The following is a 72,089-nucleotide window of genomic DNA, read 5'->3' as shown; positions in this document are numbered from 1 at the left end:
TTTACACATCTTTTGTTAACTTTGCCTATATTCCAAAGCATTCACATCAAGTTTGGGCAATTCATTAACATCATCTTCAATATCCAAGTGCTTATACTCATATCATCTTACGAAAAATTGGTTTGATCTTGAGGTTTTGCAAAGTTTTATGTTAGCTTTTTGAGTCCAATCCCTGTTTTGATGCTGACAAGCCACCAGTATCTTATGTGTGCATTTAGTGTGTGAACAGGTTTTCATTTCAGCACGAACATAGGATACCAAAAAATGGATGCCAGCTAGAACATAAAGTTCACACTCTTGGTGTTTTCCATGAAGGTTAAAGAGCAAAGAAGATCAAGAAGAAGACATTTTGATTTTATTTGTATAATGCATTTAAGTTTTTATATGTTGGTCTGTAATAATTGCATACATCGTACATGATATATCTTTATGCTCCGACAGAACCATAGACAGACCTTAGGGCTAACTTTGGTCGACTAATGCCAGGTTTTTTAAGGTAAATTAAAATGCTTAGACCTTAGAGAGACCCTAGTTCCTTGCACTTGTACTTAGGAAAGTCCCCATTTTCACATATGCTATCAAGGGAAATTTATTTTCAAAAATAGGACTTAATTACACAACTTTAGTGTGTTCAGTCGACCGAACCTGAACACTCATAGACCTTCGGTCGACCGAACCTCCCTAGGGTCAAAGGTTTGACCATCTAGTCGACCAATCTTAAAATGAACATCAACGCCCTGGTCGACCAAACTGGCAAGTGGGGATTTCCCAACGCCCTGGTCGACCAAACTGGCAAGTTATAAAAGGACCAAATCGATCGAACGTGCGAACTTGGTCAACCAAACTTAATCTAGTTAACCAAACCTCGAAGGTCCAAAATCGCCTCAAGTCTGGTAAACCTACACCTCAGTTCAAAAACACCATGGTCGACCGAATTGAGCAATCTGGTTGATCGAACCTTAAAAATGGTCGACCGAACCTCTTGGGTTGCTTAAATGTTACTGAGGTTAAACTAGGTTATTTTTTAATTAAATTCAATTAATCTTTTTCCAAAATACCCAGCATGTCCCCAACGAATATAATTTTTCCCAACTCTATAAATACCCCTTCATGTACTTTGATTAGCAACTTTGATTAGCTTAACTTTTCTCTCAAATCTTTTTCCTAATCAAAGTTCTCCCACATACTCTTTTACTTGAAAAATCATTTTGGGGTTCTTTTACTTGAAAAATCATTTTGGGGTCAAATTTTTCATACTCTCCAAACCCTTTTTCATTTATTTTTGCAAATAAATTTTAAGAGAGTATTTTGTTTGGGCATTTGTTTTTATATTCATAATACAAATATCTTTGAGCTTAATTCCTAGATTCTCCAAATATTTTTCATTTGCATAAATCTTTGTTAGAGAACATAATAATCCTTTTCCCATATATTTTATTTGTGCAAAAATTATTTGAAAATCAAACCCTAGGTTCTCCTGCTTAGTACTAGAAATATTTTTTTGGAGAAGTATTTCATTAAGGTTCAAATCTTTGATGCATTTTTTTTTTTTTCATATATGTCTTTCATCAAAGATTGGAATATTTGTTTTACATACTTTCTCTACTAAGCATTATTGCCTATCTTATGAGAGTGCATTTAAGTTTAAGTGTGTACATTTTTGCTTGTATTTTTCAAAAGCATTTTCATGTACAAAAATGGTTTTATTGTAACAATTGGGTTCAGCCCATAATTGAACTAGGGAGTCTCAGCCTCATAAGTGAGACCGATTCGGTTCAACCCGAAAATTGAACTAGGGAGTCTCGGCCCCATAAGTGAGACTGGTTCGGTTCAACCCAAAAATTGAACTGGGGTTTTCCTCGCTCCGTAAGGAGAGGGTGTAAATGACTTCTGCTCCACCCGTTTAAGTGAGCAGGTTTAGCGTAATCCTTGGGGGGTATGCCCAAGGTGGAGACGTAGGCTGGTTTAACCGAACCTCAATAATAAATAGCTTGTGTCACTCTCTCCCTATCTCGTTTAAATTACCGCACTTTAAATTCAGTATGTGTATGCCTATTTATTTACTGTTATATTATTTGCATGCACACCTTTATTTTAAACGAGATATGCTGCACACGTGTATGCCTGCATTCACAGTTCAATTATTTTACATATATGTTTGCATTGTGAATGAGATATGATTTGTAGTGAATCGGCATAAATGTTTAATTTAGTCAAAATATTTTTAAAACCCAATTCACCCCCCTCTACACAAATTCCAACATTTTATACTTGTTTGAAAAATCTTTTGGGAAAAGTATTCTAAAACTTAAAATCTTTGTAATATTCAAGTATATATTTTTATTCAAGGATTTTATAGTTTATTATTCTTGCATAAAATATTTGAAAGCAAGAACTTAGATCTGTGTGATATTCAAGGATATTATTAAAGGAATTTCATATTGTATTCTTGCAAAAGGTTATTTGAAATCAAACTCTCAAATCTCCAAAGCTTATATTTTAAAGAAATTATTTTTGGGAGAAATTAAATAAAGTGTTGATCTTTGAAGCATCTCATATACATATATTTTTCATACAAAGATCATATCTTTATATACATCATTGAGAAAAATAAATTCTCTCTTGAGCTTCATATTATACCTTATGAGAGTTCTTAGGGCTGATTGTACTCATTAGCTTATTGAGAAGTGCCTAAGTGTTCGGGAATATTTATTATTCATTATTTGTATTAACGGTTTGATTTGTGAATCGTGAGAAGGAAGTTACGCCTCTTGTAAGCAGCGAATTAGGAGAAAGCTACGTCTCTTGTAAGTAGCAGATTGTAATGGAAAGCTCCGTCCCAAGTTAAAGAGCAATATAGTGGAATCCTTGGGTAGTTTATCCAAGGCGAGGACGCAAGCCTGGTTGGATGAATCTCATTAAAATCGTGTTTGCATCTCTCTTCCCCTAACTCTTTTAATTTCTGCTTGCATTTAATTATTTGTTTGCTGTGTATGTTTAGTAATTGAGCAATATTGTTTGCCTGATTAAGTCACACATTAAATTGATAAGTTGAGAAATACTGAACTGATTGTCAAGTAGCTTGTAGGTGTGTGATTGTAAATTTTCAAAATTAGGACTTGAGAGACTTAGATTTTAAAATACTCAATTCACCCCCCTTTTGGGATTACACATAAATTCACAAATTGGTGTATTCCTAAGAGAGGAATGAATTGGGTATTTAAAAATTTATTCCTAGGTTCAAAGCAAATCCACAATCAGTATAACTCAACGTAGGGTCTATTTGAGCAAATACCAATTACCCAACAATATAAAACTAAACAAATAAATAAAACAGATACAACAGGGGCAAGGTATTTCTCAATCATTCACAACAATAAAAACATAAACATTCAAGTGTAGAAATTAAATTACAAAAATTAAAATCACACAAGAAATGTTATCGAGGTTCAGTCAAACTTGTCTACGTCCCCGCCTCAAACTCACAAGCAAGAGGATTTCAATAATTGCTCGCTTATGGGTGGAGTGTCATCGATTACACCCTCCTTTCCTTACTGGGTGAGGAATACTCCAGGTCACATTCACAGGGCTGACCTCAACCTTTACAACACCTTACAGGATGGTGCACCTAGTTCTCTTACAGGGTCTGAACCAGTCTGAGACTTTCTTAACCGGGTCTAAGTATATCTAGTGCAAATTACAGGCTAGTGCAATCCTCTTCCGACCACACATCGGGAATAAAATAAATAATAAAATTAAATATTTTTCGTACAACCAAGATGCTTCTCAAAAGCAGATGTGTACCATAATGAGGCACAAATGCACTCACAGATGATTTGAATTAAAACTCAATGTGAGTATGTGATTTTATCAAAATAATTTTCTCAATCTTTGAGTGAGATCTGTATGATAAGTACCTCAAATATTTAGAACGATTTAAGCTCAAAGGAATTTATATGATCTTTGATTTCAACAATGAAATTTGCAATAAGTGTTTTTCAATGATCCTGAAATCCCAAAAGCTCTCTTCTGAAAAATGATATTCAAAAACACTGTAAAAGAAAGCTAGGGTAAAATGCTCAAAAATATTTTGCAATAAAGAATATAACCTTTTGGAATCTTGCAATAAGTATGCTAAGATCCTTAAGCTATAATCAGCTCACCCCAAATATATTTATCAAGTCAAATATATGGGGGAACCTCAAGTTATACTCTCAAAAAGGATTTTCAATAGATAAAGGCAAGTGAAAGTATATATGCGTTTTTGATATAAAAATTTAATACTCTCTTCAAAATGAATTGCAAAAGAATTGTATGAAAGAGAGTAAAACCTTGCAAGCTTCTGAAAATAATACCCAAAATTATTTCAGAGGATTTTCAATCTAATCTCATACTGAGTAATGAAGAGGTATATATAGACTTTGGGAAAATTATGACCGTTGGGGACACACTCGTTATTTTGGAAAAAGATTAAGTCAAAAATTAATGACGATTAACACTTAAAAATAAGTCAACCCAAGAGGTTCGGTCAACCATGGAAATCACCAGTCGCCCGACACTCACAAAAATTTGAATTTAATTTTGGGGTTCGGTTGGTCTTGGGAGGTGACTGATTGGCTGAGCCAAGGCGAAAACCAAACCTTCGTAGGTTTGGTTGTCCAGTCTTAAGGCCGTTTTGCCAGTTCATTAAGGTCGGTCAGCTGAGGCAAATTTCAATTAAATGGTTGGTTGGCTGAGGCATAATAAACAGGCCAGAATACAAGGTTGGTTGGCCAAGGTTTTTTAGGAGAAAATAAGGTTGATCGGCCAAGGTCGGTTGACCGAGGAAGTTAAGGTATTTAAGGGTCGGTCAACTAAGGCTTTTTAATTAAGCCTAAAAATGCAACGTCGATCGACCGAAGTCTTTGTAAAATTAACTTTGGCCCTATTTTTAAGCCTAAATAATTCTCCTAAAAATTCGTTGGTCCCCTACGGTCAATCTTTGGTTTGTCTGAGCTTTCATTCATGTCATACATGCAATGCATTATTATAGACCAGATATAAAACAAAAATGTATTACAATAAAAACAAATGTTTTCATGTTTTTTCTTTGCTCTTCTGCCTTTATGGAATACGCTGGATGATGTAGTCTTCATGTATCTCTCGGCTTCCCTGTCCCTCTAATCTTATGTGTGTGCCAAGATGTAAACATGTTCAAGCACTTAAAACACACATAAGATCCTTGTGTTTTATTAACATCAAAACGGGGATCGGACTCAAAAAGTCAACAAGTTTGGCTTGTATTAAACTCAAACACAATTTAAACAGGTGGGTAACGGGTCAACCATTGGGTTCTGACCCGTTTTGCCAACCCTATCTAAAGTAGAATGATTGTTTTGTTGCTAATGCTTGCCTCCCAAAAAACAATCCCACCAGGCCATATCGATTACACATGGAAAGGGTATATGCTTCCATTCCTATAAATATTAACTCACAATCGTTTATTACCCCAAATGCAACTACTGTTGGGCTTACATTGTAGGCCCATATGAAGCTAACAGTCCTTGCAAAATTCAAAATGCAGCTAAAAATCCTAAAAACTAAAGCAAATCGAATTGAATTGAGAAACTAGCGATTTGGTTTTTTCATTAACTGGTGATTTTGGTTCGATTTAAGTTTATGAAATTTAAAAATAAAAAATTTAGGTTTGGTTGTTGTTTTGTCAATAATGGAATCAAATAAAATTGATTACACCCTACAAATTAGTCGAAAGCGACTTCATTTAAAAGGGTTTATTTATTATTATTATTTTTCATGCAAACATTAATCTTGGGCCAATTTTTTAAATTATTTTTTTGAAGAAAAAAAATAATAAAGTGAACCTTTTTTTCACATAAATTACCTATTATGTCTATATTCTAAACTCATTAGAATAAGATAGACTAAGATCTAAAATATTTGGATTCATCTCTGTTATCAATTAAGAGAAACCACTGTTTTCATCCCTCCATTTATTTTAAATTGAAACAAATTTAATGATATTTTAAAATTATTTAAAAAAATATATTTAATAGAAAATATTTTTTTTCCATACAAATTCACCAATCACAACAACATTATATCCATATCCGAACTCAATGTGATAAGATAAAATCTAAAATATCTAACTCATCTCTATTATTATTTTAAATTGAAACCACTATGAAAACCATAAGAGGTTAATAGTTGTCACCCCTTCGTTTTTCAACCGCAAATAAATTATTTGCTATCCTTATTGCCCTATAAAAGGGTATCCTTTGCCTTTTATATTGACACACACATATTGCATGCATGAAGACACATTGCATGCATAAAGAAAGTAGGCATATAGAAAGAAGAAGAGAGATAAAGAGAAAAGAGACATTTTGTACAAGGTCGATTCCAAATCATCTTATAATTCCTTCCGATATAATGAAATTTTTTATCCCATCCGCCCATGAAGTAGGCATAGTTGAACCACGTAAATTTCTGTCTCGTCTCTATTTATTTTTTTACATATTTTATAACACGTTATCAGCACAAAACTCTAACTATCTAAGATATTTATTTAAATCATATTTAATTTATTTCTTATAAGTTTTACTCCATAAGAGTATAATATTCTCTAGAAGATAATATATTTTTTAAAGTTTAAAGAGTACCAATCTCCAGAAGAGATGGTAAGATAGTCCTTCTGAAGAGGCTATATATTTAAATCTATCTTCTATACATTTAATCTCTCGAAGAGTTAGACCTTCTGAAGAGACTATATATTTAATCTCTAGAAGAGATGGTAAATATTTACCTCCTGAAGAGGGTATATTTTTAACCTCCCGAAGAGATATTAAATTCAACCTCTTGAAGAGGTAAGATGTTTGTCCTCCAAATGAGATAGTATATTTAACCTCCGGAAGAGGTGATAAATTATTACCCAATTTAATATTGTAAATTGGAATCATACTCCTGAAGAGTACAAATTGAGAAAAATAATATAATGTTTCTAAAGAAATATATTTTATTATCTCAATTTTATTTCAGTTTTTACATTTTGTTTTCTAAATTTCCTTATTATTGTTAATTTATTCAGATGTCGAACCTAAGTAAAGTTGAATTTGTTCCCCTTGACATCAAAGGCAACAATTATTTATCATGGATTCTTGATGTTGATATCCATCTAAATGCAATGAACTTAGGGAACACTATTTTAGATGAAAATACTGTATCCCTGCAGGATTGTGCAAAAGTTATGATCTTCCTTTGTCATTATTTAGATGAAGAATTAAAGACTGAATACCTCACTCTTAAAGACCTACTTATCCTATGGAAAAATTTAAAGGATAGATTTGACCACCAAAAGACTGTGATTTTACCAAAAGCTCGATATGAATGGTCGCACTTGAGGTTGCAAGACTTTAAAACTAAAACAATCAATGAAATAACTCAACTCTACATAAGATTAGCTCGAAGCTAAAATTATGTGGTGAAAATATTTCTGATGAAAACATGCTTGAAAAAACTTTTATTGCTTTCCATTTCACTAATGTGCTCCTGCAGCAGCAATATAGGGAGAGGAAATTTACTAAATTTTCTAAACTTATATCATATCTTCTTGTTGCTGAGCAAAATAATGAGATTTTTATGAAAAATTATCAAACTCATCCAATTGGTTCGACCTCATTCCTTGAAGTGAGTATGAATACATCTCGTAGTCGAGGATGAGGTCGTGGGCATGGTCGTGACCGTGGTCGAAATAATCACTAGCATCGATGTGAGGATGTGATCCCCTAGAACAAGGATGACCCCAGAAGTGGGATCATGGTCAAAATCAGCGCCCCAAGCATTATGAAAATGAATGCTACATATACGGTGGAAATGGTTATTGGTCGCGTACCTATCGTATGCCTAGACACTTGGTAGATCTATACCAAGCCTTAATAAGAAAAAAGAAAAATAGTAAAGAAATAGAAATAAATTTTGTTGATAATATTGTTCCAATAGACCTAGATGTAGGACTATCCAACTCTATTTATCTTGATATTGCTGATTTCCTTGTAAATCAAGGAGAAAATAATAATATAATATTTTAAGATATAAAGTAAGTAATATTGTAGTTGGATTTCAAAAAATAAATTATCGTATTATTAATTATAATAATGGGTTTTTAAAATATGTGTTATAGTGTGGATTGTCTTAAAGCTTTGATCGATTCTAAGATATCTTTGGAAGAAGTTTGTTTAGCTGACAGTACTACAACATGCACAATTCTTCGAGATAAGAAATATTTCCATTACTTGAATATATCTTCAACAAATGTTAATACAATATCTAGTTCTACAAATTTGATTGAAGGCTCTAAAATAGCTAATATAAAGTTACCCAATGGTACTTTATTACAAATTGATGAAACATTATATTCTAGCAGATTTAGAAAAAATATGTTAAGCTTTAAATATTTAAGTCTCAATGGATATCACATTGAAATTACAAATGAAGGCAGTAAAGAATTCCTTATATTACTTTTATTGTTTATGGGAAGAGACAAATTTTAGAAAAACTGTCAACTTTATCTTCTGAATTGTATTATACAGAAATTAAAGCAGTTGAATCATATAATGTATTGCACTAGAAGTGCAATGATCCAAAGTTATTTACACTTTAGCTTGATCGTCTTAGACATCCTGGAGATGTAATGATTCGAAGAATAATTAAGAATTCACATGGTCATCCACTAAAGAACCAAAAGATTCTTTTATCAAGTGATTTCATGTGTATTGCTTGATCTCAATGAAAATTAATTGTCAAACCATTTGTTTCAAAAGTTAGTCTTGAGTCTCCAAGTTACTTACAGATAATTCATGGTGATATATATGGACCAATACATCCACTATCTGGACCATTTAGATACTTCATGGTCTTAATCGATGCATCTACTAGATGGTCACATGTTTCTCTGTTTTCTACTTGTAATATTACATTTGCGAGACTCCTTTCTTAACTGATTAGGTTACGAGCTCATTTTATCAATAATCCAATTAAATCAATTCGTTTGGATAATGATGGTGGATTTACATCTCAAACTTTTGATAACTATGGCATATCACTTGGAATAGATGTTGAACATCCCATTGCTTATACCTATACTCAAAATGGTTTAGCTGAATCTTTTATTAAAAGACTTCAACTCATTGCTAAACCTATGATTATGATAACCAAATTGCGTTTATCTGTTTGGGGACATGCTATTCTTCATGCTGTATGTTTAGTTCGTATAAGGCTAACTGCTTAGAATAATCTTTCACCCATGCAATTAGTTTCTAGGTAACAACCTGATATTTCTTATTTAAGAACTTTTGGTTGTGATGTATATGTTCCTATTTCCCCTCCTCAAAGAACTAAAATGGGTCCTCAACGTAAGCTTGGTATCTATGTTGGTTTTGATTCCCCTTTTATTATTAAATATGTTGAACCTTTAACAGGTGATTTGTTTAAAGCACGATTTAAAGATTGTCATTTTGATGAAGTAGTATTCCCTATATTAAGGGGAGCAAAATCAGTGCCTAAAACACAACATAAAATCACATGAAATGCCATGAGTTTATCTCATTTAGATTCTCACACAAATCAAAGTGAACTTGAAGTTCAAAAGATTATACATTTGTAAGGGATTGCAAATCAGTTACCAGATTCTTTTGCTGATACCAATGTCATATTAAAATCTCATATACTTACTGCAAATATTCTAGCACGTATTGATGTCCTTGAAGGACAACAACTGGCTAATGAACCTAATTCGCAAGTTAAGCATGGAAAGTTTGTTGGTGCAAAAGATAAAACTCCCTAAAGGAGAAAATTGAAATCTGTAAACACTCTAAAAAAGGTTATAGAGGTGGATAATCCATTAGACATTCACAAATCCGTTTATCCTGAAAATGAAATCCTTATTATGGAACCTCTTAAAGAGGAACCTCCTGGAGATAAAACTCTTGAAGAGATAACTCCTGAAGAGATATCCCTTGAAAATGGACAGATACCCGGAAATAATAATGAGATCTCAATTCATTACATATAAGAAATAAAGGATAGAAATAAAGTTGTTGTCAATAACACATTTGAATATGCAGTAGCTACTGACATTACCAGAAGTAATGAGGATCTTGAACTTAAAAATTGTTAATGAATGTCGATATAAAAGTGATTGGCCAAAATAGAAAGAGACTATCACATCATAATTAAACTCTATATTAAAAATAAAAGTTTTTGGACCTGTAATCTAGACACCAAAAGATGTTCAACTAGTTGGGTACAAATGCGTATTTGTGTGCAAGTAAAATGAAAATAATGAAATCACTCGATATAAAGCAAGGCTTGCGGCACTAGGTTTCTTGCAGAAATCCAAAATTGATTATAAGAAGACATATTCCCCCGTAATGGATGGAATCACTTTCAGATTCTTAATTAAGATAGTAGTCGTTGAAGGACTGAGCATGTGTCTTATGGACGTAGTAACAACATACCTATATGGATCATTGGATAGTGAAATTTATATGAAAGTCCCTGAAGGATTTAAATTACCTAAAGCAAACCTATTATACTCAGTTAAACTCTAATGTCCTTTACATGGATTAAAACAATCTGGAGACATATGGTACAATCGATTAAGCAAGTACCTTGTGAAAGAAGGATTCTAAATGATCCGATTTGTCCATGCATTTTTATTAAAAATCAGAATCTAGATTTGCTATAATTGTTATTTATGTTGATGATTTAAATTTAGTTGGAACTCCTAAAGAGCTCACTAAAGCTGCTAATTATTTAATGACGGAATTTGAGATGAAAGATTTAGGAAAGACAAAATATTGTCTTGACCTCCAGATTGAACATGTAAATGACGGAATTCCTGTTCATCAATCTAAATATACCAAAAATTTATTATGATGAGTCCCTAAAATACATGATTTTAGACCCTCACTTACCTTCGTTTATCCTCATTTTATTATGCATTTACCCAGAGTTATCATTGTTAAAAAATATGCAAGGTTTGTTTGTCTTTTTAGGAAAAACATGTTAAAACCATGGAGTTAGGTATTACAAGAAGACAAGGAGGATTTGGAGGATTCAAAACTCAAATTTAGACATTCAGCCAAGCTCCAGAGGCTTTAGAACACAAACGGATAAGAAGATGATGCTCGACCATGTGGCGCGACCAACGAACCACAGGGGCAACTTAGTCTTCCACTGCAAACTCCAAGGTTCAGGCTGAGATTAGAATGCTGCAAGGTTCGACCAAGTGCTCGACCAAGTGACCTGCTGAAGCGACTACAACGAGATACCGAGACAGAACTGAAATTCAGAAGTACCAAGAGTCTTGATGAAGTTTTCAACCAAGAGACCTTTTGGGGCGACTATGTCGAGATACTAAGATTTCATAAAGATCGAGATACTGCAAGTCTCGACCGTCAGCTCAACCATCAAGACCCTGAGGCATGATGAAGTTGAAGACATTGAAGATTCGAATCCCTGACTTCTCGAGGGTCTCAACCAAGGCGCGCACAAGAATGCTAGAGGAGCGACCTAGTTGATAGTGACGACCAGCTGCGCGAGATTTATTGCAAACTTTCCTAACTTATAAAACAACCTTTGTAAACCCTAGAGGCTATAAGTATTCGCTACAAACACAAGCTATGGGTTCCTCTTTGGCCTCTTTTATGTGAGTGACAAACCTAGGAAGTCATTGAGAGCCAAGATAGAATAGGAGTAGAGTAGTTTTGATTCGTGTATAGAGTGTCTAATGACTTGTGACAACTGGCGGCGTTCATGCAACAGCCGTGTATATTAGGATTTCTTCTTGTACTTCTAGCATTAGTGACAAACGTTTTGAAGGATAAAGGGATGATCCTTTTACTCATGCTTTCATTTACTGCTTTCAATTTATTGCTTTCCATTTACTTGCTGTGTGTTTGATGAAAGGTTGCAGATAAGGATAAGCACTGCTACGTATCAGTCAGAGGGAAATAGTTGGCTACGGAACCGCATAGGTGTTTGTCATCGTTGAGACATGGTATACTCCGGTTCCCAACTGTACTCCATACTATTGGTGCACCCTTGCTACCCTGTGCCCTCGATCGCCCCTTTCCCGCTTTGGCTCGCTCGGGTTGGTACTTCTATGGAAGTCTGGATGAGCGTAGTTAGAGGCATGGTGTCCAGCGTCTGATTCGGATCAGAATATCGCTTTGTAGGAGTAGGGTAACTTAGAAATTTACTTGCTTTCCGATAGTTTAGATTTACTTGCTTTTGTTTACACGCTTTCTAGTAGTTATCAACACAATCACCATCGCAAAACACCATCTTTCACTTCTTTTTCATAACAAGGCTTTTGTAAACTAAATTGGAAGTAGTTTAATAACTGTGCTTCAAGTCTTCGTGGATCGATACCCGACTTATCCACTTTCTACTAAACTTGGGATAGTTAGGTTTTATAAATATTATTTTTGGTAATTAAGGACCTAAGTCTTGGCGAGCCTACCAAATTTTGGCGCCGTTGCCAGGGACTTGGCAACGATTCAACTTCCGTTTTAGAGTATTATTGCCTTATTCTTTTGATTTGCTCTCCTTATTCTATAAAATATATAGAATATTACTTTCCTAAACCCCCAAATCTGTGTGATGAACAAATCATGCTATATTCAAGATATTTATACCTCAGAATATATATAGCATTAAGAATCTTTTAACAATTAAAACATTTTGTCCATTCGAAGAGGATAGCCAGTATCTTCACACGTTCACCAATCAAAATGATATGTACATATTAAGTTAAGATTTCCTGAGGGTTCTCAGTATGGTAATAGTGTTTACTAAGATTTAGAATATTAAGCACAAACACTATTTAAGCATTCAAAGCATAACAACCCCTATTTACAACAATTTCTAAAAATCTTATGAGTACTAATAAAATTTTCTTTTTAAGTGCTCCTCATAAGTTTGTATGCAATCACAAATAGATTTACATGATACAAATAATATTTTACACAATATAAGTATCATGAATCATGACATGAAATATACAATAAAGTAGAAGGAGGATAAATATATATCTTTCCAATTTACTCCTTCTTAAACGTTTGAGCTTGGAGTGGTGACTTTTTCTCTCTCAATTTTTCAAAATCCTTATGATTCGCAAAATTCTTAGCACATAGAAAGATATAAACTTGCAAAAGTATTAGTGACTAAGGCACAGAAAAAGTATGCATTGCACACAGATGACATGTATTAAAACACATGTCATGCAAATTTAATTCATTTTCAAAATTTGGGAAATTATGCATTTTTAAAATCATTTTTCAATGGGATATGATAAACTTTGAAAATTCTTTCTAAATCCTCCAATTATTTGATTTTATAAAAATAATTTTCAATATTCAAACCGTAAAATCTACGCAATGAAAACAGTGAAGGAGTTGCAAAGAGTTGACCCTCAAAACTGGGATACACCAAAAAATGAGTTGTTGCAATCTTTATGCAAATAGCGGTTAAACTTGTTGCAACTAGGCTCTGATACCAATTGTTGGAATTAACATGATCCCAAGAGGGGGGTGAATTGGACATTTAAAACTTTTTTGCTAATTTAAACAATTACGTCGATTCACCACATCTTATATCCCATTCGAAATAAAATATGTATGTAAAGTAAGTGAGCAATGTGTGCATACATACATGTGTATCTCATTTAAAATAAATGTGTGCATGCAAATTGATATAACCATAAATGAACAAGCATACATATGCTGAATTTAAAGTGCATAAATTAAATGAGATAAGAAGAGAGTGACACGTGATATTTGTTATTGAGGTTCGGTCAAACCAGCCTACGTCTCTGCCTTGGGCATGCCTCCCAAGAATTACACTATCCTTGCTCACTTAAACGGGCGAAGTAGAAACCGTTTAGATCCTCTCCTTATGGGGTGAGGAAAACCCTAATTCAATTTTCGGGTTAAACCGAACCGATCTCATTTATGGGGCTGAGACTCCCCAGTTTAGTTTCGGACTGGACCCAACTGATACAATAAAAACATTTTTATACATGAAAATGCTTCTGAAAAATACAAGTAGAAATGTACATATTTAAGCTCAAATGCAAACACTTTAGTATGATATGAAATGTGTGCTCAGTAGAGTAAGGGAGTTTTTCAAATAAAGTTTGCAATTTTTGAAAATGATCTCTATGTGAAGCACATCAAAGATTTATATGGTCTTTGATTTCAAAAATAAAATATGCTATAAGTGTTTTTCAAAGATCTTTAAACCCTGAAGATATTTTCCCAAGTAAAGATGTTAAAAATAAGTTCATGGAAAACTAGGGTTTCTAGCTCAAAAGATTTTTGCAATGAAAACACACTTAAAACAAATGCCCAACTAAATACTCTCTTAAAAAAATATTTCAAAGAATAATAAAGAGAGTTGGATAGTATAAGATTTACCCCATAAAAGATTTTTGCACTAAAAACAAGTTTTGGGGGAACTTTGATTATAAGAAAATTATAAGGAAAATTTGTTTAATCAAAGCTGCTAATCTTTGCTTACGAAGGGGTATATATAGAGTTTGAAATTTTTTTCCCATTGGGGACATGCTAGGTATTATTAGAAACGTTTAATTAAATTTTAAACCCGTTTTAGCATTTAAAAATACCCCAACTTGAGATTTTCGGTTGATTAAGCCCAAGGTTCGGTCACCCAAACAGACACATGAGAAAAAGCAAATTTTCAATGTTCGGGTGCCCGAAAATACATTTGGTTGGTTGAACTAGGTGATTTTCCAAATGCTCGAGGTTCGGTCACTTGTTCATATGTTCGGTAGCTCGAACTTGCCAATTCAGTCGCCCGAGGGTATTTTGAACATAAGAGTTCGGGCGCCCGAGTTGTTGAACCAAGTATTAGTATATGTTCAGTCGACCGAAGGCACTATGACCAATTCGATTCAGTTGCTCAAACTCAAGTCAACTTATTGACCTAGTCCAACATTCGGTTGATCGAAGCAAAATGTACTGCCAAGTTCGGTCGTCCAAATCCATAGGATTTTGCACATTTAAGTTCAATTTAAAACATAAGATTCCCCATATAATATATGTGATAATGGGAACTTTTCTAAGGGCTAGTGTAAGGACCTAGGGTTTTTTCTAAGGCCTTTTCAGGCACGTCTTAAAACCTGGCGTCGGTCAACCAAAGTTAGCCTTATAGTCATTTGATTAACCTACGGTCTGTCTATGACATTACCGAGCATTAAGTCATATCATGCAAGATGAATGCAGTTATTACATACCAAAATATAAAAATTAAATGCATATACAAATTAAAATGAACGTCTTTGTCTTTTGCTCTTCAGTCTTCATGGAATACGGTGGATAATATGATCTTTATGTTCCTCTAAGCTTCTATGTCCTTTACCTGATGTGTGTGCTGAATCATGAACCTGTTCAAAAACACTAAATGCACACATGAGATACTTGTGCTTTGTTAGCATCAAAATAAGGATTGGACTCAAAAAGTCAACAAACTACTTTGTACCTAATGCATACACATCGCCGTCTTGCATCCGATTCCCAGATGTCCAGGCAGAACAATTTGAGATTAGGACTTCAATCATTTCGATGTTGCCCAACTTTCATGGGAACTCTATTGAAAATCCTTATCAGCATCTAGATGAGTTATTGAAAATTTGTTCAACTATCCACGTTCCTAATTTCAGTGATGATGCTCTCCATCTTAGGCTTTTCTCATTCTCTCTGAAGGATAAGACCAAATATTGGCTAACGTCTTTAGAACTGAACTCGGTGACCAAATAGGCCACCATGCAGCATTAATTTCTTAAAAAGTACTTTCCAATTGGGAAGACTAATTAGTTTTGGAGATCCATCACAAGTTTCTCAAAGATGGATGGGGAACTCTTTTTCGAGACCTAAGAGTGCTTTACGGACCTGCTCCGTAAATGCCCACATTACCAGGTCCCCAAGTGGCAATTAGTGCAAACTTTATACAAAGGGTTGGCTGAGAGAGATAGGTCTATGGTTGATGTGTCATGTGGAGGTACTTTCCTCACTAAGCACGAGTACAAGGCTTGGATTCTCTTTGAAAATCTGGCGGAAAACTCTCAACAGCATATAGCTGCCACCCGTAGACTACCTAATCCATCGACTTCTAAACCAAAGGGAGTTTACGAGCTAGCCACAAGCCATGACCTAAGCCCTACTCTGCACACTATATCCCAGAAATTTAATCAGTTTTTGTCTCTACGACAACAATCGCAAATAATGGCGCGTGCAGAGTTATATGCAATATGCTTCGGCCCTTCCCATACATGCTATAATTGCCCACACGTGCCTTCCCCACTTGAAATTACGCACAAGGAAGTAAGGGCCGCCCACCATTGGTTGACCAATAGATGAATAACTATGACCCGAATGCCTATGGTTCCGGGTGGAAGCAGCACCCCAATTTCCCCTAGAGGCCACAAGCTCCAGACTTTCAAGGCCAAAGACCTCAACAAAACCCTAGTGCTTCACTTCTTAGACCATATCCATATTTCCAAGATCCCTCTATTGTGATGCAGAATCAATCAGTGCTCAACAACCACCTCTTCAACAAACTAACCATGATTCCTTTCAAGAAACGGTGTTGAAAACCTTACAAAGCATTGAAGTAGATCACCATGAGAAGCGGCAATTACTCCATTCTCACTCGCAATACATAACTAAGTTGGAGGCCACTATGGGGCACCTTAGAGTCAATGCAAGATAGAATGTGAGACCGCAATAGACCCTTCAAAGTATAAAGGACATGTGTAAGCAATAACCACACTTAGGAGTGGTAGGGAGATCAATAATAGGGTCGGGGAGATGATAAGTCCAAAGAAGGGCAAAGAAAAGAAGAGGGCTAAACCTATAAAAGTAAGCACCCATCTATCTTATGAGTTAGAGGCAAACACTGGGGTATCTACCTTACCACAACATAAAACACTCCCCCACCATGTTATTGTAGCCTCTTACCCTGCAGCTCTCCATGCACCCTTTAAATCTAAGAAGGAGACCACGATCAAATCCATCATGGACACATTTAGGCAAGTTAAGGTCAACATCCCTCTCTTAGACGCCATCAAGAAAATACCTACATACGCCAAATTCCTCAAGGACCTATGAACGTAAAAGCGAAAATCAAGGGTACATATGAACAAGCAAGTCAAGCTGACCGAGCATGCAAGCTCAATCCTTTTAGGTCACCTCCCTCCTAAGCTAAAAAACCCTGGTGCCCCAACCATTTCATGTGTAATCGGTAATTACACAATTGATAGAGCTCTCTTGGACTTTGGAGCCAGTGTGAACCTCCTACCATACTCGATTTTCAAGCAATTTAATTTAGGAGAGCTGAAGCCCACCCAGGTAACATTAAGTTTTGCTAATCAGTCTGTGAAAAAAACCCCGGGGTGTAATAAAGGACGTCTTAGTTAAGGTTGACGAATTCTACTATCCGGTTGACTTCATAGTCTTGGATATGGAACCCTCTGACCCAATAAAAGATTAGATCCCTGTCCTATTAGGATGCCCCTTTTTGGCCACGAAAAATGCCTGTATTCAATGTAAGACAAAGATCATGGATGTGTCCTTTGGTAACATGCAGCTTCGGTTGAACATATTCCACGCATCTCAGAAATACCTGAAGACACCCATGACCCCTAGGAACATATTCTCTCAATTCAGGATACAGTTTCTCAATTGGAAGGAAATATCTGCGTAAATGGTACATGGTCCAAAGAAGAAGTGGAAGATGACATGTTTGTCATCGAACCAGGATAATGGCGGTAGGTATTCTCAATGTGTCTGGCTGAATTTGGAAAACTTAGCACTACCAGGAGGCAACTTGCAGGTGAATTATTTTCATAATAACCCCTTACAGTGCATATAGTAGTAAAATTTTTTTAAAAAAAACAAAAAAACAAAAGTTGTCAAAAGGACCGAGAAGGTAGACTAGGGCACCGACCAGTGCGGACTCTAGGGGGACTTGATCGAGGGCAGCGATAGTTAAAAGTCCTTTCTTTCCCTCACGATTCTGCACTCCTAAACTTCTCGCTCTCACTACAATTTCGTGTTGCACCCACTCGACCCATGGTGCTCAGGCTTGGACCTTGAAGGAATTATGGTGGCTACTCGAGAGATTCTCAACCTGGTTGCAGTATCCTTGTTTGCAGCCTCCCACTCTACGTCGCTTCTAAAGTTTTCTGGTGAGCCATACTTTCTACCCTTCGTTCTTTGGTATTCAACCAAAAATGCCTCATCACCCAGTATCTAAGGATGTCTCTAAGAAAACTCAATCGTCCCATGCCACACAACGACGTGCTCCCCTTCAGCTAAGAGATGATCCTTCATCATCAGGATCCGACCACACGCCACCCGCTTCAGCAACAACGAGTGGCCACGTGGCTCAATTGGCACCAGAGAAGAGACAACGAGGAACCCATAAGATGACCTTCAACGACTACGATCTAAAACCCATGTACGTATTCCAACTAGGGGAAACGTGTGCAACACTGAAAATGTTGTGTTGAAATCCTATGGATAAGAAAGTTCGATCATTATATGATCCCACCTACCATGACTTGTTATCCCTGATTGGTAAGGGAATTCTATACCAATATGGTACATAACCCTACTATGGGGGTATGGCTCACCATCGTGTAGGGCAATTCATTTGAGTTGACACCAACCCTAATTGATCAAGTGTGGGGCAATGATGAAGAGGACACTACCCCATGGGCACCCCTTGACTCCTCCGATGTGCACCACATTATCCACCATATGTTTCACGACCTCTATTATGACAGTTTCCTTAGTCAACGAGGGACGTGTACAGCAAGGAAACATCTGCCTAACTATTTTCTACTCAACCTCATTTAGCAGCACAACATCTATGCTTTTGGTCATCATTTTGAGAGACGCGACGTACATTTACAGTTCCTATATATTGTGCATTGGGGTATGAAGATCAATATCCCCACATTAATCTTTGAGGAAATTATTCTCTTCTACGAGAGGCATGTCAAGAACCCTCATTTAAAGAAGCCGGCAACACCATATGCGGGTAGCCAGTCAGTGAAAAAATGAAAGCAACCTCTCATTCCTTATGTGTAGCTAATCATGGCTATTTTAATGAGGAAAAAGATCCATTTAGGAAATCCATATGAACATATTCACCTCGGCGAAGTGACTATATAAAAGACATGGGGCCAGGGTTTGAGCTTGGTAGCCACGACATGCTTAAAGGTGCATACGTGGGCCCCCTTATAAGGCACTCCAGGGTCGAAACTACTGGTTCCTAAATTCATTTATGACATCGAAGATGAGCCCCCTTGGTTACCAATGCCCCCTCCTCGCTGAGCACCTGAGAAGAAAAGGAGGGTCACAGATCTACCCTCTACATCCACAGTTACACCCCCTCCTATAGAACCATCCCATGATGTGCCCATAATCAGGAAGGAATTGGAAGGTTTGCATCATGATCTGGAGCTTGTTCGATTTGAGGCGGTAGATACTCGGAGGGAGATGCACCAGGGTTTCCATGCTTTGTTCGAGATATTGCGTCTCATATCCCCGCAAGTGGTTGAATTTGTAATCCTTCCTGCATTTGTTACTGCGGCACACCAGATTGCCATGCCAGCCCACCCTCCTACTCCTTCTTATCGTCTAGTTCGTCCACCATCTCCAGCAGCGTCCCTGATTAGACACTCGCCCGCTCTTCAATCTCTTGCTCACAATGCCAAAAGCTCGACTAACTCAGAAATCATGATCGAAATTGAATCCTCTGGCGAAAGGGACGAGGTGACTTCTATACTAGCTACCATCGCGAGTAAGGCTCAGTCCCTCATTTAGCTTCCTATAACTATTAGCAGAACAACAACTGCCTCTCTACCTATACTTCTGTCGACACTCACCCCACTGGCCTCGGCTATAACTTCCGTTCTCATCATACTGATTGACGTACCGCGGCTACTAGTTCCACTGCAAATCCAACCTCCCCCCATCATATGGTGCTATAGCCAATCGAGGACTATCTCCCCACCATTGATCTCCTCTACTCCCCCAGTTGCACTTGAACTTGCTTCTCAGGCACCCATTCAAGTGCCATCCCCAGCTGCAGTTTCCCCAGCTTATGTTTCAGCGGAGGAAGAGGCCACTTCGAGTGTACAGGCATCCGAGGACCACCAATCGGTGGTTGGTACTCCATCTGATGCATTTGGTGATTTAGGAGGAGACCACTCTGAATATTACTCCAACAGCTCTTCCGGAGAGGACTAATATAGGGCAAGGGTTGGCTACCCAAGCTTTAGTTCATACTGCTTGTTTGTACTTCTACGACACACCTTGCCTTGTTTTTCCTAGCTTTCCTTTTCTTTTCCCTTCTCACACCATGTTTGGCAATCCAACTGCTTGTAATGTTGTCACCTGATTGTACTACCTTTTGCATTAATGAAATATACATGGTGCTTTTGGCTACTACATGTCTGTTGCGCTATAGTGTATTTTTGCATGCATGCTATTCTAGTTATTATATTTTGCAGGTACACTGTTTGTTTTTCCTATCACCACACACGGTTTTACCCCTTGCCCGGGTTCTATTTCTTTTTTCACACTTCAGTGAGGATACTGAAGTTCTAAGTTGGGGGGTAGGGGGTAGTACACTGCATGGCATATTCATGCACACAAAGGACACATTCAAAAAAATATTTTCTCAGTAAACAGTATGTGTTTCATAACATGATAACAACTAGTTTACCCTTTACATACACCTATATAACTTAGATGTTACATGCCTAGGCCCATTTATTATATGATTCTATTATGCTCACTAACAATGTAGTGAGCCATTTGTGCATAGTTTCACATTAAACAGTCTAATGAACTGTCATGCCACTCCAGAAGGGTCAATTAGTGATTCATTTGTGCTAATACTACTGTGTAAGATCTTGTATTCAATGGTACTTCATGAGGCTTAAAAACACACTTACATGTGATTTGTAATACTTAGGGGTTCTTTGAGAGCATTGAGAGAACAATCGTGGCAACTATGACACCTTGTGAGGTACGTTGGGCCAGTCGTTCATTGTTCGAGTTTTTGACGTCAAACTATGAGTTTATAAAACTTAACTTTCTTTTTTCTGGATGCCTCTTGTTAACTAGTCTTTATTCTTGCATTTTCTGGCTTAGAGGTGACATCAAGTGGGGAGAAATAAACTTAGGTCTTGTAGTTTACTCAAAACATGAAAATTGAGCCACCTTAGAGACAGATGTACTTCATGGACTCCCTTTTGAGCTGAATTTCCCATTGGTGGTATGAAGATGACCAAGGGTGTAACGATTGTCTTAGTTTACCAAGAAATGAAAGCCAAAGAAAAGAATGAGCATAAGATTAAGAAAAGAAAAAAAACTGCTCCAGATACAGGCAAAATGGAAAATTAAGGACACGACATCATGTTTTTACAAATATCAGGAATCTTCAAGCTTGCCAATGCACCTGCAGTATTTATGTCGAGACTGTGAAGGGATTGATCTATGGTGGTCTTGATTGGATATGTCGAGTAAGTGAGAAGATGTTAAGGTGAAGGACCCGACACCTCACAAATAGGCTGGATCCCTTTTTATGAGGCTGGTCCATTCCATGCTTAACGCTAGTTCTTCAAAATATATGGGATGTTTGATCATGACATTCTTTCTCACATATGAGAGTGAACCTTTTTCGAAATGTTTTCCGTTTTGAGGGCATACCAATGAAGTTAAGTCAAGACAATTGTTCTATAAGTGTCCAAAGGAACCCTGAGTGTGATAGATCATACACTTTACACATGCCTTGTGATGAAATCTAGCAATGCTTGAAATTACATGGTAATATTAACACTGAATTGAAATCACTGGTTGATCCTCTGAGTGTTATATCTTCTGTATAATGGTTGTGTAGTGTTAAGACTTGCATGAATGAATTGTTGCGGAGTGCGTGTATAATGAAATCATGAATGAACAGGCCTGTGTGTAAATGGGTCATATTTTTGTATGTGAAATGGTAAGGTTCTTGTTACATGCAAATCTTTTCTAATGTTCACTAAGTAGGTGTTTGTGGGTATCGCCTTGGAAACCCTCACGAGACTAAAACTCTTCCACTAGGATCAACCTAGGCGTTTAAAGCCTTGTTGCATATGGTAAATGCAATGTATTTCCCACAAAAGAGGATGTAGGTAGGATTTGGTAGTTTTCCTAGATTTTGCTTTGCTCAAGGACTAGCAAAGTGTAAGTTGTTGACTTTTTGAGTCTGATCCATAATTTTGATAATGACAAACCGCAAGTTTCTTATGCGTGTATCCAATGTTTGAACAGGTAACATTTCAGAACACACACATAAGGAGACTGAAAATGGAAGTCAGAAGAAACTCGAAGAACATGTACATCAGCTGGCCTATTCCAAGGAAGTCACAAAAGCAAAGAAGATTGAAGGCATTTAAATTTCATTTGTATTGCATTTAGTTTTTTCTATTTGGTTTGTAATATTTGCATCTGCATGCATGATATGAATAAATCTCAAACAAGATCGTATATTGACCATAGGGATCCGAATGACCTTGGGGCCGATCGACCGATGCCGAATTTTTTCGGTAGACCTCAAAAGACCTAGACTGACCTTAGGACCCTTATATCTGCATTAAAATATGTCCTATTGAATTAAACTTAATCATCATATGAATAGGGATAATTTTATAAAGGGACTAGGACTGAAATGCTCTAAAAAGGCATGTTCATCCGACCGAATTGTAATACACAGAAGCATTTGGTTGACCGAACCTTCACTGGGTCAACATTTTGACCCTTTAGTTGATCGAATTGAAAATGAGCTGTAACGCTCTGGTTGACCGAACCGACACGTGGGGTGTTCCCAATTTCCTGGTCGACCAAACACCCATGTTCGGTCAACCGAACTCACTTCGATCAACCGAACCACGGAGGTTCAGGAATTACCTTTTGAATGGCCGACCAAACACATAGTTCAAATTTTCTTTGGTCGACCGAACTAAGCACTCCGGTCGATCGACCCTCTCGGGTTGCCATAATTTTACTGCGATAATTAGGGTTAATTTTTCATTAAACATTTTCTAAAATCCCTAATATGTCCCTATAGGTCAGATTTTCTAAAGAGTCTACATATACCCCTCCATTACACAATTTTAAGCAAGAGATTAGAGAGAAAATCCTCCCAAAATATTTTTATCCTTAATCATTTTTTATATACTCTCCCATACATTTTCATTTGAAAAATCTCTTTTGGAGAACATATATCTTTTGGGCATATTTTTTAAGCAATCATTCTCATACACACTTCATCTTTTGGAAATCTTCTTGAGAGTATCTCCTTAAAGCTTTTCCCATATTATTTTCCTTGATAAATAATTGTTTGGGAAAACTCTTTTTAGCTCGTGAGTCTTTGCAGTATCATTGCAAGATTCAAAGGCTTACATTAAATTTATTGCATAAATATTTTTGTAAGCACATTCCCAAATATCTCATACACTTCTCTTTGCAAAATTTTTTAGGAGATATTATTTGGGTTTTAGATCTTTGAAAAACACCTATTGAATATCTTGGGTTTAGATCGAAGATCATCATTATTATTTTTTTTCACATTTTTACATAAAAATATTTTTAAGAGAAAATCACACACACTCACTTGAGCTTATATTTCATATCATGTGTGAGTGTATTTGAGCTTCATAGTTGTACATATATGCTTTTGTAAGAAGCATTTGTTTATACGTAAATTTTCATATATATATATATATATATATATATTGTATTCCCTACGTATGATCGGAAGAGGGAGACTAGCCCTGTGAATAGTCCCCGACTGGTTCAGACCCAATTAAGAGAATTAGGTGCACCATCTTGTTAAGGTGTTGTATTAGGTGCCACTCCACCCGTTAAGTGAGCCCTTAGTGGAATCCTCTTACTTGTGAGCTTGAGGTGGGGACGTAGGTAGTCTTGGCCGAACCCCGATAACATATCGTGTGTGCATTTTAAATTTTCGTAATTTATATTTTTGCACATGTATGTTATTTTGTGAATGCTACACATGATTTAATTTTCGCATATTATTTTTATCTGTGTAATTGGTATATGCTAGAAAGACCTTAGGTTGTTTATTACTACTAGTAGTTTAGTTGAACCTAGGAGAGAAATTTTTAATACCCAATTCACCCCCCCTCTTGGGAATACACCAATTCCAACATAAGTTGAGGGTTGTGATGAGTCCCTAAAATACATGATTTTATACCCTCATTTACCTTTATTTATCCTCATTTTATTATGTATTTACCCAGAGTTATCATTGTTTAGAGTTATGCAAGGTTTGTTTGTCTTTTCATGAAAAACAGGTTAAAACCATGGAGTTAGGCATTACAAGAAGACAAAGAGGATTTGGAGGATTCAAAGCTTGAATTCAGACATTCAGCCAAACTCCAGAGGCTTCAGATCACAAACGGACAAGAAAATGATGCTCGACCATGTGGCGCGACCAACAAACCACAGGGGTGACTTAGTCTTCTACTGCAAGCTCCAAGGTTCAGACTGAGATCAGAATGCTGTAAGGTTCGACCAAGTGCTCAACCAAGTGACCTTCTGGGGCCCCTACGTCGAGATATTGAGATGGAACTAAAATTCAGAAGTACCGAAAGTCTTGACGAAGTGTTCGACCAAGAGACCTTCCAAGTGACTGTGTCGAGATACTAAGATTTCATAAAGATCGAGGTACTGCAAGTCTTGACCATTAGCTCGACTATCGTGACCTTGAGGCATGACGAAGTTGAAGACATTAAAGATTTGAATCCCTGACTTCCCACATGTCTCGACTAGGGCGCGTACAAGAATGCCAGAGGAGTGGCTTGGTTGACATCGACGATCTGCTAGATTTATTGCAAACTTTCCTAACTTGTAAAACAACCATTGTAAACCCTAGAGCCTATAAGTATTCGCTACGAACACAATCTATGGGTTCCTCTTTGGCCTATTTTAAGTGAGTGACAGACCTAGGAAGTCATTGAGAGCCAAGGTAGAATAGGAGTAGAGTAGTTTCAGTTCATGTATGGAGTGTCTGATGGCCTGTGACAACTGGTGGCATTCATGCAACAACCATGTATATTAGGATCACTTCTTGTACTCCTGGCATTAGTGATAGACGTTTGGAATGATAAAGGGATGATCTTTTTACTCATGCTTTCATTTACTGCTTTCAATTTACTACTTTCCATTTACTTGCTGTGTGTTTGATGAAAGGTTGCAGATAAGGATAAACACTGCTACGTATCAGTCTGAGGGAAATAGTTGGCTACAAAATTGTAGAGGTGTTCGTTATCGTTGAGACAGGGTATACTCCGGTTCCTGATCGTACTCTGGACGGTTGGTGCACCCTTGCTACCCTGTGCCCTCGATCGCCCCTCTCCTGCTTTGGCCCACTCATGTTGGTACTTCTATGGAAGTCTAGATGAGCGTAGTTAGAGGCATGACGTCGAGCGTTTGATTCGAATCACAGTATTGCTTTGTAGGAGTATGATAACTTTGAAGTTTACTTGCTTTTTGGTAGTTTAGAATTACTTGTTTTCATTTAAATGCTTTCCAATAGTTGTTAAGACAATCACCATTGCAAAATACCATCTTTCACTTCTTTTTCATAACAAGACTTTAGTAAACTAAATTGGAAGTAGTTTAAAAACTGCGCTTCAAGTCTCCGTGGATCGATACCCGACTTATCCATTTTCTATTGAACTTGGGATAGTTAGGTTTTATAAATATTATTTTTGGTAGTTAAGGACCCAAGTCTTTGCGAGCCAACCATATTAAGCCAATTCTATATAAACAAAGTTCATCCTTTGGGATCTCCAATGATGGTACAATCACTAGATGTTAAGAAGAATCCATTTCGACCTCATGATGAGGGGGAGGAATTACTTGGTCATGAAGTACCATATTTAAGTGATATCAGCTCTCGAATGTATCTGGCCAATTGTACAGGACCTGAAATTGCATTTGTTGTAAATTTAATAGCAAGATATAACTCAGCTCCTACTCGATGATACTATAATGGAATTAAGTACATTCTACGCTATTTGAGAGGTACATATGATTTGGGTCTATCATACTCATTTGATTCCAAATCTCAACTAGTAGGATATGTAGATGCTAGATATCTATCTGATCCTCACAATGCTAAATCTAAAACTGGATATGTGTTTCTTTACAGAAAAACTACTATATCTTGGAAATATATAAAGCAAACGATTGCAGTAACATCCTCCAATCATTCTAAAATACTATCTATCCATGAAGCTAGTAGAGAATGCATGTGGTTTAGATCAATGATTTCTCATATCAAAGCATATTGTGGTCTTCAATCAATCAAAGATATTCTAATAATTTTATATAAAGACAATGTTGCATGTATAGCTCAACTAAAAGGAGGATACATAAAGAGTGACAGAATGAAATATATCTCTCCAAAATTCTTCTATACACATAAACCTCAGAAGAATGGTGATATATATGTTCAGCAGATCTGATCAAGTGATAATCTAGTATTTTTGTTCACCAAAGTTTTGTCTACTACAACATTCAAGAAATTGGTTCATTACATCGGAATAAGACATCTCAAAGATCTTAGTAGAAGGAGTTAATATACGAGTGACATCCAAGGGGGAGTGTTATGAAAACCATAAGAGGTTAATGACCGTCACTTCTTCATTTTTTTACCACAATAAATTATTTGCTATCCTTATTGCCCTTTAAAAGGGCACTCTCTCACTCTCTCTCTCTCTCATCTTGACACACATACACATTACATGCTTGAAGTAAGTAGACATATAGAAAGGAGAGAAATAAATAAAAAAGAAAATATTTTGTATAAGGCTAGAAATATTTTGTATAAGGTCGGCTCTAAATTATCTTATAATTTTTCTTAAAATAGTGAATTTTTTGATCCCATTCGCCCGTGAAATAGATATAACTGAATCACGTAAATTTCTATCTTAATTCTATTCATTTCGTGAGCTTTAAATTATTTTTTTTTAGAAAATAAATTTTAAAAAGTTAAGGAGTAGCAGGAAGGTACTAAAGTTGTCATCGATGTGTTTCAATTCCACGAGGACGGTGTTCCATGCGTTTCTCCATCTTCAAGGGGATTGGCATTTAGCATACTTGTAGGCGCCAGTAGGTACAGCTACAGTGGAACGTTTGAATTTCCCACTTCGAACCTCTAAGAAGCCCTGGACGCCATTTGATACAGTCTTCTACTAGAAAACCCTAGCTATCGTCCGGCATGGAAGGAGGTGTAGTCAAAGACACAGCTTCTCCCCCATTGAAGCCACCCTCGAAGTTCTCCGTGTATCAGAATCCAGCCCTCTCCGCCGCTCTTACTGCCAACAGCCTCCGCCCTTCCAAGTCCACTTTCATCTGGTTATTCTCTGCCTCCTCTGCCTCCGCCGTCGCCCTTCTTCGCATCATTTCCAGGTACCTTGACAATGTCTTCGCTGTTTGAATGTGTGTGATTGACACGAGGTGTTCTGTATGTATGTGTCTTTGTGTATGTAGAAATGGTTCGGCGTGAGATGTTATATTAGCTTCTGTTGCTCTATAAAGAAACTGGTCGAATGAAGTTTTTACTGTTTGAAATTTATTTCAGTGTAGAACGTTTTAGGCGTTCAGTAAATGTTTTTTGTGAGGATTTTGGTAAAGGCTGTGTACTATCTCTTCATATATATATAGTCCTTCTACTCGGTTGCTAACTAAAATAACAAGGTTAAATTTAGGGTTCTGCTGTTTTGCAACTTCCGTTCAGTGCATGATACAGTGAAAAAGTACGATTTTACTCAACTCGGCCAAGGACTTGTGTTCTAGTTGTGCTTGGGTATTGAAAAAAGAAAAACAAAGATTATATGGTTAAACGCTGTTGTTAGGGTTGTTAAGAGCTGTGGAAATTGTTTTTGCTTTATTAGATGTTGGTTGAGACTTTTTATTAACTGCGGAGGTAACTAGAGTAACTTATGCTTAAATAAGGCAGTTATTTCCCTCTCAATTTTATTCTTTGGTATTGAAGTGTGTGATATTTGCATGCTAAGGGTTCAGCCATGGCAAAGGGTTTTATAAATAACAAAAATTTCGTTAAAGACTACAAAAGCTCCAAAAGAGCACGCCAAAGGAAGAAAAATAACTCCATCCCAGAGCAAAAGTGGAAAAGTCTTATGATGTTTGAAAATTCTTGTATTCCTCTGTCATACAGTTCATAAGATCGCATACACTCCATAAATCCATAATGCCCACCGTCATCTACTCTTCCAAAAATCCTGAATCTCACCAACAAAAAATCATACATGTTTTATGGGGTCACCTACGTCTCTCAAGAATAAGAAAACAGAGCATTACAAAGATGTCTCAATCTCACCACCCAACAATGATGATAAATGTGTGCACATTGGTCTTGTTGGACTCACGGAACAACATACAAACATATGGGCTAAGGGCTTTATAAGGTCTCCTTTTCTGTTCATTCATATTGATCCACTTGAAAGCTGGAGTCTAGATGAAAGTTCGAATCTCAGAAGGAACGTTGCCCTTCCAAACAACTTTATTTAAGGGGGAAGGCCTAGGATTTGAAGGATCTAGAACATGAGTAAGAAAGATTTGAAAGAGAAAGACCCTAAATAATTCCCCATCCAAAAACCTAGCATCTCCCTTGGCAATAGATACAATTTAAGGAAGTAAGCTCATAAACATCTCTTTCATTGAAACTTCTGAAGAAATGGAATTCTTATGAAAGAGAGCCTCTCTATGAAAAAGAAAAAAAAAGGCTTAAATTGGTGCATTATGAAAAATAGATAATCTAAAACAGCGGGGCATCAATAGCTCTAATGGAGTCTCTCCCACCTAAATATCCTCCTAGAAATGAATTCTATTACCATTATCCGCGTTAAGATGAGTAAGAGGAAATAACTAACAAGCAACCTAGGAAACAAGCTTCTACGAACTTGTGTTGGAAACTGTGCGACTTCCTTTAGTCTCTCACCCATTCCAGTGAATTCTATATGTACTTTTATTCTCTAAGGGGTACTTCCATAACCATTTTATAATTGAAGAGATGTTGCTACATGTTACCGAGACCCAATCCCACATAAGATTTAGGTCTCCTAACCACATCCTAGCTAACAAAGTGATCCTTTTTATTCTCTCATGAGCCTTACCACAGGAAATCTCTCATAATTCTCTCCAAATTCTCCACCACACTTGTAGGGATTTTAAAAAGGTATAAAAAAATACATATATGGGAATATTAGAAAAGGAAGCATAAGCCCTCTTCCAACCTTCTATTTCCTCGGCACTCTCTTAACCATTGGATCCCAAAATGTACACTCAAATAAAGACAAACAAGTCTTTAAACTTTAAAGCATGTTTAGAATTGGGTTGCACAATTGGGAAAATCAGTTTGACACACAACTTATTGGAAGTATTGAAAAAATTGATAATAGTCATTGTACTCAAGAGTATTAAAAATATATAAAGTGAAAGAGAAGGGAAAGTAGTTCAACTCCTCTCAACAACTAGGTCAATCATGACCGCCATGATAATATACTGGAAATAAATAACTTGTAGTTATTAGCACCAAATCATCTTTCAATTTTAGGGCCCTTCAGTAGCTGAGGTCATAGTTTGATGATGCATAAACCTCCCAAAGTAGAATTCCATATTTTGATGGAGTTAATATGAAAGGGTGGACAAGGAGGTGAAAAATTAATCCCATGTCTTTTGTTTGAGAAGTGGGGAGACTTGCTCACACTTGTTTCTTCATTGCTCCTTTGCTTGGGTTGACTAGAACGAATTATTTGGTATATGCGGTGAAGACTGGATTCGTTGGAAGGATAGGAAAGCCTTGTGGTGATGTGTAACGGTCCTAGATACAACTCCAGTGAGGTATTGTCCGCTTTGGCCCACTGGCCTCACGGATTTGTCTTATAAAAGGCGCCTCACATAGTTGGAGTCCAAACCATCCTTATAAGCCCAAGATCTCCCTAGTAAACATTTGATGTGGTACCGTGACAGGTTCTCCTGTTCGATCTCTGACACCCTTGTCGATCCACCCACTTGATAGTACTCCTAGGGTAGCTCTGATACCAAATGTAACGGTCCTGGGCCCAACTACGGTGAGGTATTGTCTATTTTGGTCCATTGGCCTCATGGATTTGTCCTATAAAAGACGCCTCACATAATTGGAGTCCAAACCATCCTTATAGCTCAAGATCTCCTTAGTACACATCCAATGTGGGACTGTGACACGATGCATTATTATGGTTGTTATTTGGTGTGTTTGGTTGGAGAGGAATGCCAGAATTTTCAAAGGGGTGGTCATTGCTAATAATTTGATTTGGAGTAGAGTGGTTTGTCTTGGGTATGTGTGTGTGTGTGTGTCTATATATATATCTATATATATATATATATATAGAGAGAGAGAGAGAGAGAGAGAGAGAGAGAGAGAGAGAGAGAGAGAGAGAGAGAGAGAGAGAGAATGGTGGGTGGCTGTTTCGTCCGTGGGCTGGCGGACATGTCAAGCATATCTTGCATCACTGTGGGTGTTGGCTAATGGCTGTTTTTGTCATGTTTCTTTGGAAGACCTGTAGCAGGACTGGTTAGCTCTACTTCATTGAGTTGGCTTTCAGATTATGATGATTTTTCTTGTAAGAGAGAGAGAGAGAATGGTGAGTGGCTGTTTCGCCCGTGGGCTGGCGGACACGTCAAGCTTATCTTGCATCACTGTGGGTGTTGGCTAATGGCTGTTTTCGTCATGTTTCTTTGGAAGACCTGTAGCAGGACTGGTTAGCTCTACTTCATTGAGTTGGCTTTCAGATTATGATGATCTTTTCTTGTAATTTTTTTGTTATTGTTGTAGAGAGGGGATTTCTTATTCTCCTGTTTTTTTTTTTTTCTTTTTGTTTTCCTCTCTCTTCTTCAACTGTACATTCCTTCTCTTCTAATAAATTTCTTTGTTTGTACAAATAAAAAAAAAAAAAAAATCCCCAAAACCAAAAGGTAGCCTATGCTTCTCTTTTATGTTGAGGGTAAGGCAGATCTTTGGTTTCAAGCTTCTCAAGAAGGAAAGCAAGTAATCCTTTGGGAGGAATTTACAAAAGAATTGTACTTGAGGTTTGAAGGAGCAGGCCATGGCAACATTGTAGTTGAGTTTAACAAATTACAATAGCCAGGGTTGGTACTATATTACAATAAGTAATTTGAAGTGTTGAAGTACTTAATGCCTAATGACAGCAAACATAGCTGTTAGAATCGTATGATTCTCAATTTGAATCATACGATTTGTATGGAAAAAGGCATTAATCGGTTCGAATTGTATGGGAGAATCACATAAGTTAGTTAATTGAGGTGAATTGTACGATTCACCTAGTGACTTGGTGAATCAAATTGAATCATAAGATTCAGATGCAACTCCTCTAAAACTCAACTTAAAGATTTTAATTTTTTTTTTTCCTTTTTTCATAGTGGCCTTCTATCTGCTATTTACATGAGTTATGTCCTCCAAGAGAGAAGAAAGAAGCCTATTGTTTATTTATGTTTTTTCAAAATTTACTTTCTCTTCCTGTTTTAGTTCTTAGAGCAAGCCCATGCTTAAAATTTTTTTTTTTATTAAACACCAAATTTAAAATTTTTATTGTTTTTTTATTGATTCATTCCCTTAAAAACCATAAAGTTCAATTTTTCATTAAGTTTTTCTTGATTGCCCTCCTTATTTCTTGAATTTTTATTGTTAAACATGTAAACTTACACTGTAGACATGAAGTTTAATTTTTTTAAAATTTGTTGTGGGTCCCTATCCTACTTTTTAGTGTGTTTTTGAACTCTTAGACTTAGTGCTCAAATTTTGAGTCACATAACACATGTTATAGTTTCATAGAGACTAGCTTAAGTTGATACTTGATTGAGGTGGAATGGTTAGATCATGGTATATCTTGTCTACATGAATAGTTTCCCTTTTACATCGATATATGTAATTGTTAAATAGATCTCGGTAGGATTTTGACCTACAAAACTTGCTTCAAAGGCAAGTGCCATTCCAATTATCAACATGGACATATTTTTTGAAATTTCAATGTATTGCTATTTTATTTGTTGTGTGTGTGTGTGTATATATATATATATGCAAGTCGTTTGGAATGATTTTTCAAATTTTTTACTGAATCTTAAAGATTCAATTCAATTTTCAGTTCTTGATTCATGAAATTGGGATATCGATTCACGAAATTGAATCTTGATCTGACAACTATGGCAGTAAGAAACAAGGGATTATTAGAAGATTATTTTGTGTCAATTTATTTTAATGAATCATAAACATGAGATCCTAGAGAGGTTCTTGAATAAGAAAGCATCAATCTCTCCTAATTCAGACTCCTACAAAAACAAGATATTAGGACTAACCTTAATAACCAACTACTTAACAAGCATCCTCTTATTACCCTCCCTAATTTTTGCACTTTCCAAGAGAGGAATTTAATTTAATATCTCTATTTACTCCCAAAGCCTCCCTCCTTATTGTAGTTGGATCAAGAAGCAAGCCAAACTAGCTTCTGGCTCATTTCTTTTGCCTTTCCCTTGTCCCCAAGACTATCATGGCCAGTCTTTTTCTTCGTTGGTTTTGTTAGAGGTTAGTTGGTGGTTTATGGCAGTCATAGGACTCACACACAAAGTTTTCTTTGTGAGGTGCCTTTTTGAAGAGTTATCCAGTCTCCTTGGCTTTTGTTGTCCATGTTGGTTGGTTTGGGGGGGGGGGGGGGACTTCAATATTATATGGATTTCTGGGGATAGGCTTGTTGGGGGGGGGGGGGGGGTGAGGGTCACTGGTAGTACAAGGACAATTGATTTTTTCATTCTAGTTTGTAGGCTTAGGGATGTTCCCTTGAACAATGGTAATTTTATAGGAGACAAAGTACATAAAAGCCTCTTCTTGCATTAGATTCCTCTTTACCAGCATTTGGAAAGATATTTTCCCAAATGTTGTGTAGGAAGTTCTAGTTAGGCTTGTTTGATGTCTCTTACCATTGTCTAGTGCTTTTAGATTCTAATCTTGTTCAGTGGGTTCCCTCCCCATTTAGATTTGATAATATGTGGTTGATGCACCCTTCTTTTTGGGACAATATGAGGATTTGATAGGGAGAGTGTGAGGTTCTGGGAAGGAGGGTTGTAAATTGATGAAAAAAAAACTGAAGTTTGTGGAAAGTAAATTGAAACATTGGAATAAGGAGGTCTTTGGGAACATTAAACAACAACAACAACAACAACAACAAAACCAAGCCTTAACTCCCACTAGATGGGGTTGGCTAAATGAATCCTTTTCCGCGAATTTATGCGATCATAGATCATTTCTTTTGACAAATTTAGGGATATTAAATCCTTTTTCACTATCTCCTCCCAAGTTATTTTAGGTCTATCCCTACCCCTCTCTTTCCCTCCACAATAACTAACTCACTCTTTCTCACTGGTGCACTATGTGGCTTACGTTGCAAGTGTCCATAGACTCCATACCATTTGAGTTATCCCTCCCTTATCTTATCTTCTATAGGAGCTACACCTAACTTACCGCGAATATGTTCATTCTTTCTTCTCTCTCTCTCTCTCTCTCTCTCTCTCTTGGATTGAAGGCTTGGATAGGTATGAGGAGTGTGGGTTGTTGGGTGAGGTGGACATGGTTAGAAGGGCTCATATTTTTAATGATTTGGAGGTGCTTTTGTTGAGAGAGGATTTTAGCTAGTGGCGTAAGTTGATGATAAAGTGGGTGAAGAAGGGGGACGGTGACACTTGTTTGTTTTGATGATGGCTAATTGAAAGCGAAGGAAAAGCTTTATTAAGGAGTTGGAGTTAGCTTGGGGAGTTTTGTGCAGGATCAAAATTGAGAAACTTTTACTAGCTTTTATACACAAAGGGTTAGCATAGATTGATGTTTGAGGGACTTGTGGGAGTCCCAATTGGGGGGGGGGGGTAATTCTATTTGGTTAGAAAGGCCTTGTTAAGTAGGTGGTCTTTGAAATGGTTAGGGATAAAGCTCAAGGACCTAGATTTATTTTGACTTTAAAAAAAAAAAAAATGATAGATGGGAGGTCATGCAAAAGGACCTTATGAGGTTTCTTGGGTAATGAAATGGTGACACGAATTCTACCTTTGTAGGGATTTTAGGCTTATTAGTTTGGTGGCTAGCCTTTACAAAGTTTTAACTAAGGTCTTGTCTAAAAGGCTTGAATAGGTGTTTAGGATATGGTGCCATTTGTTAAAGATAAAATTTTAGATGCTGTTTTGGTGGCTCACGAGGTGGCTAAGTATGTAACAAGGAGGGGTGTGATTCTCAAATTTGATTTTGAAAAGGCTTACTATATGGTGAAATGGGTTTTTTTTGGAGAAAGTGATGATTTTTTTTTTTAAAATTTTTTATAACAAAAGAAGATGTATTAGATGAAAAGAAGAGAAGGGACAATGTGCGGGACAGGAGGTCCGTCAAATAAAGAAAAAAAAATAAAAAATAAAAAAAATAAAACTATGCAATATTAGCCAAGGAACCCGCTTTCAAACCCTTTCCATCATAGTTTACCGAGCTTTTCAAATTCGCTCATTCCTTTTGTCCCTTCATCTTCGATTTTTACCACCATCCATACGCACTTCATTTCCTCCAATGTCACTGAACTTTAAATCCATTTTATCCAAAAGATTTTGAGCATCTAAGCCCTTCTTAGGAATCTTTGCCATGGTTGTAGGCAAAAATTCCATCCCTACTCTATAACTTGTTCACCAACCCATTGTTATCAAAAATAGAAACTCCCTCCAAGCCTTTCAATGGGGGCGGATGGACATACGATGAATCCCCTATTTCTTCACAAGAATCAGAAATGTACCCATATTGTTCTCGAATCTCGTCCAATAACAACCCGCACCACAATAAGATTCACTAGGATCATCAGTCTCTAAATCTCAACCCCAATTTCTTTGCCATCTTTCCTTCACTAACCTCATCACTACATCCAGCCTTCTTTTTTGCACTTGGGTCTTCCACAATACTTAACTCTCATTTAGAAATTCTCCTTAGTAGATTTGGTAGGTACTCACCAGAATTTTCTCACTGTTCTTCAAAAACCTTCTTCATTTCAGCACCCATACAAGCTGCCCTCCTATGAACATAAACATTTTTACCCTCATGGAGAAATTGATGGTTAAGAAGGGTTTTGGGCCAGTTTTGAGTAATTGGATAAAAGGTGCTTGAGTTCTACAAACATGCTTGTAATTGTGAATGGATATCCTAGGAAGTGGGGTTTGGGGATTCTGGCAGGTGAAGGCAAAGGGATCCTATGTCGCTTTCCTTATTCATCTTGTGGTTGACGTGTTAAGTAGATCAATTCGCATGCTTGGGCTTTAGGGGTGATAAGAGGTTTATTGGTAGGAAGGGAATAGGGAAATGTCCAACCTTCAAGTTGATGATGATACTAAATATATAAATATCTTGGAGATAATATTGAGAAATTTTAAAAGACCCTTACTTTTTAGAGAATTTTTTAGAAGATCCGGTGTTGAAGATCAACATATCCAAAAGTGGGTGGCTGACATTAATATGGATTGTAGTGCCTTAGAGGCTTTCAAGGTTTTGGCTGGCTGTCTCTCTCTGGACTGGCCATTTTATGTTACCTAGATCTCCCCTTAGGGGGTAATCCAGTGATTGAGAGAGTGGTAAGAGGTTGGAGTGTGGCAGAGGGCTTACTTGTTAGGAGGTCTTATTAGTTCTTCTCTTTCTAACATTCCTGTATATTTTTCTATCTCTTTTTAGGGTTTCTATGATTGTAGTGGGAGTCTAGAGAGGCTTATGAGAGATTCTTTGGTTTAGCATCAATAGCAATGTCTTTTTTGCCCCCTTAAGAGGGTGGCTATCTTTCTTGGGACTTCCATTTCTTTTGGAGTTTCAATGAAAGGGAAGTTGATAACCTTATGACTTTGCTTAGCGTGTTGGACTCTTTTGTTCCCCAAACTCGGGGAGATGTTTGGGTTAGGCTAGGGGGTTTCTGGCTCCTTGTTTTTGAAGTCTTCTCTTTCTGCATCTATTGAAAACTTCAAACCCTTGTTCTTTTCATTTGTATCATGTGATTTGGAAGGCTAAGGTTGCTTTTATGATCTGGGCTTTCATATGGACCTTGATTCGTAATAGGATTTATATGAATGACTTGTTACAGGTGAGGAGACCCTATAAGGCCATCAGTACGTACATTTCTATGTTGTACCAAGTTTCCAATGAGATTAATGTGCACATTTTTCTGCATTGTTGGGTGGCTAGTCAACTTTGACATGCTCTGTTTCTTGTTTTGATGAAGCATGGGTGGCTCCTCAGAATGTGGGTGATTTCTTGTTGATGAAATTTTTGGGTTTTGGAAAAGTAGCAAAGGAAGGTTTTATGGACTTGTGTGGTACATTCTGTTCTTTGGTCTCTTAGCTCGAGCAGAATGCAAGAATTTTCAAAGCTCAAACAAATTCTTTCTGTTTGTTGTGGGATAGAGTTATCTTTCTTGCTTCTTTTTTTAGGGACATTCTTTTAGGATTTTTTGGAGGATTTTTCTGTCTGATGAATCTTCAAAGAAATGGTAGGGCAGCATTATTGTAACAACATGGTTGTTGATTAGGAGGCTTAGCATGTGGTTTGAGTTGAACAAAGTGATTGTGTAATCTTACAGGTGGTAATCTTATGAAGAGTAAATACCTCTTTTTGTTCTGAAGTAACTGCCAAATAGTTGGGCATAAAGTCCAGTGATTGTATAATCACACCACTTCAGTGATCACAGCAGCTCATAATCTTCATCCTTTTTCTACCCACACCATCTTTTTGATGAGTGGTAAATCCTGAAGTTAAGATGCTAGTCAATTTTGTTCGAAAGTTATTCTGCAAGCAGTTTTTGGTTCTGAAATTTTTCCTGATTGGACGAAGAGAGTGAAGAAGTGTTGGTTGAATGGGATAGAGTTATCTTTCTTCCTCTGTCTGCTAAAAAATTGGCTGTGTGATCTACTACTCTGATGTTGATAACTATGGCTGTTGATCTCGTCATTGACAAGTGTGTGGATTTCAAGTGAATTAGGCAGCGTCAGCAATTTTTGGTTGAGTTGGTATGTATACCCTTGGAGGGATGCAGTATGGTGCTAGTTGTGGATTTTATGACAGAGTCAGTCCTATTGTTTTCTATTTTAAGCAATTGACTTTTACAAAGGATGGGAAGAAAGTGGCCTTAAGACGGGTGAAAAGGAGCAGTATGGAGATTATGAGTTGCTGTGAGTCACCAAAATGGTGTGAAAATACACCCACCGGATTTTTTATGGCTGACTATTTGCTGTTACTGCAGAACAAGAAGAGATATTTGCTCTTCCTTAGCTTACTAATTTGCTAGAAGAATTAAGTGTGTTTAGTGATTAGTGAACCTAAAAGATTACTTCCTGTAAGATTACGTGATCACTTCATTCAACTCAAACCACACGTTAGGCCCTCCTAATCAACAACCATGTTGTTATGCTTATGTGCAAATAGCTCAAATCGGGAAGATGGTCAGGACAAAGCTGTCTGCTGGTATAATTCAGCTTAGTAAGATCATTTGCTGCTCCATTTCTCATAAGAAAGAAAAACAGATTGTGGAGATCCTGTGTAGATTGCAGACAGCTCGATGCAATTAGTATAGTGGATAAATCCATTGTCACAATAATAAATAGGCTATTTGGGGCTCAGAAGTTCTCCTAAAGTGATCTCAGATCAGGGCACCACCAAATCTCAGTTACAGAGAAGGATATTCATAAAATTTCATTCCATGCACATCAAGGACATTATGAATTTACGGTTATGTGATTTGGTTTAACCAATGCTCCTGCTATATTCCCAGTTTGGATGAATTAAGTGTATGGAAGCATTTAACTCATTTAAGAGCTGTGGACAATGAATAATCTCGTCATTGACTACTTCAAAAAATATGCACGGCTCATTCCCTTGCTCATCCTTTCTACCATACACCTGCTGAATGGGGTGGTATGGGTCAAAGTGGGGACTGGTCAAGACCAGTTGGTTTGCCAATAACCCATTTTTATGAAATGAGCTGATACATGCATATACTTATCCATTGAAAGTTCGTTACCCATTTAGCCGTATGTGACCAAAGTAAACATGAAAATGATTGATGGTGTATAGGGCTGTGAACAAGCCAAGCCAAGCCGAGCTTTATTATGCTCAAGCTTGTTTATTAAACTTTTAATTGAACTCGAATATACTTCCTCTAGCTTGTTCATTTATACAAATGAATGAGCTAACGATCCCTTACTCAGTCTAGCTACCAAGATGCTCACAAGCGTTTTGGTTCTTTCGGAACCTCTCACTATGAGAGGCAAGAGACTCTTAGGGTTTTGTTGGTGAAAGTTGAAAAGGGGCTCTAACTAATATTGCCTTAGGGCTTTTCTGCCCCTACCAAGCCAACCTATTGACCACGGGAGTTCACCTTATCACTAAATTTTGGTTATGGAGTTTCGGTTGAACAAGCCACGTGCAGACAATTCCTACTTTTTATACCACTACAATCTCTTAAGCCTAATTTGACATTATTATTTTCATCATCATCATTATTATTTTTTGATGACTCAAAACTTCTACCTAGGCAGGCCCTTCGGACCCACCCAAGGACTTAAATTTTGATTTCGATGGAAATTTCAATGGTCTCAATTTACAGAAATTTTGATTTTGATTTCAATTTAAATAAATTATAGAAATTTATAGTAAATGATGGAAATTTACAATAAAACTTTAGGAAATATTAAAATAGATGATTATGCTTAATGTGGTATCAAAAGACACTAAAAAAATGCATATATGACAAGTTTTTAGTGTGTAGGGTATTAAACTGCATATCGTGAAACAAGCTATGAAGTGAAGAACATTCAAATGATTATAAAGTTTTGATGCTATTCCTTTGATGATTTTAGCCAACAAATTTATCATTTTAAATAACTACATTTTCAATAAGTATCATACATTTAATGATCTAAATACTAGATGAAGTTTGTCATCTCTCCTATCCCTATCATTGGGATTTTGAGATGACATATTGTTTACAATAATCACTCCATGTCATATAAATTTCAAAATATTGAATATAGGTGCACACGTGTTGTTCATAATCCTCCATAGTCACTTGATTCATGGCAATTTCTACTTAGCCAGAAGATCTTGTACTAGGATGTCTTCTTGTAGGTTCTACTTGTTGTGTATGTCCATAAGTCTGCTTTGCATTAGCATACTGGCCATACCTATATTCTTGGCCTGTTTGTCCATACCTATAGGTATGTGGTTGCCAATTTCCATATTGTTGTGCCTGCTCATATGCCTACGGACATGGTTGGCCATATATTGATTTTGAGGAACTGTCTTGTGTTGATTGATAACCACTATAACTATTGGAGTCATGCTATGTTCCTATACTCATAGATTCCAAACTAAGGGAAAAGATATCTTCTGTTTGATGTATCTTCCCTTTTTTCCTTTCTATGATTGTATTGCCTATCAACTGGATGCATTTCTCTTTTTAGACCCCCATCTTCTAGTTGGGGAGGATGTGTATGCTCCACTTCTAGTCTATAATCTTGCCATCCCTCATTTCCTCCATAGTCCCTACCATGACCACCTTGCTTCTACTACCGCTGGGGTGAGATTCGTCACCACTAGCATCGTCGTCGTCATCATCATCATCACCACTAGAGGGCATAGTGGATGAAGTTCTGTATCTAGACCCAAGATTCTTTAATGAATCATCGTTACTAGATTTTAATTCTTCTATCATTACCTGATTAACATCAATGTCAAAGTCATCTTGTGCATGCTTAGCCATTTGTGGGTGGGGACTTCCGTGTCGTTCATCAAGATGTGATAGTCTAATCCACTGGCAAAGTGGATACTCATCCTCGTTCAGCCACTTTGTCCATTTCGGCCTTCAAATCTCTTATGCGAAGTTTTATGTTGTAACAACAAAAAACAAGCTGTTGGAGTCTGGTGTAGGCTAGTCTATTTCTTTGCTTTGTGTGAATGAGTGCAAATGTGCTCCAATTTCATTCATAAGCTGATGAAGATGATGTTTGTGACAAAATGTGCAATGCTAGCTTCCTTAGGATTGAAGTACTTGATCTATACATCATCCACCAATCAGCTGTGCAAGATATTTTAAGAACATAAGTTAGTACTTAGTAGATTGTACTTGAAGTTTGTAACTTTGTATTGTGCATTTATATATAAATACTTATCAGGTGCCATGGTTGTCCTAGTGTTGCCCTAGTTGCTTTAGTAGCTGCTTCTCCGAGCTTCTTCATCTTTAAGTAGTATCTAAAAAAAATTGTTATTAAATGATTAAAAATGGATTAAGACTTATTTTATTCAATTTTTATTTTGAAAGTATACCTCATTTCCAATTTCATCCAGGTCAGAGGAATGTGGCTCAAGGGTGTCAAAAACTTTATGAACTGCATCAAGAAAATAAGGATCTTGCCCAACATCTTCTTTGTATTGACATTTTGGATTTAGAAAATAAGTTGTCAATCAATTAAAGTAAAATGTAAATATGTAATAAGTAATTTGATATATGAATTTCTTGAAATTTATAAATATTTTATACTTGTTGCATGAAAAGGATGTTCAAGGGTTCTCCCCCATCGGCCATTGATTACTTTGAGAACCCACCTTGCACTTCTTGCACCTACTTCAATGGTCTCTTTCATCACCTTTATTGCTTCAAACACAACTCTTAATGTTGACCACACTTCACTATTGACTATACGCAATACTTGATACATAGGCTCATAAATGTTACAAATTTTTGCCACTCTATCCCAAAATTTATGGTTAAGAATTGTGCTTTCAATTTTTCTACCCAATTTTGTTCGACTAAGAGCATGCTCAACCCATTCCTCATATGTGAATAGTGATTTTAAGCCTACTCTTTTTGTTTTTTTGTAAGTTATCAAGGACAATGTAGTTTGTAGCAAATCATGTGGCTCTTGGACCCACAATATCCCCTTGATAGTGCTCCCTCATTTTAGCAAGCAACCAACCATGGTTATATATAAAATTTGTGATCTGTCTCCCTGCAAGATCACTGTGTTTATTGCCTCTCCTTTCCGATCTCTTCAAAAATGTGATCAATGCGATGGGCAGCGCAAGGAAGTTGAATTTTTTCATTAATTTTAGACCCGCTTTCTTGTAAGCGCTGCCATTATCGGTCACCATTTGGACAACATGTTGCTTTTCTACTTCTTGCACAACATGTTTTAATAGGGAATATATGTATTCATGGTCTTTTATTTTGTCAGAAGCATATATTGAATTTAGAAAAATTGTGCTCCCTTTCGAGTGAACCATGAAATTTATGATGGATAATTTTTTAGAGCCTATCCATCCATCACACATTACAGTACAGTAGTACGTGACCCACTTTTTCTTCACTTCTTCTACGCAGCCTTCCATTTTTTTTTTTACCTCTAAATCATGGTATTTTGTTCTAATTTCATAGTGTTGGTGGATCGGCTCCCATTCCAGCTGCTTGGCAATCCCATACCATGTTTTTAAAATGATGTGATTTTGCCTTCTCAGGTGGAACATTATTATATATAAAAAACTTTGAAATGAACCTATTCATTTCTTCTTTTATTTACCTCATTTGAATAAATTTTTCATGCCTTTTTGTTTTACTGGATCTGACTTGTAATATTGAGAAGGCTTTGAAATATATGACTCCATTTCTGGCTCTCTCACACTTTGAGATCACCTCATCTGAGGTTGCCCTCTAGTGCGGCTAGCTCTAGAATTTCCTCCTTGTTGGCTACCTGCAAGCCTACGAGATTGGTCTCTTTCCCATTCCGTCTATTTTAAAGCATAGAATGCTTGACGGTATGCATACCTCTCATAGGGAGCAATGTTAGACGGGTATGCAATATCATCAACATTGCCCTCTTCATCAATTTCTTGTGGTTGCATCAAGTTCCCACGCAATTCATTTTTTATATCCTCCATTCTTTCTATTTTCTTTGCCTTAGCTGCTGTTTTTCTTTCTAAAACAATTTTCAAGTCCTGCTTAACTTCTGGAGGTACTTTGTTGCATAATATTATATTATGTGGTGGGGCCATAATTTGCTAAGTGCATTTTTAATCTTGTTGCATCACCACTCTTCATTTGTATTCTGCAGTATTTGCAAATAAATTCATTCTTTATGTTGGACATCGGGTATCCATGTACCCATGCTGGATCTCGTTTTCTTCCTTCAGACATTTTTGCTGATAATTTTACTTTCCTACGAGGCTACAGTGAATCAATGATTAGGTGTTAATTTAGTCAACAATTTTAAAATGAAATTATTTAAGATGCTTTATCAATATAAAATTAATAAATAAGACAAACATTAAAATATAAAATTAAATTTACAAAATTTAATGATAATTTACAAAATTACTAATAAATTATGGTAATTAAATTATTCATTTAAATGAAATAATTTAAACTGTAATAAGCTAATAAGGAGTAAATTACTTTAATTTATTTAATTACTAGGCTATAATGATTAGGTGTTAAATTATTCTACAATTTTAAAAGAAAATTATTCAGATGCTAAATCAACATAAACTAATAACTAAGAGAAATATTAAATTATTAAATTAAAATTACAAAATTACTATTAAGTAATAAATTTTGGAAATTAAAATATTCAAATAAATGAAATAATTTATACTATAATAAGCTAATAAATAGTAGGTTAATTTAATTTAATTTACTAAACTTACTATTTACTATTTACTAGTAATCTAGGATTAAGGGGGTAAATGGGAGAGGTTAATAGAGAATAGGGATTTATGGAGGGTCAATCTCGTAAATATATTGGGGAGGAGGGAGATTTTAAGTAAATAAAGAAAATATAAGTAACTCATAAGCTAAAACCAGCTTTGCCTTTCTTTTTTTACTGCTGCTCGTGGACTCAACTGCTGGGTCATGTTCGCAGCTCTGCAAGAGGGAGATTGCAGCGATTTGAGGAGGTGCTGCTGCTGGCTGCGACTTGGGAGATCGAGGTGGAGGGTGAAGTCAAAGGCTAAAGGGAGGGGGTCCAAGGGTTGGAGCACTGGAGGGGATCCGAAGGCTAGGGCTTTTCAGAGTTTGGAGGTGGAGGCAGGAGGCAACTGAAATCTAGGGTTTTTTTTTTTTGAAGTTTGAAGGTGGAAGATGGAAGATGGAAGAAGAAGAAGCCTTTTGTCAAGGACTTCTCGAGGTATGTATCCTAATGCATGCTACATGCTAATTTATAAAAAAAATTTCTTTTTGTTTTCATTATTGTGTAGATATTTTCATTTAGTAGCCGGTAGGGTCTTCAGCCTCTTGATGAATTTGTGGAATAGCTGGCTTGCATCTGCATAGCATCTCCGCAAGATCTCTTTTTTTTTTTGGTCATGACTAATCTAGTAAATGAAGTACTAAACTGAGATTTGACTCAAATCTCTCCAGTCTCCACTGTATACTCACAGGCTGCACAAAAAGAACCAACAAATCACGTGGGAAAAACAAAATGAAGGCAGAGAGCAGCACTAAAATTTCCCCCTCCAATTTTCTTTATTTTTTTCCCCATGAGAATAACTGAAATTTTCAAAATTTCGTTTGGAATTTACCAAAATCTCGAAATTTTGGTCAAATTTATGCAAAACCAAATCAGTATCTCAATTTCGTTTCGGGACCCCTCGAAATCCGAAATTTCAACATTTCAACCGAAATTTAAGTCCTTGGACCCACCTAATTCAACATTATTAAATGTGCCTGTTGAGAATTTCACTTGTGAGTATGTCCCACATAGAAGATAAAGTGGATGATGGGTACTTGTATACATGGTTGGGTCCAAGATTCAATTGGTTTAAGGTTTTGGGTCAAGTTGGTGTTCACCTGTGTGTATCAAGCCCCCCATGAAGACTCCTGCGGGGCTAATAAATGGTATCACAGCTGATGGTTCATAACTCTGAGCGAGCGACATCATGAAATTGAGGTGTGAAGCTAATTTTCTTGACGTGCTAATAGTTAGAAGGCCAAGTGTGAGGCCGTGACCAATATGGATCATCTAGGCCTGCAAGATGGATGTGAATAACGTCAAGACGTAGGATTAGTTTGAAAGCACGTGGAATGTAATCAGAGGCATGTAAGGCGCCGGGTTAAAGTCCACTTAAGCAACTGTTGAAGAATTGGGCTTGCTCCCACGAGAGAGACGATTTCCACTCGAGGAGGAGAGGTTGAATTTGACACATTGATTGATCAAGAATGCTTCTGGTGAAGCGGGAGTGGTTGGAACTCACAAGTGAGGGGGAGATTGTTGAGAATTCCACTTGTGAGTTTGTCCCACATTGGAAAATAAGGTGGATGATAGGTACTTATGTACATAGTTGGACCCAAGACCTAATAAGCTTAAGCTTTTGGGTCAAGTTGGTGTTCACCTATGTGTATGAAGCCCCAATGAAGCCTGGGCACTAACAAAGCCCATAGAAGAGCTTAATTCAAGCTTATTAAATGAGCCCAACTAGGCTTATAATGGAGCCGCTCTTGAGCCGAAACAAGTTGAGCCCCGTTCATGTTCTCAAAATTGGGGTTGGAAATTGCTCATTTATAGCTTGAACGGGCTTTTACTAAGTGGAGCTCCTAAACCGGTCATGAGTGGCTTGGTTTGTTTGCAGCCCTAAATCATGTAAACTCATGTTGCTGCACTGCAGTAGAACCACCATCATCATTAACATCACCACATTGTAATGTAGGACAAGAAGCCAAACCATGGGTAGACCCTTGTTGGAGACTAATTGTGAAGAATTGGATCAAGGGATTGTTGTGTTTAGTTAATTAGTTTATTATGTATGTTTAGTTTAATTGATTGTGTGTGTCTGGGGGTTTGTTTGTAATAGACATGTATTTTAGAAATTTCATGTATCTTTAGGGGTTTATGTGTAATTCTTGTAATTTAGTCTTTCTTATAAGTAGGATGTGAAAGCCATGTATCTTTAGGGGTTTATGTGTAATTCTTGTAATTTAGGCTTTCTTATAAGTAGGGTGTGAAAGCCATGTAAGAGTAGTTTTGATGACTTTGAATTGAAAGTGAACGTGTGATTTCCCCCAATTTTATATCCTTCCCTCTCTTTCTTCTTACTTCTTCTTCTTCTTCCCCTCTTTTCCCCTCCATCTTTCCCAAAGTATCTGTTCGCTGTAATTCCATGATGTCCTGCATCATTTGGTATCAGAGCCCAACCCTGGTCTCTATTCTTTCCATTTTCAGCCCCCATTTTTTCCCTCCAATCATTCCTCTTCCTCTCCTCTCTTCTTCTTTCTTCTCTGTTCTTTTTCTAACTTTGTGTCACTCCTGTTTTCTGTTGCCCTTAATTTTTTTTCTTAATTTTTTTTCTTTCTATATAATGGCCTCTCCTCTTCTCTCTCTTCTCACTTTTCTTTTCTCTTCTTCTACTTCTTCATTTTCTGCTTCGCCCAAATTATTTCTTCCCTGGGCAGTGCATTACTGCTGTCTTGCTGTCTCTCTCTTATTCTTCTCCTCTTCTTCTCTCCTCCCTCTCTCTCTCACATTGTCTCATGGCTACAATTCCATGATGCTGCCCTGCCTCACATTGCCTCCAGATTGGGCCATCCCCATGGCCATTGCTTGGGTGTGTGTTATTTGGTTGAAACCTGGTTAATTTATTGAACATTGACGTATTTTGTTTAATATTTTGTTCAATTATTCTAAAAAATTCTGTTAAAAAATAAAAGGGATTCAATTATTGGTTTTTTCAATTCAGTTTGAAAATAAAAACCATTTTAATCCTAACCAAAACAACCAATTAATATATAACTATGCCTATCCCCCCTACTCCACGTATGCATTTAAGATTTTCAAACCAGCAAGATCTATCTTCACCCCATCAAAATCTCATCTATTTTATTTTCTACTCGTCAAAAGTCCACCCACAACGCTATTTTCATAAGGTATGCTGGCAACCTAATGAGCCATTAGTACTGCCAGTCTGCAAAATTTTGAATGAGGAAATGCTGTGCAACTTCCTTCATGACTGAATGTACACTCCCATGGTCACCAGCACACAGCCGCCACCATCTGCTGTCGTTATTGCTGCACCTGCCATCACCATTGCTGCCACCACCACCACCACTGCAGTCGCTGCTATCACCCAGCCACTGCCATCACCGTAGACACTGCCATCACCCTTCTAGTACCACAGACTCCACATCCCTGCTAGCATCATCACTGTACCACCATGACTGCCACCACATTGCCGTGACAGCCACCATAAAGTATTCACATTCACCTTATTGTAAGTTGGTATCGATCAAAGCCTTTTGATGGATGATGGGAGCTTTGTGCACCGGGCTGCCCTTTTTTTTATGGTGAATGCTGCAAAAGGTTAGCAGAGAATAGAATTATTTGACAATTTTTTGGCATCAAATCTTTTTTGCTGTTAATACTAGTAGTAAATTTATGGATCTGCAGGATGCCACACTGGAATGCAGTTATTTGCATATTATGTTATTTGAATAGATCCTCAGGTCCTGGTCTTTGTAAGTCTCATGGTCATGTGCAAGTTGTTGTCTTCTTAGAATCTGCTTGGGCAGGTTTAGCATCTGATTGGAGATCTACCACTAAGTATTGTACTTTCCTTGAGGTTATCTAGTTTGATGGAGAAGGAAGAGGCAGTTTAGAAGTGTTGTGTAGAGCAAAGTCTCAAACTAGCGCGAATTGATATGGTTGAAACATCTTTTACTGGAATGCACCGTTACCCCTCTACTTCCTTTGGAGCTGTATTACAACAATGGGACTGCAGGACATGTGGCTTGAAGTCCAGTATCTCATGAACATGCTAAGCATATTGAGGTTGACTGTCACTTTGTGAAAAGATTCTTAGTGGAGATATTTGTACTCCATAAATTTGTCCCAGATACCCCTTGTAGATTTATTTATTAAAGGATGAGTTGAAGGTTGGGTTTGTTTTAATATGTCTAACTTGAACTATTTAATACTTATAATCCAGCTTGAGGGAGTGTTATACACAGTAATTAAGTTTCAAGGGTATTTTTGTGTCTTTATTTGTTTCAATATAATATAATAGGCAGAGTGCGTTAATTGACTGGCGTCTCTCTCTCCCCCTTCCCCTCCCTCTCTCTCTCTCTCTCTCTCCCGCTTCTAGTTACTGTTTACAAGAACCTTAGAAAATCAAGTTTTTTAAGTGTCATTTTTTTCATTTATTGGTGACTTACTGCTAGCTGAGTGTAAAATTTATTTTTCAAGATTTTATCTTCTGAATATCAGTTCATATTCATGGGTTTTTGTTCTTCATATTTAAGCTTCCTGAAGCTAATTAATGTTTATCTCATATTGTTTTAAAGGGAAAATGGATTTATTGACAATGCAAAACTCCAAAATTTTTCTCCAGACACAGCTTGTGAGTAACTAATTCACTAGTATTTTTTCCTTTTTTTATTGCTGTGGATGTTGCTCTAATACGTCGTCGTTGTGATTCAGATTTGTTTGCCAAGACCTTGCAGGTTGCAGTGGGTCTAGTTTTTGTTGGAACTCTACTTGCTCTTTTCAAAGCAATATCTCTATGGAGGTCAAGAAGTATGGCCGGTCCACCACTTGTACCTTCCTCTAAAGGAACTAATGTTGGAACACATCTTACAAACCGTCAACTAGGGCTTTTGGGTGTAAGGCCAAAGGTCGAAGACGTTGTGTCTGAACCTTCAAAAAAACCTCCTAAATCCAAGCACCATTTAACATCTTCTCCTTCAGACATCCTTGTTCCGCTTCACCAATCAGTGACCAGTTCAAACCGTTCATCTCGAATCGGTGCTGATAAATCAAACAGCAGCAGCGGAAATAAGATGCGTTCTTTCAGCATGCCATCCAAATCTTCAGGTTCTCCATCTTCTCTATTTCTTGTGTCCACACCCACTTCACAGCTGTCCTCTGTTCAAACTTCACCTGGTTTGGATCAATTGGTTTCAACCCCTTGGTCAAAGAAACGAGGATCTTCCGCTAAAGAGATAGCAACAGAGAAGAAACTTGAACAGTTCTTGGCAGATGTAGGTGAGAAAATTACTGAATCAGCTGGGAAACTGGCCACACCCCCTCCTTCCATTAGTGGATTTGGCATAGCGAGCCCTAATACTGTTGCCAGTTCAGCTAATACTTCTGGAACCACAAGAAGTACACCGTTGAGGCCGGTGAGGATGTCCCCCAGTTCCCAAAAGTTCAGCACTCCCCCAAAGAAAGGTGAGGGTGACCTTCCACCACCTATGTCCATGGAAGAGTCAATTGAAGCATTTGAGGATTTGGGCATCTATCCTCAGATTGAGCAGTGGCGCGACTGCCTTAGGCAGTGGTTTTCTTCAGTTTTGCTAAACCCCCTACTTAAAAAGATTGAAGCCAGTCACATACAGGTGTGTTATCATTGTCCTCATTGTTGTTTTGTTCTTTGTTTGGTAAATCCTAAATACTATGGTTCTTTTAAAAATTATTGTCCCCTGAACTGTTAATGCACATTCTAGCCTCTTGGGTAGGTCTACAAGTGTGTAGAGATACTTGTGTTACATGGCAAGTGAAGTGAGAGATTTGACTAAGAAGATTAACAAATAATTTTGATGGGATGCAATCATTCAAGCATCTGTAGACACACTGAATTGCCGAAGTTAATAAGTCTGAACTCTTATGTAAAATTGGGATAATCTTATAAAATATTGATGCATGAACTATGGGCCACTGGGGGGTGGTCTCCGGGTATTTGTGTCACGTGACTCAGGCTAGCTGTGAATCTCATGAGGATCACGAGGAAATTTTTTTGGTGTAGCTAACCAAATTGACACAGATAGACACACGTAGGGAGAGGGAAGGATCAGTAGGAGACTTACAAGCACCCGTATCACTAAAGCTGGAAATTTTGGGGAGATAATCATAACTATCTAACTATCTATAATAGATTCATTCCTTTTTTTTGATAGTGCTTGATTTCTCATGCTTTAGGTAATGCAAACAGCTGCTAAACTTGGTATCTCGATTACAGTCAATCAAGTGGGGAGTGATTTACCAACTACTGGCACCTCAGTTTCTGCATCTGCCTCTGATAGGACAAAGGAATGGCAGCCAGCTTTTACTCTTGATGAAGATGGACTTCTTTATCAGCTACGTGCTACTCTTATGCAGGCTCTTGATGCTTCCATGTGTAAGTTGTTGCACCAGTATCACCATATATGCTACTTGCATTTGTTGGATTGGTGTTAATTATGAATTTTTTTGGAGTATTTCATCTAGATTATCACATTATTTGCAGCAAAGTTGTCTCCAGCCAATTCACAACAGTCTCCACAGCAAAGTTTGTCAGTCCTCCCCATTATGCAGGAATGTGTAGATGCTATCACTGAACACCAAAGGCTTCATGTGTTGATGAAGGGCGAGTGGGTTAAGGGTTTGCTACCACATAGTAGTGTTCGTGCAGATTATACAGTACAAAGGATCCGGGGTAGTCTTCTTATTAGTTTCTTCTTATATGCTCGCTGCTCATTCTGGGTTTCCCCTAGTATAATAAAATAAAATTGGCTTTATGTCATTTAGTTATAGGATATAGTTAAGCCTTGAATTACTTTGTGTGGAGTTTCGCAGAGCTCGCTGAAGGAACCTGCCTGAAGAATTATGAATATCTTGGAAATGGGGAGGTTTATGACAAAGTCCACAAGAAGTGGACTCTTGAGCTTCCAACTGATTCTCACTTGCTCTTATATCTATTTTGTGCTTTCTTGGAACACCCAAAATGGATGCTCCATGTGGACCCTACATCTTTTACTGGTGCTCAGTCTAGCAAGAATCCATTATTCTTGGGAGTTCTGCCTCCAAAAGAAAGGTCCCCTGAGAAGTACATAGCTGTCATATCTGCTGTTCCCCCTGCTCTCCATCCAGGAGCATCCATACTGGTTGTTGGACAGCAAAGCCCCCCAATATTTGCCTTGTACTGGGATAAAAAGCTGCAGTTCTCTCTTCAGGTAAGTGGCTGTTAGATGTTATATATGTCTTTTGTTATTATTATTGTGTTAGTATGTTAATTAGTGAGAGTTAGTAAGGGTATTATTGTCATTAGAATGTATTTAAACTTGTATTATAAATTGAGGGAGAGACCTATCTTCAAGTTAGGTCATTTATTTTAATCAAATATTAATATGGTATTAGAGCATGATCCTATCTAAACCCAATTTCCCTCGGCCGTCACCGGAAGACACCATTCCAGCTGCTGTTTTTCCCTATTCCATCTCCATCCAATACTAAATGACAAAGCAACCATATACCCACAATCAGACCCCCCGACGACCCACCCCACAAAACCTCATCGCCGGAGGGCACTCCATGCGCCCCCACACGCCAGCCAAATTTCAGCAGGGCCAACCCCACGCACTGGCGAGTGAGTGAAATTCTAGCCACTTTTTTCCTTTTTTTTTTTTTTTCTTCTGCCATGCTCTGATTCCTTCTTTAGACTATATTATCAAGCTGTTAGGCCAGTTTTTTGCTAAAAAATTCAACCTTTTCCGACCATGCACTTGCAGTATTCCATTAATTTTTGTTCAAGGTTTGTAAAGGCTTCCTTGTGAGGTTTTTTGGAGCCATGGTAGTGTTTGGTTGTTCAGTTGTGAGGCTGTGGCAGTGCTATATCCGTTGGTCAGTTCACGTTGTTTGTGGTTGCATTGGTGCTTCACATGGTTTTTGATTGTTCTGATTATTGATTGTTCTTCTTGTTTTTGGTGTGGTTGCTGATTTTTGAGTGCTGTGGCAGCGCTATATTTGTCGGTGAGTTGTTCACCTTTGTCCGTCGTTGTGTTGGTGCATCACATAGATTTTGATTATCGTAATTAGTTTTGATTGTTCTTATTGTTTTTGGTGTGATTGCTGATTTGTGAGTGTTGGGATGGAATCTATGAATCCCAAAAATTTGTTTCCTAGTTGCTGTAGCAAACAACGGCTCAAAAGTTGGATGGAAAGAACTATGTTCAATGATCAAAAGCTGTTCGGATTTATTTAGCAGGATTAGGGAAATTTGACCACTTGCTCCAATTTGATTCTTTTGATGAGAAAAAATGCGTGGGTTCAGGAAGATGCCTTGATTGTTTCTCTTTTATGGAATTTGATGGAGCCACAGATTGTACAGATGTGTATGCATCTAGATACATGCAAGGAGATTTGGGATTATGTCAAACTTCTATACTACAGTAACATTACATGTATGTATGATTTATCCCAAGAGTACTTTCAGTTACAACAAGGAGATATGAGTATTGCAGATTATTTTGGAGAGATGAAGCATATTCATGAGGAGCTTAACGTCGTGCAACCTATCATTGCCGACGTTTGTGAGATGCAGAAACAGAGGGAACAGATGATAGTTCTTCGTGTTCTAGTAGGCTTGAGACTTGAGTTTGAGGTAGTTCGGTCCCAGATACTCAGTAGTGTCGACATGCCATCATTTGCTGATGTTTATTCTCGTGTCCTTCATGCTTCCTTTAGCACACATTCTCCTGCTCTTGCATCTGGCTCAGAGAGGACAACCTTTGCTACACAGAGTGATTCTAGTTCTCTATCAAACAATTACAAAAGTTAGGAGACGGACGAGGCAGAGGTACTCCTCACAAGTGCACTCATTGTGGACAGAATAATCATACTATTGAGCAGTGTTGGGGTCTTCATGGTAGACCTTCACATGTTGCCAATGTAGCCATCACTGACTTCACACCTTTGGGGGCAGCCAATGCAGCCACCACCGACTCCTCACCTTTGGGGTCGACTGGGGGGCAACGTACGATCTCTATGTTAGAGGAAGAGTATTCCAAGTTCCAACAATATCAAACGTCACAACTAGCTTCTCTTCCCATTGCATCTCTTGCCCAAATAGGTAATCACATAGTATGCCTATCACCTAGTACTCCTCGCCTGTCATCTAGTACTCCTCATCCTAGTCCTTGGGTCATAGACTCTGCTGCCATTGATCATATCATAGGTACATCTAGCTTTTTCTCCACTCTTCGATATCCTGCAAATTTACCTTGTGTTAGTCTTGCTGATGTATCCACTATTGCAGTCAAGTGAATTGGGACTATAAATCCCACTTCTTCTATTTCTCTTCCTTCGATTTTATACATTCCCAAATTTCCTTTCACTCAATTTTATATATTCCCAAATTTCCTTTCAATCTTATGTTTGTTAGCAAAATTACTAAATCCATGTATTGTTCAGTGACATTCTTCTCTGATTTTGTGGTTATTTAGGATTTGAAGACAAGGAAGACGATTGACGAAGAGCATGAAGCTGGTGGACTCTATCACTTTGAGCCGCCATCTCCTTCTACCGCTTGCACTACTATTGCCACAACTTTTCAAATTCATTGTCGTATAGGTCATCCTTTATTGGAAAAGTTCAAATGCCTTGTTCCTAGTTTGAGTTCTATGTTTAGTCTCGATTGTGAGTCTTGTTTGGGAAAGCACCATTGTGTTTCTTTCGCTTCCTAGGTGGATAAATGGGCTGCAAGCCCTTTTATGTTAGTTCATTTAGATGTTTGGGGTCCTAGTAGGGTTGTGCACAAGCTGGTTTCCAGTACTTTGTAACCTTTGTTGATGATTATTCAAGAATGACTTGGTAATATTTAATAAAAGATTGTTTTGAGTTATTTCATGTATTTTTTGCCTTTTGGTTTGAAATAAAGACTCAATTTGGTTTGGCAGTTCGAATACTTCAAATTGATAATTCTAAAGAGCTTTTCAGTGCACAATTCACTAATTATATGACTCAATTTGGTATTGTTCATCAATCATCTCGTGCCCACACTTCTCAACAAAATAGGGTTGCAAAGTGGAAAAAATAGACATCTTCTTGAAATAACTTGCACTTTACTTTGTCAAATGCATGTACCTAAAGTGTTTTGGAGTGATGTACTTATTGCTTGTCATCTGATATATAGAATGTCATCCTCTATTCTTAGTGTTAAAATTCCTTACTCCATTCTCTTTCCTAACTCACCTTTATTTTCTCTTCCTCGTATATTTGGGCATGTGTCCTTTGTTTATCAACTAACTCCTAGGGTGGATAAGTTGGATCCTCGTGCTATAAAATGTCTTTCTGGGCTACTCATATACTCAAAAAATAGTCTTGTGTTGCATCGCTTCTTTGTTTCTTCCGCTGTTACCTTATTTGAGTCTACACCTTACTACACCCAGTCAATGAGCGCTTTTGAGCTCAATGAGTCTCTTCATTTGCCTAATCTTCCAAATTCTATGCTAGTGTCCTTGCCTAACCAACCATCTGAGTCTCCATGTAGTTCCAGTCCTTCTCATCGCCTTGATCATCCTAATTTGTAGGTGTATTCACGACGGCGGAACAAGGAAGAGAGTCTCCTTTAGCTTCTATTTCCATGCCTTTGTTTCCTTGTCTGATGATCATACTTCCCATGATGTAGGTGATCTAACTATGTTTCTTATGACTCCTTATCACCCTCCTATTATTGTTTTGCCACTGCTCTATCATCTACTACCCTTCCTACATCTGTTTCAAAAGCCTTAGCCCATTCAGGGTGGAGGGATGCTATGGTTGAAGAGATGAATGCTTTACATAACAATGGTACTTGGGACTTGGTACCTCTTCCTCCTGACAAGTTTGTGGTTGATTGTCACTTGGTTTACACTGTTAAAGTTAACCCTGAGGGTTATGTGCTTTGTCTAAAGGCTCTTCTTGTTGCTAAGTATTGGAATTGGTGTTATCCCAAGAGAGAGAGGGGGGGGGTGAATTGGGTTTTAAAACTTTTGGCCAATTTAAATATTTGCCGATTCACCATAGTTCATATCACATTCAATATTGAAAGCGTGTATGTAAAACGATTAAGTTATCAGAGCAGACATACACGTGTATCTCATTTAAAATAAATGTGCATGCAAATATATATAACTGTAAATGAACAAATATACACATATGGAAATTAAAGTGTGCAAATTAAATGAGATAAGGAGAGAGAGACACATGATATTTGTTATTGAGGTTAGGCCAAACCAGCCTACGTCCCCGCCTTGGGCATACTCTCTAAGGATTACACTATCCTTGCTCACTTAAATGGGCGGAGTAGAAGCCGTTACAACCTTTCCTTACGGGATAAGGTAAACCCTAGCTCGATAACAAGGCTAAGCCCAATTTGTCTCTCTTACGGGGCAGAGACTCCCCAGTTCAATTTTTCGGGCTAAATCCAACCAGTCTCACTTACAGGGCTGAGACTCCTCAGTTCAAATCCGGGCTGAACCCAATCGATACATTAAAAATCATTTTGTACATAATACAATGCTTCTAAATACAAGCATGGATGTACACATTAAAAGCTCAATACAAGCACTCTTATATGATATGCAATAATGTTCAGTAGAGAAAGGGTGTTTTCTCAAAACAATATTTTCAATCTTTGAGAAATGATGAGTATGATAAAATACTCAAAGATGTGACCCTATTAAAATTTTCTCCAAAAAATATATTTCAATACAAGTATAGGAGAACCTAGGGTTTTCTCTTCAAATAGTTTTTGCACAAATAAAATATATATGAAAAATGAGTATTATGTTCTCCTATAAATATTTTTGCAAATAAAGAATATTTGGAGAATCTAGGAATTTAAGCTCAAGAAAATATTCATGCTATAAATGATTTTTCCCAAGAATATTTATCAAAAGAAATAACCAGTGAGAAACCAAAGCTATACTCTCAAAAAAGGATTTTCAAAAATAAATAATAAGTGAGAGTAAGCATGTAAAAAATAAATGCCCAAAATAAAATTCTCTCTTCAAAAATGATTTTGAAACGAACAAGCAAAAGAGAGTTGAGAGAGATTTTGTTTGAAAAAATTGCCCCAAAGAAATGATTTTTATTAATAAAAATTGATTTGGGGGAACTTTGATTAACAAAGGGTTTAGAGAGAATTTGGAGTTAATCAAAGTTGCTAATCTTGGCTTATGATGGGGTATTTATGGATTTTTCAAAAATTATGGCCGTGGAGTATTTTCCAAATTGTTTAATTAAAAGTTAATTACATTTAAGCTCTTAAAAAATTCGGAACCCAAGAGGTTCGGTCGACCATATTAATAAGTTCGGTCGACCATGACAATTTTGAACTAGGGATTTGGTCGACCGACTCAGGGGAATTTTGAACCCCTTTGTGAGTTCGGTTGACCAAGACAAGGTCGGTCGGCTACACAACTAGGTTCGGCCAACTCAGACAAAAGATTGGTTGACCATTTATGAGGTTCAGTCGACCAAGGCTATTTTGATCTATGTATTTGGTCGACCAAGTTGTTGGGGTATCAAAGGCTTTATGGTTCGGTCGACCGAGCGAAGTCAACATGTTGACTTTTGGCCGGTTTGGTCAACCATGGCTTAGTCAACATTTTGACTTTTTAGTCAACAGAGTGTTCGGTCGACCGTGGTGATTTAAACCTTACTGGGTCGGTCGACCGGGGCTATTTAATGAACCCAAAAACTCCAACGTCGGTCGACCAAAGTCTGTTTTTGCCCCAAATTTGACCCTAAATTATTTTTATACCTTTTGTATGATTTTAGTCTTTTAGAAAAAGGTTTTTCTTAGAAATGTTAAGTGCCCTATGGTCAACCTACGATCATCTGAGCATTCAATCCATATCATGCGGATGCATGCATTATTATAGACCAAAAATAATAAAAATTAAATGCATATACAACTTAAATTAAATGTCTTCTTCTTTTGCTCTTCTGGTGTCGTGAAATGTGCCTGAGTGTGTGATCTTTACATTCCTTCTGGCTTCCATGCCCATTACCTCATGTGTGTGCTGAATCATGAACCTATTCAAAAACGCTAAATGCTCACATGAGATACAAGTGCTTTGTCAGCATCAAAATAGGGATCAGACTCAAAAAGTCAACGTTAAGGGACACACTCAGGTGTATAATCTGGATTATTCTGATACTTTTTCTCCGATTGCCAAACTTACTTCAATACGCATGTTCATCTCCTTGGCTACTACTTGTCACTCACCTTTGCATCAGTTATATGTGAAAAATGCCTTCTTGCATGGTGACCTTGAGGAGGAGGTTTATATGGAGCAACCACCTGGGTTTGTTGCTCAAGAGGAGATAGGCTTAGTGTGTCGGCTCAAGAAGACTTGATATGGTTTAAAACAGTCTCCCAGAGCATGGTTTGGTCGTTTTAGTGTTGTAGTACTTGAGTTTGGTCTTCAACGTTGTGCTATGGATCATTCCGTATTTTATCATCATACTTTGTTAGGCAGAATCCTTCTTGTTGTTTATGTGGATGATATTGTTTTTACAGGTGATGATGATAAAGGTATTCAGAGTCTCAAACTTTTTCTACAGACTAAGTTTCAAACCAAAGATTTGCGACCATTGAAATACTTCTTGGGTATAGAAGTATCTAGATCTCATATCGGAACTGTTGTATCATAGAGCAAGTATGTTCTTGATCTGTTGGATGAAACTAACATGTTGGGATCTAAGCCGGTTGATACACCCATGGATCCTAACAACAAGTTAATGTCGAATATGAGTGATTTGCTACTTGATCCTGGACAATACCAGAGACTTGTTGGAAATTTGAATTATCTCATAGTTACTTGGCCTGATATATCTTTTGCAACAAGTGTTGTGAGTCAATTTTTAGATTTTTCTAGGACAAGTCATTGGGATGCAATAATTTGCATCTTGAGATATCTCAAAGGTGCACCTAGGAGAGTCTTTTATATCGTGATCAGGGTCACACTTGTATCCATTGATATACAGATGCAGATTGAGCTGGATCGCATTCCTATTGGAGATCCAGCACGGGATACTGTATCTTGGTTGGTGATAATTTGGTTTCTTGGAAAAGTAAGAAACAAACTGTTTTGACAAGGTCAAGTGCTGAATTAGAATATAGAGCTATGGCTCACGCTACCTGTGAACTTGTTTGGTTGAAGAACATGTTGGAAGAATTGGGTTTTCTGCATTGTTAGCCTATAAAGTTGATGTGTGATAATCAAGTTGCTCTTCATATTGTCTCCAACCCGGTTTTCATGAGTGGTCAAAGCACATTGAAGTTGATTGCCACTTTGTTCGGCAGAAACTTGTGCAAAAGCTCATTACAACCGCTTATGTGAAGTCAGAGATGCAGCTTGTTGATTTGTTTACCAAAGCATTTTTTGGGGGGTGGGGGGGTGCTCGTGTTAAATTCATTCGTAACAAGCTAGGAGCTTGACATTTATGCTCCATCTTAAGGGGGAGTGTTAGAGGTTAAATATGTCTTTTAGTATTATTATTATTGAGTGTGTTAGTACGTTAATTAGTGAGAGTTAGTAAAGGTATTATTGTAATTAGAATGTATTTATATTTGTATTATAAATAGAGGGAGAGACCTATCTTCAAGTTAGGTCATTCATTTTGATCAAATCTTAACAGTGGCAATAGTCACATTGAGTGTGTATCGCATTTTGAAGTTGGTCATTGTCAAAAAATAAATAAAAAAGTCATGGTTGGTAATATTAGACTCACGTCTCTATCATCTTTGCAGTCCCTTGTGTTGGTTATAGATACATTTCGTCATTTTTCATTGAGTGTTGAACTGTGGAATATTCGTATTTTTTTTTTTTCTTCTTTTTTCTCTTTAAAATTTTTTATGGAAACCTGACAGGATAGAGCACATGATGTGGCATAAATGCACTTTTGTTGCATCTCGCTCACAATAGTGAAGGTAGTTAATGGGGATCACACTTAGCGAGATCTTCGTCTTTTTTTAATATATTAAGATTTTAAGGCATCAAGGGCATGCCAACCCATGGTACAAAACATCAATCACACCAGGTAGAGTGTCGCAAACATCAAGGATTACAAAATGATTATTAACAATGTTCCCACTAAGCCAGTTGGAGATAGCAGTAATCCATTGGGCTTTGCAGGTCTGAAGCGGAGCAAATGAATCTTTGAAGGCTCTTCTATTTCTTTCTTTCCAAGCCCACTAAAAGATGGCAATAGGGATGAGGTTCAAAGCCTTTCACTTCTCCTTTGTGGCTCTGATGCCTTTCCAAGCCCAAATCTCCCTTCCAATTGAATTTGTCGTAACCCACTGCTGCCCAGTCAAGGAAAGAGCCAAATTCCACACGTTCCTTGTCTAGGGGCAGCGAAGAAGAATGTGGTTGACTGATTTTGCATCTGCCCTACAGAGAAAACACCATCTCGTGACTTTAAGCCCTCTTTTCTGCAGATTGTTGAGGGTTAAGATATTTCTATGTACGGACTTCCAAACAAAAAAGGTAACCTTTAACTGGGCTGACGTCCTCCAAATGTGAATCCAAGGGGAGTTATTGCAATTTGTTTCCAACGGTGAGAGGTTCTTTTAAAAAAATTTAACAGACAAAGTGCGATTTTTGTCCAAAGCCTATTTTGGCTCGTTGGGGGATATTTTGGTGATGGAAATTGTATAGAAATCTGTAGAATTTAGGGTGTGTGAAGTCCCCAATCTACCACATTCCTTGTAAAAGGAATGTCCCAAAAAATTCCTTGATTAGTGATTTGGAGATGATGATTGATAAGAGCACTTCTGTCACAAGCCAAGTTATAGGTGGAAGGAAATGCAGCGCTAAGATTATGGGTCTTGCGCCACACATCATGCCAAAAGTAGCCATTCCTCACTTGAAATGTCACAAATTGAAAAAACTTATCCCATCCTTTCCTGATGAATTTCCAAACACCCACTCCATAGGGACCTATTCCATTGTGTGTTGTCCAATCATTGTGCTCTAGCTTATATTTAGGAACAATAATATTCCACCAAAGGCGGTCTTTCTCCTTCATGGACCTCCATAACCACTTGGGGAGGAGGGCTTTATTGAAAGTGAGAAGGGATTTCAATCCCAAATCTCTTGAACAAATGGGTTATCCAACAACTGCCCATCTAACAAGGTGGTACTTAATCTCCTACCCTAATATTCGCCAAAGAAATATTCTTTGGATTCCCTCTAATCCCCTAGCAAATCAAGTCGGTAAAGGAAGCAAAGACATGAAGTAAATTAGAAGATTTGTCAAAGTGCTTTTGATAAGAGTGAGTCTTCCTCCTGATAAGAAATTTCTTTTCCATCCTGCCAATCTCCTTTTAAACTTTTCAATAATAGGGTCCTAGACTCCTTAATATTTGAATTTGCCTCTAAGAGGGAGGTCGAGGTAATTGATGGGAAAGGTTCCCATCTTACAACCTAAGAGATCAGCAAGGAAAGAGCACCCCCCCCCCCCTCCCTCGGTGGGTGTTCTCCCCAATTGGAATGCCAACGTTCACTTGTAGGACTAGGACGACTTCAAACCCTAACAAAATGCATTAAAGGTTTAGGATATGGAGGGGAAATAATAGTATAATTTGCGAAAAGAAGATGAGAAACTTTTGTGATCCTTCCATTTCTATCCACCTTGAGACCTCTAAAGATCCTTCCTTCAGTAGCTTTCATAAGCATGAGGCCAAGCACCTCCATAACCAAAATAAACAGAAAAGGGGACAAGGGGATTTCTTTGTCTCAAGCCTCTTGAGGAGCGAAAAAAGTCGAAAGGGCAACCATTAATGAGCACTGAGAAGCTTGGGGTTTTGATACATTGAGCAATCTAACTACACCAAAGTCCATTTTCTTGAGGAGATAAAGAAGGAAATTCCAATTGACATGATCGAATTCTTTCTACATATCTAGTCTGCAGACTATTCCCCTTTTCCCCTCCTTCAGATAGGCATTCACCACTTCATTAGCAATAAGGGCTGCATCTATAATCTGTCTTCCAGCCACAAAAGCATGTTGATACTGATCAATGACTTCTGGTATTGCTTTTCTAAATGTTTCAGCAGGTACTTTGGCAATGATTTTATAAATGCTTCCTACCAAGCTAATGGGGCAGAAATCTTTGATGCTAACAGCCCCAACTTTCTTTGGAACAAGAGTAACAAAGGTGTTATTTATGTAACTGATGAATTTTCTTGATTTATGGAACTCCTCGAACATGTTTAAAAATTCATGTTTGAGGAGGCTCTAGTTCGCCTGAAAGAAACCCAAGGAGAAACCATTAGGAGCACTTTATCCCCATTGCAATTTTTATTAGCTTGAAGTACTGTTTCTTCAAAAGGTCTCTCAAGCCACTCTGCAGTGGATTTACTAAGGGATTTGAAATTGATGCCATCCACTGTAGGTCTCCAAGACTCAGATTCGGTGTAGAGGTCTTCATAAAAATCACAAATACCTTTTCTAAAGTCATCTTCCCTGGTTATGGCGACTTTCCCAATTTCAATGCTGGAAAGGGGTGTTGCTTCTACGGTGAGAGCATTTGTTGTCTGATGAAAGAATTTTGTATTATGGTTCCTCTCTTTGAGCCATATAGCTCTGAATTTTTGCCTCCAATATGTCTCTTCAAGAGTAATAACCTCGTACAATTCCTTCTTAACCATAGCTCTTTTGGCTTTCTGATCATTCTTAAGGATAACAATCTTCTTCGCTTGGACATTTCAAAAGTTGTTTCTGTTCCAAATTTTAATCTTTTCTTTTACTCCTTTTAGCTTTGAGGCAAGCACAAAACTAGCCTTCCCTGTGAACCAGAATAGAAGTTCACCAAGTTTTCACCGACTCCCTGAAACCATCATGCTTTAACCATATATTCTCAAGGCAAAAGGTGGTTGGTCTCCCATTTAACTCCCCCTTTGTCAAGGGAGATGGGGAAATGATCTGCGATGAGCCTATGAAGAATACATTGAATCACGTGAGGAAAATGAAAATCCAATTCAATCGAAATTATGAACCTATCGATCCTTGACAAGGAAGGCAGCTTGCTGGAGTTGGACCAAGTGGAGTTGCCACCAATGAGAGGGAGATCAATAAGGGCATTCACAGTGATAAAGTTGAGGAATTCTCTCATGCTACTGGTTTCAAGGATATCCCCACTTATTTTATGCAAATATACAATCATATTGAAATTGCCTCCAATAGTCCAAGGAGCATCCCATCTACTCCTTATCCCAAAGAGCTCATTCCGAAAAAGAGACCTAGGGGGGTCCTTCACCTGGTCTGTACACCCTTGTGAAAATCCACTGGAAGTTATTGCTCATGCTTTTGAACAAACAAGAGACTGAGAAAGAGTTTATGGAGTGGTCCAAAAATTCCACAACACTAGGCTTCGACAATATTAGAATACCCCCTGAGCTATCTATTGCTTCAAGGGATATTCAATCACAGGCTTCTTGGCCCCAGAGTTCATTGATCAAGAGTTGCTCCATTGTTTCCATTTTAGTTTCTTGCAAGCACACCACGTCACCCCTCCATTCTTAAGAGGACTTGATTGTGCTCTTCTTAACTTTGTCATTGCGAACCCTGATGTTCCAGGAAATGATTTTTCTTAACATGATTTAACACAAAGGCTCCGGCTGCTGCATGCCTGTTCCATTTTTGAGCATCCTCCTGTTTTTTCATTATTCACTCTGCATTCCAAGCGCTTTAATTCCCTATTGGTATCCAACTTTCTAATACTTCCCACAGGTTTTTTGTCATTGCTTTCCGATTCCTCTCTTCTTTTTCTTTCAATATCCTCAAACAACAGTAAGGCTCTATCCTCAAACCCTTCGAAGTACATACCTATAGTTTTGCTTACTGATTTCAGCTTCTGAAGGACCCAAACGGATACCTGTTTCAGAGCACTGTATGAGTCCAAGTCATTCAAAGTTTCAAAATTGGGCCTATCAGCCGAATCGTCAAAATTGGGATTTGCACCAAGGTGAAGCCAAAAATGAATGCTGCTGGATAGTATCGGGAGGGGATGATGCATCCAACATTTAAAAAGTTAGGGATGAGGCTTGTAGCACAAGAAATAAGACTGCCACTTTTGAAGCAAATTGAGAGTCATGTAGTCTCGTTATGTTGGTTATTTGTAATGATTAATGACATTGCAGTCTTAAGTGGTTTTTGTTTTGTTTTGTTTTTTTTTTTTTGTGTTTATGGTTACCTCATGTTACTTTTTATCGTGTGCTCAAAATACTTACCTCTGTTACAAATATGAGCACTTGGGCTTTCTGTGCAGTGTTGTGTGGGTGGTGGTTGTGGTTGTGTGCGTGTGTTTGTGTGCACACACACACATGCATGCATGTGCTGGGTTTTAGTGTAACTGCTGTGTTTTTTTATGTTCAGGGTAGAACTGCACTCTGGGATTCCATCTTGCTGCTGTGCCACCAGATTAAGCTTGGATATGGAGGGATTATTCAGGGCATGCATCTTGGTTCTTCTGCTTTGGGCATCCTTCCGGTCCTTGCTGAAGACTGTTAAGAAGTTGACAGATGGTGGCGGTCCTGTAACAGCAATTTTTTTTTTTCTTTCCTAAGAAACTGACCAAAGAAGTTCAAAATCTGTGAAAGCTTGTCTCCTCACGATGCATTTCGTGCATTTCCTGATAGAAACAGGTCCACCTGGACAACTCATGCATTGATATAACAGTGCCGCCTATGATTTTGCTAGGTCTACGATTTGAGATGTCATTGTTCGGCGCATTGATGATTAATTTAGATTTTTTGGGTTTCAGTTGTCATAACAGTTCATGTGTTTTAGATAATGGCTTTGGGAAAGACGGAGTTCAAATCTTTTCCACGCTAATTAGATGAACAATTTTTGGTGTGGTGAATGTGAATAATGAAATCGTGTAGCTTGTACATAAGACTCGATTGATTCCCATTGAGTTGAGGTGCCTGTGGTCAACGTTACGGCATTTTTGAGTTCTTTGACCTGGTTAGTGCCTGTTTGAAACAGTTCTAAAGTTATACGAGTCCAATTTAGAATCCAAGACTGCTTGAGTTAGATTTTGAAAGCGATTTAATGTCATTGGATTGCTGTTCCATACAGGTATAGATGATGAGAACCAAAATCCAACGACTTGTGAGAGCTGCTTTGCTGGTGTATTTTTAACTTGATTTCTTATGAGAGACCCTTGAAAATTTAGGCCCATTGAGTTATGGAGAACATTTTTTATTTCTTAGTTTTTTGAAGAATTGTAAAATTTTCAAGTTGTTTTTTAGTTTTTTAAGAATCATATTAAAAACACACCTATTATTCTAAGAAATAAAACAATTATACTGGATATTTATCAAATCATTTTTATCATCCAACCAGTATAATTTATCTTATAGAATAAGAAAAATTAAATCTTCAAAAAACCCAAGAATAATCTATATCTATTTCTAATTTCATAAAAGCAGGATATGGTGTTCATGATTTTCAGAAGAGCCTTGGGATTCAAAAAAATAACAGTAATAATATGATGTTATATGAATCCATATGAGAAACAATTTTAAAACTTTTTCTCTTAGGATGGAGCTTATGCTCTCCTGTATGTTCTCATTCACACATAAATGTATTTTCCATTAAGAATGAATTTCATTTATCAAATCATACAGTCATCCTTCAAATAAAATATTTAGCATGCACCATATTTTAAACATTCAGCACATAGTTATTGCATATTGTATTCCATTTAGCATACGAAAGCCAATCAAGACTATACTCAAATAGCATGCAATAATTATGCAGTTGGGGTTAAAATGAAGATTACACGATTCAATGAGTGTGTGAAATGAAAATTTCCCCTATGTCATATATTTACTCATAGTTTATGGACTTTAATCATAGCATATGATATTGAATTTAAAATATCATGATTAACTATTTAGGTCCAAAAAGAAGTTTAGAATATAAGGCTTAGACCAAATGGTGTCTATGAATTAGATTTTCCTAAAAACGTAGAACGTGTATATGATGTAGAGCATTTTAGGAAAAATCTATTTTAACAAAAAATTTTGGCAGCATGCTATTTGTAAGTAGTTCATTTTTTTGATTAATCGGTTCACAAGGCCATGCACCAAAAGCCTAGTTGTTTCTACAACATGCAATTCACAAAGTCTGCATCAGCTATGCAGATGACATTTAATTCAATCAGCATGCAAAACTCTTAATCAACTACCAACATGCATTTTGCATCAACCATGCTGATGGTTCTCAACAATTCAGTATGGCCCTGAGATAGTTCATTCTATAAATTATCCATCCATCAAATGAATTTAAACATTCAGCAATTTATAAATAGTAATTTAAAGCAGTGTGTTTTCACAAAGGCATGCAAGCATAAACAAAATAAGATTGTGAGTGCATTTACTTTATAGAACCATGAAGTTACATATTAAGAGAGCTACTCCCCGTCAGTTATGCAGCCTATTCATTACCATCTTATACTCTCAATTTTCAATAACTTGAATTTAGCTTTGAATGCTTAGGCTTCACGGACAAAAAAGTCTCAAACAATGTCCCTTCAATGAAGTAAGCCTAATTTCTCTGCAACATGTGAAGGGCACAAGTTCGAATAACTTTCCATCTTTACTACTCATGCATAGATCTCTTTGAAATTTGTACTTTCATCTAGATTGAAACCTATTGCAATCATCTTAGCCATTCAACACTATTCTAAGGATATGAAGTTCTAATTGATTTGATTTATATTTAAGAGCTTATGAAAGGAGTTTGGATAAATACTCTTAAATAATAATTCAATAATGAGTTCAGAAGAGTATTCAGAAGTGATTATGAGTAGACATTATTTAAAATATTTTCGTGCTAGTGAATATGTCCTAACTGCTTAGGCAAAGAGCATTTAGAAGTATGTAAATTTTTCTTAAACAATGCTCTTTGGTGATTTCTGATTTGCCACTATTGGAAAGTATCCTTTCAATTTGTTCATAACTTTAAGCAAGGATACAAAATAATGAAAGTATACTTCTTTACCGAGTATGATCGATGTTTGGTAAAGAGTTCCTATTGAAGAGAGGACTTTTTATATTACAATAGCCAAGAGAATTATTGTTGACTAAGCACAGATGAAGTATTTGCTTTGATTTTCTGAAGACCTTGAATCCCTTATTAGATGTTTCTAAAATTGATTATGAGGGGATTTTTAATAAGCACCAGCAGATTAAGGATTGATCATGATAATATGTGCTTACGACCAGGCTTGAAAAAAAATTCATCAATAGAATTTGATATCTGAGTTACTAGTGATGACTAAATTATCTATCATGGGGATGAGTTTTGAAAGTCCTTGAATATGATCAAGCAATAAGGCTCCAAGATGAGTTTTAGGGGTGGATGATACATAGTATAATGATGAATTACCTAAAGATCAAACTTGTGCAATGGACAAAATATGCTTAACTTAAGATATTCATATTTAAGCATGAATTAAGCATTAAGAATCATTTACCAAGTAAAGAATCATTGTCCATTTGGAAGTGGATTTACCCGAGCATACTTCTGAGATTTTATTTAAGAGTTTATGATTTATGTTAAATATAAGGTTAAAGATATTTTAGCTAGTTGCGCCCTTAACCTTTACTGTAAACATTTCGAAGGAATGATATGAATTAAGTGGAGACATATGTCTCATTCAAGCAGATGCAATTGTCATTCCTTTTCAGTTCAAAGGTTAGCATGTTATAGCCAGTATTTTCATATTTTAACCAATTATAATATATACATTAAGTGATTGGATTGAATATATTACTTGAATTTTCATATTGGCTTGATTCTCTAATGTTCTTAGTATGGTGAATGCATATACTAAGATTTGACATTTTAAGCACAAACTTTTTCCTAAGCCTTTAGTTATCACTGCCCGCTTTTTCATGGAGAGTTAACTCTACTAGATTCTCAAACCTAAGATCTAAGGACGAGTTTTTGGGGTTTGTTTTAGTACCCATTTTTCTTTGAGCCTTGATGGGTTAGAACTTGGTAATTCTTTGACTCTCCAGACTTGTTTGGGTTTCACACCTTTCCTTTTAAATGGACAATCAAATTTGATGTGACCCTTCTTTTTGTACAAGAAGCATGTGGTGTGAGCATATACACTAGAGGAGGTACTAGCATAGTATTTTGAGACTTTTACAAAGTACCCTCATGTAGACATCCTTTCTCTTCTTTGTTAGAAAATTTTAATTTGCTATTGTGGACTCACATATCTAAGAACAATTATTTTACTGAGTTATTTTAACATCTATTGGGTATGAGTTTTGCAATATTTAGAAACCCAATACTAGGTTAATTTAGGACGGATGGGCTTCTAAAATTAACCTAGTATATAAAGAAAACATAATAGGGTTATGGTCCCCAAGTCAAATCAGAAACAATTTTCACATTCTTTCTTTCCCCATCTAAAGAGAAGAACACAAGTGAGACACTTAGGGATTTGACTGTGGAAGATCAAAACTCTCGACTAAAGGTTGTTGGACAATCAAATCAGACACATCTATGGATTCAGGTATTTATTCAGCGTTTAGTTTTCTTAATTGAATAACATGATGATCTTGGATTATTAGATTTATGAATTAAAGTTATTTCAACATTCTTATTTTCAATGCCATTAAATATTATGCACTTCTTATCTAAGGTCATCTTCTGTGAACCTAATAACTTATCAAAGTATTCTTTGCTGTTGGTAAAAGTATAGATGATCTTAACTTGGTCTTCTATTTTACTTTCTAGGCTAAGTATATTTTTCTCATTTTCAATAGAAATTTGGGATTTTAAATCTTCCAGATCCTTTATCACCTTTTTTTTTTTTTGCTTTCTAATCTCTTAATTTCTAAGTCCTTTTCAATCTTTTCCCTTTCTAAGGTAACATGAGATTCTCTTTGTGAGATTCTCTTAAGTCTTCTAAATGTTTTGCCAAATTCTTATTCTCATTTCACAAAATTATTTTCTTTTTAGACATCTTTAACTAGAATCTTATGAACATTGATAAATTTCTTTTAAAGTTCCTCATAAGATGACATGCTATCATTATCAGATTCATTACATGATTCACCACTAGATTTACAACAAGATTCATCACAAGAATTATTACATGAATCATTAAACGAGGTAGAAGGAGAAACATGTACCTCTTCAACCTCTTCATCGATTAAAGCTATTAGGCAATGATTTTCTCCCTCTTGATCATTTGAGCTCGAATCATTTGGAGTGGTGATTTCCTTCTCCTTGGTCTCTCCATACTTCTTATAGAGTTCTTCCCATATTTCCTTTGCATTTTGACATGCCATGATTTTATGAAAAATATGAGTATCTAAAGCACAAAATAGAATATTCATGGTACCGAAATTTATTTGTATTAAATCTATGTCATTATCATTCAACTCATTTTCTAGTTTGGGAATTTCAATATCATTAACAATTTTTATAAGCACAAAAGTCCCTTGAGCAATTACTCTCTAAGCCATCCAATCCATAGATTTGATAAAAAAATACTCATTCTTAGTTTCCAAATGATAATATTTTCCCTACAAAATATTGGAGGCTTTGCAGAGATTTGTCCCTCATAAAACGGGGATACACCAATATGAGCCATGCGATCTTTAACAAAAATGTTTAAGCATTTTGCAACAAGACTCTTATACCAAATGTGAGAATTGGTCTAATCCCAAGAGGAGAGTGAATTGGATTTAAAAAAATTATTGCTAATTAATTTACCGATTCACAAAGAATATCACAAACAAAATTTAAAGCATGTATGTAAAACAATCACAATAAATATATAAGCAGTCACAACAAAATCCATGTAAACATATACATGCAGAAATTAAATAGTGTAGGGAGGGAGAAATCAAACACCACAATTTTAAGGAGGTTTGGTTATTCCCGCCTACGTCCTCGCCTTGAGCAAACCACCCAAGGATTTTCACTATACCACTCCTTTAATTGGGCGGAGCCACTATGTTACACATTCCTTATAGGCGGAGCCACCTCTTTGAGCAATATCCTCTCACTCAGTCCGCTCCTTATAGGCGGAGCTACCTCTCCCAATAATATCCCCTCACTTGGCCACTATTTATAGGCGGAGCCACCTCTCTAAGTGATATCTCCTCACTTGATACGGTTCACAGGTGTCAAAATTATTTATTATTGTTCGTTTATTCATATAAAATGTTTAAAAATTAACTAAATAATTAATTTTGATAATTTTTTTAAAAAAAATTAAAATAAAAAATAAAAAAATATTTTTCACAACTAAGCATTTGTGCATAACTTGCGTTCTCCATAAGATTCAATGGAATAAGTTTCAAATTCAAGTGATTGGCAATCAATGTTAGGTTAGAAGGAAAGGGAGCTGTGAAAATATGGGTCCATTTAACAAGATCATGAACAGTGAAGTAGAGTGAATTTCACTTGCTTGATCCAACTTGATCTCACCATTTGGGCCTCCGTAATATTTAGCATTATTTGTGTAAGAATTTTATATTGCATGTATAAGTTATCAATTATACTAACATGGTCAATTTGAACAACTAATTTATTGAAAACTTCAATCATTTTTTTTTAAAAGAAACATCAATCAGTGTTGTTGTATCTTTAATTGCTAAGTGTTTGAATTTAATTAATGTAAGATTTGCTTTTCAATGTAAGCTAAGATTTCACTGTAATTCTTTATTTTTACACCTAATATAAATTTTAATTTTCTTTAAATACATAATTTTAAATTTTAAATTGTGAAGATAAATTTATCTTGACAATAAATACTTAGAAATTGTTACCATTATTATTATTATCGTATTATTGTCATCATTGTCATTGTCATTGTCATTATTATCGTCATCATCATCACGGTCATCGTTAACTTAGGGCATGTTTGGAATCATTGTTGCCTTTTGTTTTATGTGTTTTTTTCTCCATAGTGAAGAAATAAATTATAAAAAAGCGTTTGTTTATGTTGTCAGCTTTCTGTTTCTATTACCGGTTTTTAGTTGTTTGCGAAAATACTGAAAAATCAAATTTTATGATTTTTAGTTATTTTGCAACCTGTTGCTAAAAATTTTAATATCTTGAAATAAATTTTTTAGATTAAATTAATCATTTTATACATTTTTAAATGCTAATCAAATTAAATGATTATATGAATTTAAATATAAGTAAAAGAAAAATGTACATAAATTTCAAAAATAATAATAAGCCAATTACAATTTTTTTTACAATTTTTCAATTGTCATGCCCAATAAAATTTTTATTGTAAAGTAAATTTTAAAAATAGAAAAATCAAGTAGAATAATTATAATAAATTTTATTTTTATTATAGTAATTTTTAATGTGTATTATTTGTAATTTTATTATTTTAATCATATTTTTATAATATTATTTGATTTAAACTGAAAATGATCATTTTTTAATTAAAATTTTAATTTGTATTAATTCTATAAATGTTAACCAAATAGATTGCTAGTTTCCAAATTTTAATTTTTGGCTCAAGTTTTTAGTTTTCGTTTTTGATTTCTGTTTCTCTAATTTTTGACAGCGATACCAAGCAACCCCTTAATTATATTCGATAAGATTTACATTTCACATTTATTACTTATTGTTAATAAAAAAAATATAACACTTCACATTGGGTTTGATTTTCTTTTGGTGTTAAGGATAGAATGCAAGTTTTTTTTTTTCTTTTTTTTGGATTACATAGAAACTCCAAGCTCCAGCCACCAAAGAGCTCTTTGGATCCCTTGGTGCGGCACCAAACCTACGGATCAGCGTCATTTGCTCCCAGGTCTCGCTGATGAGGGTAAAGTTCGGAATGAGGACTTAAATTTACGTTATTTTTTAAGAGATAATGAGAAATTAGAAAATAATGAAAAGTTATAATTTTTTATTTTTATTATTTTTAAGGGTTAATAAATAATTTTAAAAAAATAAAAAAATTAAGTTTAGTTTAAATTTTAAATTAAAAATAATTTATATAGTCATAATTTTTAAGAGAAACCCCTATCTTTTTTTTTCTTCAATTATCATTTTTATAAAAAGAACTTCAATTTACAAGTTATTTTATAATTGCAATATTTAGAAATTGTGAATTTATAATTAATTTAATAAATTATTTAAATTTAAAATTTAAATAAATTTTATAAATTTTTATTACTTTTTTAGAGAATAATAAAATACAAAACACAACATAGATGGGTAAAAACCACAATATTCTTTACTTAATAATAATATTTAAATATAGATATGTATATATGTATATATATATATTTAAAATAAATATATTTAGTAGGTTACATTATAAAATTTGTTCCATTTTATTCTATTTTTATTTTCTATTATTATTTTTATATAGTGAAAAAACATGTCATTAAAATTCTTAATCGCGGCTCTATGGTCTTGAAATCGAGAAATTATTAGATAGATTGGGTCTATCACATCATTTATAACCCAATCTAATTAAGTGATAACAAGGGCTAAATAGACCAAATAAGTAAATCCTAATCATTATTCCTTCCCATAATAAATTCTTGTCTTCTTAATTTCATATTTAAAAAATAAATGCATCTTTTTACCTTTTATGTATTTAAAATTTATATACTTTTTTAAAAAATAATAACATAAAAAAATTAGAAAAAAATTTTAATTTTAAGACATAACATGATCTTATTTACTTGAAGAAAAGATGAAAAATAAATTAAGTTACCTAATAGAATAGATATAAAATTTAGAGTATATGTTTACCCATATATATATATATATATATATATAAGTTGACATATAAGTAGATTGTAAAAATTTTTCTTTACTCTTTTGTTTTTTTTTGTTACATAGGAACTCCAGCCACCAACGAGCCCTTCGGACCCTCTGGTGCGGTATCAAACCTACGGATCAGCGTCCTCCGCTCCCAAGTCTTACTGATCAGGGTAAAGTTCGGATGCGGACACAGCTTCTGTGCATCAGTTGGACGTTCGGCCAATTCGACTCTCAGGACACATCTTCATTACCATCCACGGTCTCTACTGACTCACAAAGAACTCTCGCCATTCACGGTTCTCACTGGCTCACAGAACGAACTCTCACCATCCACGGTCCTTGCTGGCTCCGTGAGTGTATTTTTCTGAAATTGAACTCCCGATGCTCTTTCTTACTTGCTGATGTCTTTCCACCATGCCATGTCGTGGGGGCAATTTTTCTTTGCTCTTTATTATGTGTCTTATGGTTTACCTAATATAGAGATGCGTCAATGAGTGGGTGACAATGTTTTCATCCCTCCGATATGGTGCCGCCTAGATTAATTCAGAAGACTTACCTAAGTAGGAGTTATAAGTTATAAAATAAAATAATAAAAAATTTATTTATGTATATTTCCTAATGAGAAGCTATTCCAAAAGTGATTTTTAAAATATATATTATATACGTTCTTTTTACAATTATTAGGAAAAATATATTTTTTTATTATTTATATCATAATCTTATTGTAACGTGGCCCGTCTTAGAGATTTAAAAAATTAACTTTTATAATATGCTTTACAATTATTAAGAAAAATATTTTTATTATTATTTATATCATAATCTTATTGTAATGTGACCGATTTTAGAGATTTAAGAAATGAACTTGTATAATATGCTTATATTTTGAGATAATTTTATATTCCTTTTTTTTAAAAGTAATTATATATGTCTGATCCATAATACTCTGAAATATAATTTTTTTTTCTTTTAATAAATATGACTATGATATGTCACAACTCAAATTTTTGTTTTACTTTTTAGTGTGCTTTTTTTCTTTTAAAAATGTACAAATTTAAATACATAAAAGGTAAAAAGATATATTTATATTTAAATAAAATAGAATTTATTTTGAAAAGAAATAATTAATTAAGATTTATTAATTATATATCAATATTTAATTTAATTAGTATATGATAGAACGATAAATTATAAAAGTAACTTCCCCTCCACGTATTTATATTATTTCTTAAATTATATATTTATTAAAAGTAATTTTTTAATATATTAATAAATATAAAATTAATTTGTTATA

At 36.3% G+C, this 72,089-nt stretch overlaps 1 protein-coding gene across 1 annotated transcript; it reads left to right on the top strand.

Moving 5' to 3' along the window:
- Nucleotides 1-27,175: 27,175 nt before the first annotated feature.
- Nucleotides 27,176-62,918, top strand: LOC131149636 (uncharacterized). Its single transcript, XM_058100258.1, has 7 exons — nucleotides 27,176-27,575; nucleotides 47,558-47,613; nucleotides 47,694-48,610; nucleotides 49,191-49,389; nucleotides 49,498-49,686; nucleotides 49,827-50,203; nucleotides 62,399-62,918. The coding sequence occupies exons 1-7, from the start codon at nucleotides 27,385-27,387 to the stop codon at nucleotides 62,531-62,533; spliced, it is 2,064 nt and encodes a 687-aa protein (XP_057956241.1). The 5' UTR covers nucleotides 27,176-27,384; the 3' UTR covers nucleotides 62,534-62,918.
- Nucleotides 62,919-72,089: the final 9,171 nt, after the last annotated feature.

The sequence above is a fragment of the Malania oleifera genome, chromosome 2, assembly GCF_029873635.1.
Source record: "Malania oleifera isolate guangnan ecotype guangnan chromosome 2, ASM2987363v1, whole genome shotgun sequence".
Classification (NCBI taxonomy): Eukaryota; Viridiplantae; Streptophyta; class Magnoliopsida; order Santalales; family Ximeniaceae; genus Malania; species Malania oleifera.
Note: the sequence above shows the minus strand (reverse complement) of the source record. Positions and strands in the feature narration are given on the sequence as shown.

Excerpts from the sequence above, each read along its gene's own strand:
- LOC131149636 (XM_058100258.1), top strand. The coding sequence starts at position 27,385 with ATGGAAGGAGGTGTAGTCAAAGACACAGCTTCTCCCCCATTGAAGCCA. Across the intron at positions 49,390-49,497 it reads GGCTCTTGATGCTTCCATGT|CAAAGTTGTCTCCAGCCAAT; the intron begins GTAAGTTGTTGC and ends CATTATTTGCAG. Across the intron at positions 49,687-49,826 it reads TACAGTACAAAGGATCCGGG|AGCTCGCTGAAGGAACCTGC; the intron begins GTAGTCTTCTTA and ends GGAGTTTCGCAG.